This window comes from Patagioenas fasciata, chromosome 1 (genome assembly GCF_037038585.1).
Source record: "Patagioenas fasciata isolate bPatFas1 chromosome 1, bPatFas1.hap1, whole genome shotgun sequence".
In the NCBI taxonomy this organism is placed as follows: domain Eukaryota; kingdom Metazoa; phylum Chordata; class Aves; order Columbiformes; family Columbidae; genus Patagioenas; species Patagioenas fasciata.
The window spans coordinates 140,234,698-140,290,391 of record NC_092520.1 but is presented as its reverse complement, the minus strand read 5'-3'; the positions used below and the strand labels follow the sequence as shown (position 1 = coordinate 140,290,391).

The window sequence follows — 55,694 nt, the reverse complement described above, 5'->3', positions numbered from 1 at the left end:
GCAAGAACCAGTTTAGAAGCAGTTTCATGTGACTGCAGTTGGTACAACTTGGGCAATTTTTGTGATCTCTACTTTCTGACTGGGAGTAGCGACACTGGGGTTTTCACTGTCCATGGAATTCAAGATGAGAATATACAAAATGGTGTCTCAATTCCCTAGATGTCTCTCATTTTGGAAGAAAAACAAAGCCAGAACACCGGTGTGAAAAAATAAATACCACAACTTTACAAAAAGAATGCTACTTTTATTTCAAATGCTGTAAAAAGCCTCATATAAATTTTTATAATGCTTCTATGTAACTTTCCCAACCACAACTAATGAAACAGTCTAGGAAAAATAGAGCAGTTGCCATTTCGACTCCAAGAACGAGCTGCTGTAATATATCAACATTAAAAGGACAAGGTACAGTATGTTACAATGCTTGTAATTGCTCGCATTATTGAAAAAGTGAGAGCACTTCCTAAGCATTAGAGTATAACCGGGCTGAACTGCAGTATTCCCTACTTGCTGTCGCAGAGGAGGAAAGTCACCTCTTTAGAAGGAGCCGGCACAACACCCTTTGTACTGCTCATGCCCATTTATCCTGGTAGTGTGGAGAGCTTCCAGCAAGCCCCTTTGCACTTCGGTGGATTCACCCACGTCAGATGCTGTTATTCCATACTGTATCCAACGGCTCAGGTGTTTAACAATTGACCTATAAAAATAACACTTATATAACTCTCCAGCAAGGCAAATTTTAACAGTGCAAATGCAGTATCAACAATATTTGATTTGTGAATGCTGGCAATTTTTTTTTTTTTTAACTCCTTTTGCACATGAAACAACCTCTGCTGGTGTCCTGTGCCTAAGGCCACTCACGCTGACTGGAGATGGAACAAAGTGCAAAAGCTCAGCTGTGTTTCCCAATCCGAGCTTCCTCCCCAGTTTCAGGGTCTTCAGATCCAGATTTTGGATTCAGGCTCACCACTTCCATCAATGCACTCGAGTTCTCCCCGCTGGAATAGGTTAACTTTCCAGCAAACCTCTGGTAACAATTTGCATACACAATTCCACATTTTAACAAAAGTTAACAAAACATACTTCCAGAAAATAAACTTTCACATGGTTGCAATCATCAAGCCATTTCAGGATCTTTGGTACTTCAAGAATAAGAAAAATAAATGGCACAATGACAAACATCGCCAAAGGAAAAAAACACAACCATCCAAAGGAATATGACAAAAATAACGAATGATATGTTGCACTTCCATCTTTTGAGAGCCAGTGTAGATAAACCTTGTGTTCTCTTTAATCTGTTGCAGTGTCACAGTTTCACCTTAAAATAAAATACTCTATCATCCTAAAAGCAGTAGTTAATATTTTGTTTAACTTGAGTTACTGATTAAAATAATGCTATGTTTAAAAAAAAAAAAAATCAGCTACCACAATAGAGGAGGTTATGCTAAGTAGGCTGCAAGCTGTTTCCCTATGGATATAACTCCTATGTGAGCACTGATATGATTAATCATCCGCATTTTTAAATGAGTATTATCTTTAGTGTTACAAATATAAGGGTTGAGCTTTTTCCCAAGTTTGTAAACCAGTGAGTATGTACAGACATAGATGTTTAATAGATAGCTTTAAATTAGGTGTGTATTTACCTCCCCTCCCACAAGGCCCACTGGAAAAAAAAAGAATCACCAGTATTACTGAGCATTTGCAGTTTCCATGAAACTTATCTTGTCTTAGCAAGTTCAAGCAAAGACTTATTTTTATATTATGCAAATAGGGTAACTGTAGTCTCTTGAAACGCGTTGTTCGCAGGAATTCCACTTCTGGTGCACATTGTGCCCCACAGATGAGACTGGAAATTAAAACTAATGAAAATTCTCTTTTGAATAGCAGTGTCCTGTGGGGCCAAGTTTGCATCTCAGATACTTTCTGCCCAAGCTCCCCTGTCTTGATAGAACAGATTGAAGGTCTTAGAAAAGGCATCTCCTTCTCATGAAGCCTCAGAAGCTATTAGGGCACGAGCAGAATGAAGTTTGAAAGTATAAAGGTGGATTTAAGTGAGTAACTGTTTTTGGACGGTCTTTGGTTAGATAGAAGTTGAGCTTCACTACATTGACAAGGCTGAAAACAACACTGGGGAATTTCAGAGGATCTTGCCCTAGTGCCAGTAAAGGGGTGTTAATTAGTGTAAGGTCTGGGAAGAAAAACTCAAGAGCTCAATGAACTGTTCCCACCTAAGACCAGCATTTAGCCAAAAGCCTAGCTTAGCTGTGTTCTGAAATAACACTATATAAATTGGATGGGCCCTGAGGTACTGGCTATTCCTCTTTGATGAGCTAAAGAGTACAATTTTTTGTAGAAATGCAGTATAAATAACACAGATGCCTGAAGGGGGACAAAATACTGGAAGACAGACATCACTGAAGCCCTTGAGGAACCCAGTAACTGTTGGATCAGGGAAGCCTACATGCACATCAGTAAGCCACTGATGCACAGTAATCTTGGTGGTAAATGGTCTTTGATGCAGCAGATGAAAACCCTAGTGTGTTTTTTAAAGCGTATAAATAATTCAGAATAGCTGATACCATGGTACCTAACAGCAATAAATATTTTGGTAATGGCTTTATAAATAGTCACTTCCATTTTGCTAGGGAAAAAAACAAAACAAAACAGTGTAATGGAGTCTTCTGTAACTGTATGCCAAAACATCCTGTGCTTCACACCAGTGGGTATTGTGAAGGCTTCAGAGTGCCTTTCACTTGCATGCAGAGGAGTAAGACAGCAACAGTGACTCTGCTTGTTCAGTTGCCAGGGACTTGTTGATCGCTGTAAACCTCTTTCGTAACCAGAAAATGGTATCAAAGATCTCTACTGTGATAGATTCAACATACTGCAGATAATATGCTAGTACAGGCAGAGAGAAATTTGCCAGCAGCGCTGAACTGCTGCTGGGCTGAGAAGCAAAACCACATCCAGCAGAAGGAGGGATTTTTGCTTCAGTTTCCTCAGCCTGGGAAAAGGCAACCCATTTCTGCTGTCAGTTTGTCACCATCATGCAGACTGGGGAGAACAGCATCTAGGTACTCTGCCTGATTCAGTCATGAGGGGTTGTGGTTCCTGGAAACTGGGCTCCAGACTCAGCTGATCCTTTGTAATCCCATGGTCCGCATGAGATGGCGATACCAGAAGCAGATGGAGCCCGCAGGAGAGTGAGCCTAGTGGGGTGCTCCATTTCTTCTGGCTTGGCAGAACCTGCTACAAGGTATTCTGAAATAAAAGGCTAAAGCAGCATCCCTTCTGCCTGGAACTTCTTAGAGACAAAAAAGAAAAAGCAGCAATTTGATCATTTTTCTAGGATACATTTTGCACAGGCAGGAAAGGCTGTTTGAATTGTGAGTAGCAAGATGATGATCTGCCTTACAGCAGGGGTAGGAATACAGTCCTGGAAACTCAGCCACCTCTTCAGAATTTGGTATCAGAAAGTTCCCCTTCTGTTAAAAATCTTCGTAGTTATTATTTACACTCATTTTTATCTTCTGAAGTTGCCAACAGGCATCATCCTCTTAAGCAGTAATACCCATCAAGTATCATTTAAAGTGGAAATACCACTAAACAGATAATGGGGACTGTCTCACCACCACACACAGTGCAAAAAGGAAGAAAGAGGAGAAGAGATGATCAGCTGATAAAGATGTCCATCGAGGAGACGCAAGGGTAGGCAGGGTACAAGTAGGCCCACGGGACACTGCTATTTAAAATAATTGAGCGTTGCCGCACCCATGGGGTATCTGCAGACCACAACTGGAACGACCTTGAGCAACTGTTCAGAGAAATTTGCAAATGTGGGCAATGTTTTTTTTTTATACTGCATATCTAAAACCCACCAGGTAAGCAGTATAATAACAATGCTGCATAAAATGATATGTTTTACTCCCAGGTGGATTAGATGGTTTACAGTACAAACAAAGCCACAGTACAGAGAGGCATAATTAACCGTTATACACACATAGGCAGTGCAGTTACAAAGGGATGTACGTTCCTTTTATTCCAGTACCTTTGTATAATAAAGTTAACAAAAATATTCAAATATTAAAAAAAAAAAGCCAGCTGGCACTGCCAACTAATTCCTGTAATAGTCTTAGAAATCCTAATCCCGTAGAATTTCCATGTGAAATTGATGCGCACCAGAGTCAATGTATTGATAACTAATGCCAAGCGGGTCTGGTGATGCAGCTACCTGAGGTTTGTGTTTTTATTTCTTTTGTGGGTTTGCGTTTTGTTTCATAACTTCCCGGCTTTCATGTAGGAAGGGATCGAGCCACGCTGCGTGAGCCCTTCAAACCTCTTGTAGGTATAATTGAGGAAAACCCAGTCTTTGGACTTGTAGTCAGGTTCCGTTGTGTTTGGCACTACAATTCAGAAACAGAAGTAAAAACAAAACAATTAAGACCAGTGTTGCTCCTGAAAGGACTCTTCACAGAGCACTGACAAACAGTCCTGAACTATTATTTCCCCAGTCAGCAGAAATTCCTTGAAGTAATCCTGTTTCTAATCAGGTCACTTGCCATTCATCAATGGCCTAAGAAGAGTTACAATTTCAGCACTTATCCTTGAAGCACAAAAGGTTTTTTGTTTCTTTGGGTTTTTATGTCTACACACAGTAACAGACTCCCATACCTTGACAGGAACCTCTAAAACACCCACAGGATATATAACTACAAAAAACATTTAGGATGCTCCATGCACAACAAACACGTATACATACCCGTCTTATCTTCTCCACAAAAAGAGGAAAAAGTTATATCTGACTTCTCCCAAGAGAACTACACCTATCACACACAAACTACTTCTAGGACTTCCTCCCTGCTCAGAGCTTCTGCGAGGCTTGTACAGCCTCCATTTATTTTATGAACAACCCAGGTGGTTGGCGTGCTGCACTCAAACATGCACTGCAGTGGGCTCCGACATTTAGGTCTCTGCCGCTTTTAGTGTTCTATAACAATATTTTCAATCCAAGATGCCCAAAATGTCGATATCAAAGTTCATATTGAGGTATCTGGACATACAATAACATTCTCGGTGATACAGTGGGTCTGAAATGCCAAAACTAATAGAAATGTACTTGGTGTTAACCAAGTAAGGACTTAAATAGCTTAACTTAGCCACTGGAGATTGATTGCTTTTGCATTAAAAAGGACAAATTTCTTTGCCATGAAATAAAAGCCACTTTAAAAAACCCAAAACAAAACAGCTTTTTGATAATTCTTACAATTGTTAGCACATCTACACTTATCTGCCATCAATTAATAGTTTTTATGTATCTGCCTATCTTTAAGCCATTAATAATTCATTGAAAACAGTGGGAGCTGGGAGAATTCGGCATTTCAGAGAATCAAGCCTTTTATATATAAGAATTTCCTACTACTTGCCAAAAGAAAATTAACAAAAAAACCCCATAAATTACTTATAGATGCACTCAGGTTCAGAAATCACGATGTTAAATAAACATCTGTCTGAAAGTTTTTGTGTACAAACACATGAAAGTTTATGTTTGGCACGAAGCTCAAAAGTCACTAAAGATCAAAAGCAAATCAGTGTGCAATGTTTTAACAGAATTTGGTTAGAAAGACTGTATGGTAGAAAACTGTACTGTGTTTTCTGCGCTCACTATATGCAAACCATATTTAATAATAGATTTAACTGTTAAAATCTGTGGGCTTGGTTCCCCCCCCTCCAAAGTTCTAAGGAAGTAGATCATAAGCTTACACTTATATTTGACAGACAGTCTCTATATCAGGCCTGTATATTACCTTGATTAGGGTATCAGAAAAATTGGCATAAACAACAACAACAGCTGCATCTGTGGAGTACTCTGGTATGTCATAGACAGACATTTGGAAATTACAATGGCAGTCTCACCTGGCTGTAGAATATCAGATTCAGGGAATTCATCAAAGTTGGAAGTATCATCAATACTTTTGATTTCTATAGGGATTGCAGCTGGTCTTTCCCTGCAAATAGAAATGAATGCCAAAACAGTGAATACTAAGATACATTAAGTTCCAGTTTTGTTTAACCTGTCTTTTTAGAGTTACAACATCCCTTCAGTTTCAAGCACAAAGGTTCCACTGAGTCCATCAGAGATGTATCTGACTTGCCTGTTTGCTGACATCATGGGGAGATTTATTGGTTTCCTATCTAGCATTATTATCTTCTTGGCAAACTTGGGGAAAACATCATTTTCCCATTAACTGAATGAGCATTCCACATTTATCTACCCTATAGCTATCGCTACAATCTTGGTTGTCACCAAGAATCACTGTGGTTACCTCTGTTTCATAAACCCGGCCTACCCAGCCGAGCAGGATTTTATTTGCATTTGGAGCCATCAGATACGTTGCTTTACAATTCTAGTGCTCATCAGCCTGGACCTCATCCAAATACCTTTCAGCTGTAGCTCCTATTTCTGACATTGAGTTGCCAGTATCTCTCATCCAAAATGAGTTGGCTCTGACATGTTACTGTTTCATTAGCTCAACAATTAGGCAGCTCTTTAAGAAGTTTCAAGGTGTCTTTCAAAGCTCCTTAAGTGGTCTGTCCCATGAAAGCATTCAAACGGAAACATGGCACTGGGGTAAGTCATTAATTTACTCCTGTAAACTTACTACAGTTGTAATTATTACAATTAAATCCACGTCTGGGCGGAACGAGAAAACCATTTTGCCTGGCTGCCAACTGTGGCATGAACAGATATGTCACTACTCTTGCTGCTTATTGATGTCTCCACCACTGCAAAGATAATCTACATCAGGCTTTCTGCACCAGAAAAAATGAAAGGATAAGATCTGGGCAATCACAAGTCCACAGTATGGATTTTCAGGTAGAAAACTGCAGTATTACTGGAAGAGCAAACCACCTCAAACCTTAAAGAGAGATGAACAGTTGCCATCATTTCAATTGGAAGTATCTGTGGGGCCACCAGAGTCTGCTCTAAAGATGTTACCTCTTCAGGTACATGCAGATGTAGCTCAGAATCTGCAGATGCAAGCTCAGGCTGGAACTGGTTTGGCTGCCTCAACTGGACCCTCTACCCAGGCTTGGCCCAGCAGAATTTGGACACTGAGACTGCGACTCTGAAATGAGTTGGCGCCACTGCCCAGCGCCCTGTAGGCATATCAGTTCACTGAGGTGTAGTATCTGCAGCATGCAGTAAAGACATGCCCTGTGTTTTCGTCCTACTTGCTCTTCATCATTCGTCTATTTCCCCTGCATTTTTGGAATAGTTTGCTTTTCTCATGTTCCTATTACAAAAAAAGTCAATTATAGTAATAGCTGCAGAGCTCATTACTATTGGAAGAGGAGCTCTTTGATGGTATCAGAGCATACATCAGGAATAACACAGCCACCCTACCACAATTTCTTTCCATCCTGGGCACTCTGGGGCAATCCAAGGCATCTCAAGACAGTTAAAATCTGATCTATGAATATCAGCAAGGCCTGAAAACCTTCACTGCCACTCACCTGCTGCCAGTAGCTGCCTTTCAAAATACAAGATAAACTGGAAATTATCATCCTTGACATCATAGTGCATGAAATTCTTGCTTTCATGGCTTTTGTTCTCTATAAGATGTGTATGTGTGTATATATACATACCTGATATGTCCCCAGTCTACTCCTTCAAAAAACGGATGACTTTTTATTTCTTCTACTCCGTTACTACCAATTCTATTTTCTGAGTCAGTACAAAATCTGAAAAAGTAAAAAGAAAAAATAAAGGGAATGTTACAAGAAATGCAGATGGAAGCAACAGCAAATAAAACTGCCATGATATCCTGTAATAGGAATTTGGGGAAGTTCTTTCAAATCATTCCATCACTTGGGGTAATGTAAAAATAGCCCACTGCCCCTAAGAGAGAAGGGAAATAGTAGAAACATAATATTGTTAGAGTCCCAAAACAAAAAGTCACGATGACCTTTTCTAAACTGTTACCTTCCATCTTCATGGTTTCTAGAAAGCTGCTGCAAGTTCTAGCCCTGGAAGATTAGTTTGGCATGGAGACTTAAGTTCCTACCCCTGAAGGCTCCCCTCCATGTTCTCCACTATTTAAAAATCTGTGTTTCAAAATCAAACAGGGACAGACACACTAAGTGAAATAGGACTTACTCTCTGATGTCACATTTTGGAACTGAGCCAGACACTTTCAAAATATGCTATGTCCACAGCATACCCTATTCTGCTTGTCACCTCCTCCTTAGAGGTCCAGATGCTGATGGTACAAAGACCTAAGGCCTATCTCTGATGTGGCCCAGCTGCACAACCTCAGCCCAGACTCCAGAAGAAATTGTCAATTTGTAAGAAGCAGCTTTGAGAAAGTGCAGAGACAGGGAAAAACAAACAAACAAAAAAATAAGTGAAATTTGAGACAGAGCTAAGACTGTTGAGATGGGGACTGTTACCTGCTCAAGTAGGCAGGAAGAAAAACACCAACAAGGAAAAGTAAAAAAGCCTAAAGAAAAAACAGGGAGGTGAAAGCGCTCTGACAACAACTCAGCAACATCAGGGATTTGTTCTAGGGAACAGCAGAGGCTGACCCTTCTCTGGACTGATGTTTGCCTGGACAAGACTCTGAAGAATCTCATCAAGGAGATGGTGAGCATACCAATGCTTGCCCTAGAAGTTCATTAAATGCTAGCTATCTCTTCTGCGTGTCAGCAAAGATATAACTGCTTTATATTTTTACACTGTCCTTGCAGTCTCTTTGAGGATGGCAAACGATGTCAACAGTGACACAGACAAGGAGGTTTACAATAACAGGAAAAAAAAGCCCGTGTCAAACAAAAAGCTTGGTCTCGCTGAGCAGAGTCACCCAATGACCTCCTGAAACTGGGAAGTGTTCGGTAGCATGGGGATGCTGGCCTCCTGCTGCTCTAAGTCAGCTGGCCTTTGTCAGACAAAATCCTGTTTGCTCAGATGAGCAAAGCCTCTGGCTGTTGATTCAGTTATCCTGAACTCTTAATTCCTCCACAGGAACACATCACCCAGATTCACAAGGCACTTTTCACATCAATACATTGCAATACCAAAAAAAACCACCAACCCCAAAACAACCACTTTCTCACTAGTTATTTAACATTTCAGCAGGCAATTTAGTAATGCGGCAAGTTAGTCTGTAAACAATCTCCAATTATGGACTGTATTGTTCTCCTACTTTGAGTGTCACTTGGAAAAAAAAAAACAACCTGCTTATAGTTCTACTGCAGTCCAGCCAGCTAGTGGATGCCAAGTACTAATAATAGACCTCAAACCTTGTAACAACAGTTAGCCAGACCAAGTCTCAAGATCTGTCAGGCTTTATCTAAATTTGAACTTATTTTAGTTGGGTTTTATCTATATCCATAAAAATAACAAAACTTTAGCTTTGTCTGCAAGTTCTTGTAGCAACATGCAGGAAAGGTTAAAAAGAGCACAAAAGAAAAGTGACAGTGAAAATGTAGTAAAACTGTCATATGCAAATCTATTAAGGAGGATTAGCAATAATTAAGTTACTTAAACTGTGTTAGCATCACTGTAACTGAATTAAGAATAACTGTTCATTGTATTTGTTATATTTGCTGTATGCTTTGGAGCATCGCTTGGACTACTAATAAATTCTAGCTCTTGGCTCTGCCTATGAAGTATATTCCCTTTTTTGCCTGTAACAAAATTGTGTCAGCTTGTAATATTATCTTTAAAAAAAAAAAAAAAAAGCTGAAAACCATCTCCCGTCCCAGGACAAGAGAGCATTTCTGCCAGACCTTGACCCAAAACTCCTCAGAAAAGCTTCAATGCAAGCTGAACTAATCAAAACCTGTCCTTTTGAAAAAAAATGAGTAAATAAAAAACATCCAAAGATTTCTTTTCAGGACGTAAAATGCAGGTACGTGAATATTTTCTAGTTCCCCATGAGAAAAATTGTGTGTTAATCACTTTTTTTTCTTCCTTCATTCTGCTCTGTTTCTCCCGATACCACAATACAAATGAAGATCATTACAGCTTATTACTTCAGGTTAAACAAATGGCAAAGGACAAAAGGCTGAAAAAGTCCATCCAAGATAGCAACACAGAAGAAACCAACTTTCCCTCCAATCTAAAGTCTCCTTCATGCAGAACAGAAAGTTAACCCAATGGAAGATGACGGTATCTGGTGCATGGGCAGAAGTGGGCTTTTGGTTACTGACCTTAGAATTAAATCCTTTGCTTTCTCTGAAATGGGCACCTCTGGAGGAAATACCAATGTTTCTTTCCAGTTCATAACTTTCCTATACGTTTCTTGTGGAGTTTCTGAGCAGAAAGGTGGATACCCTGCACAAACAGATAGAAATATTAATAAGCTTTTCCCAGAAGAAGAAAGTGACCTTGGTTTCTGCTTTTGCCACCATGGCTCCCAAATCTACCAAGTAATGCAATGATAAATGTTATTTTTTTACTTCCCGATAATGAGACTGACCCTCAAAAACATTTAACAGTAAAACATTAATTGCAACAGCTGAGGCATCATCTCTTGTTGTTGTCTTGGAAAGGTGGGAAGACTTCAAGTTTTTTCTGGAAGCTGAGTTTGGGGCTTACCTCAGGTAGAACGGAATGAAATTCTGGTACCTTCACTACGCAGAGGATCAGACTCTGTGAACTAATGGACTCTGTTACCTTTGAATGATTCTTAAGTTGGGTCTTTAACATACCTATTAGCATTTCATACATAATCACTCCCAGAGACCACCAGTCACACAGCTTGTTGTACCCAGTCTGCATAAATACTTCTGGTGCAATATAGTCTGGGGTTCCAACAGTAGAATATGCCTGGTTAAAAAAAAAAACAAACAAAACTCTTTAAAACATACACACCATGTTTTTACACTTTGCAAAACCTTTTCCTGGGGATTCACATATAGGATCTTGGGGTTTGGATGGACAAGAATGCTTCATTTGAGAATTCATAGTATCTAAAATCCCAATAACATTATTCTTTTACATGAGTAAGCACAGAGAACCTTGAAAGTAAATGAAAATCATCCTAATGTGATGAAATCATGGAGTGTTCCCACTGTGATATCAGAAGGTGTATTGGGTAGCTGCATTACTAAAATACAGACGAAGTTCTGTTGTTCTTGTAGTAGTTGTGTTTTGCTTGTTTGTTTTTCAATAAAAGGGATAACCAGTGGTAGATTCCTATGTACAACACTCATGATACACCAGCTATTACACATATTACCTTTATTGCAAAATTAATTTGAGCTCTTACTGGACCCAGGGTCCATCCTTGTAATCTTTTAAATGTGCAGTCTAGATGATTCTAGATGAGGCCATGCAAACCTCATAAGGTTCAACAACAGCAAGTGCAAGGTCCTGCACCTGGGTCAGGGCAACCCCTAATATCAATACAGGGGTAGAACATCTCCACTGTAAGGACAGGCGAGAGAACTGGGGCTGTTCAGCCTGGAGAAGAGAAGGCTCCAGGGAGAGTTTATTGAGGCCTTTCAGTACTTAAAAAGGGCCTGTAAGAAAGATGGGGACAGACTTTTTCGCAGGGTCTGTTACAATATGTCAAAGGGTAATGGTTTGAAACTGAAGGAGGGGAGATTCAGGCTAAACATGAGGAAGACGTTTTTTACACTGAGGGTGGTAAAACACTGGCAGAAGTTGCCCAGAGAGGTGGCAGATGCCCCATCCCTGGAGACATTCCAGGCCAGGCTGGACAGGGCTCTGAGCAACCTGATCTAGTTGAAGATGTTCCTGCTCACTGCAGGGGGTTGGACTAGGTAACCTTTGCAGGTCCTTTCCAACACAAACTATTCTATGATTCTGGTTCACGACTACATCTCGAGCAATTCGCAAATTTTTCTTTACTGATGGAAAATTGGGGGGGGAGAAAAACAAACAAAACACAAGCCAAAAAAAAAATCCATAAAACCAAAACCATCCACCACAACCAGTTCTGCCAGAAAAATATTTTACTTCCATTTGTCTGGCCAGAAACTTCATTTTATCAGATAGACCTGAGACATTAAGTTTTGAACCAACTGAAAACCAGGAATACGGCTCCTTTTCAAATAGTGTTTATACAGGTTATAAATTTGGCCTTTTTTTTTCCTCCCTGTTGTACTGTCTCATGTCTTTACTGACCTGGAGATGTAGTATTTTCAGGGATCTAACTCCAAGTGTGAGTAAGGGCATGAAATACAGGCCCTATGAGGCAGCACGATTGCAATGTCATCTCATTATGTCTCATGATGGAAGAAAAAACAACTCAAAAGCTTTGTGAGAACACTGCTGCATATCACTTTCTAAAGAGAGTATGCAAAATAAAAATTGGAGAACTGAGGTTTTTGCAACTGCTGTTCGGTGAAAACCCAAGCAGGGCTGAAATTCTGAAATCCCACGGCTGACAGATATTCTCCTTTGATTCAGTTAATGCCAGAGGGCCCTTGACCACTCAGTACAAACCCAGGCTGCACCACTCCAATGCCAATAACCTCCACTTCCTTCCCATCGTATTCCAATTCAACAGAAGGACAAACAAGTCTCCCCACAATTCTCCGAAAAAGGATCACGCAGCTACACATTTTCTTGCAACACTGAACTGCAGGAGTTAAACCCAGGAGTTCACGCACAGCATCAGTGCCAGGTCGGTTTAGAGACAAGCTCAAGAAACAGCATTGCTGAGTGGTTGCTGACACCTGAGGTCAGTTAGTCCAGATGCTCATATGGGAAACAAAGGCACAGAGAAGAGCCAGGCCTTGCTGGTCACAGCTCTGAAAACAAAGTGACCCAGCTGACGGTTATCCTCCCACTCTTCCCCCATCCCTGAGCTATTCGACACTTGGAATCACTAGACCACCTTCTTTTGAGTTAGTTGTAATTTTGGGAGCTTGAAGAGAACAACATCTGTGAGGGCTTTTCAGTTTTTAAAAACCAGGAGCATTAATGCCCAGTTTTTATTTCACATTTTCTGTAAGTAGTTTTAAAGAAAAAATGTATACATAATTTTATTAACTCACCAGCTGTCGCCTGTTCTTCTTCCACGTTTCTGCTTTTCTCTTTGAGTTCATATTCTGAAATGCTAATTGACAAAATAGTTATTAGATAGTAAATGCATGTGAGAACTAAAAAGAAAATATTGGTATCATTCTGCTTTCAGACAATGACTATCTTTAGAATGCTCTAGTCTAGAAACAAATATTACTAGAGATGGGAAAATGATAATGAATAACTACTGTCCAATTTTCAGCTGAAACTCACGTAAGCAGAACACACAAATAGCATTTCTAAATTAGAACTTGCTAAAAGTTTTACAGATTGATCTGAGATCAGCGGTACTTATTGTTGCAGCTGGCAACATATATTCACATACAGGCTTTTTTTTTTTAAGCAAGAGGTGAAGAATCCAAAAAGAACTGCAGAGGAATTTTAAATTTGTAGAATAAAAAACTAATGAGGATGTGTCACCAAAGTATGCCGATGAACAACTTAACTCTCATGAAAAGCATCGTGAGATTGTTACTGACTTCAGGTAAGTCACCACACAAAACTTATGTCCCTTCTGAAAGAGTGTTTCTGTAACTTCACTAACATCATTATGAAAAATACATTAAAATAGTGACTTTACATTATGTGTGTTTGTATCTATGTACAAATGTGCAAAAATACATAAACACTGCAGAAATCATATTTTCTTTCCTGTGAAATGCTTCCATGTCCCAGGGAACATGCATTTCCAGTTTTCCAACTAAATGTAATCAGCCTGAACAATCTTGCTTAACCCAGCAGAAATAAATTCTGACATGGCATAGCTGCAGCACAAAACTATTTACATGTCTAACTACGACACCTTATACTTACAAAAGTCACTTGGTGGGTTGTGTGTAAGGTTCCTGTAGAACTCAGTTCTGTGAGCTTTCTTTAAACCTGTGCATAGCCCAAAATCAGACAGTTTTACATGACCCTAAAAAAAATTTCAAAGTTAAAAACATAATTTAGAAAGACAGGGCTCAAAAAAAGAAAGTTTTAATAACTGCATTTGCCTTCTCAGGCCATGATGGACTTCCATAGGACTACCTAATGCAGGACAAGCTAAAGCTCTGTGTACTGTGAGGTTGTGTTTTCTCTCAAACCAGTTCTTGCCCCCCTGGGAATGGTTACATCTACAGTTCTGCAACAGCTGAGGGCAGATAGTTAGCCTGGTTTTTGTTTTGGACAGGATACCACTGAGACTGAGAAAGCCTCCAGTGCAATATCCCTTTATTTTGTTTTGATGGTAACCTGTCTTTCATCAGGTTTCCAGACATCAATGCTAGATGGTCTACAGGTTAATGTACAATGTTAGTGGGTCCATTTCATGGCTCGCTATGGTCAGAGTTTCCACTAGTGTGGGGGTAATGAAACAAGTGAGATAACCACAGGAATTGAACTGATTATTTAGCATTGTCTGAATATTTCATAGTTTCATCTGCCTTGAAGTAAATAAGTGTATCAGTTTTTAATGTGTACGAATATGAGTACCTGGACACCTTGCCTTAGAAACCTTAAAAGGGTTAAAATGCTTTCCAACAAAAAACAGGAGCAGTTTTGCCTTCGGTAAACTAGTGTTCTACAAGGAAAAGGTAAGGACCACTTTTTCTGCCTTTACTCCAGCTAGCTTAAAATCACTGGTGTGGCACTCCCAGTGTGCACCAATTAGCACCACAATGAATGGTATTATCTGCAGACTGAGATGTTTAAAGCACAGGCAGTTCACATGCACATTCCATACCTTAGCATCCAGCAGAAGGTTATCTGGCTTAATATCTCTGTGGATGAACCCCAGCTGGTGAATAGCATCTATGGCCAGCACAGTTTCAGAAATGTAAAACTGTGTCTCCTCTTCTGATAAGGTGTCTTTCTTCATTAGTAAGGTCATCATGTCACCTAATCAAAAAGCGAAAAAATACAACTTAGAAATCAGAACATTTTAATCACAAAACTAATTCTATGTGAAATCCCAGTAGGATCCAAATTTACCCTTGTAACTGGCCTTATAGCTACTAATTAAAAAACTATTACTGCAAGGACCTACAAACCCAACATACTTTAAGTAAACTGGATGTAAAACTGTCAAAAATCCTAAATAGGAATTTTCATTTGATAGCGCAGAGGATACAGTGAATTTTAATGCATAACACGTGTATTGCATGGATTTATTAGCTTTAACAGTAAAAAGCAAAACATTGGATCGGAAAAATTACTTAACCCAAGTTTATTTTAACACACGTCCATAACCTTTCACCTCACCCTAAAAATCAGGAGTTGTTACATGACTGGGACTTCATTTAAAACAAATTATGCAACATGCTTGTTTCTAACATTTTATGAAGCTGACAGCAACAAGTAAGGAAGTAGTACTTCTATCACCTCACACCATAACATCCAGCTTACCTCCAGGTAAGAACTCCATGATCAGGTAAAGATTTCTTTTATCCTGAAAGCTGTAAAACATTTTCACTACCCAGGCTCCATCTGCTTCAACCAAAATATCTCTTTCTGCTCGGATATGGGCCACCTAAAATTAAAAAAACAAAACAAACTATAATTAAAGGATAATTTAATTATTTCACCAAGGAACTCCATATTATATGCCTAGTCCTACAATATACTTTCATAATACTTAATGAAGAAACTATTTTTCATACTCTTTTCATACATTTTTCATAGTTTTTTACTAAATCCTACAAAGTCCTCACAAAATGCCCAGCAGAAACCCACAAAAGTCAACTCAATGTTGAAAATAACTGTTCACACAACTCTGCAGAAGCAGCCTCTAAAAGCACAAAGCAGAGCTTGTTAAGCTGTTTCTGTTTGTTGGAAAGAGCTGAAAAAAAGCTGGTGGAAAAGTGCAATTCCCTTTTTTACTATATCCTAAACAGAAATAGATGCATTCAAAGCAACTACAGAGCTGACCATCACAGAGCTGTATACAGTACTGCAAGCTCGGGCAAAAATTTAAAGTGCAACTTGAGGTGCAAATACTGAGAAAATTATTGGAAAAAGCCAGAGCTGGTCTTAAGGAATGCAAGAAACAAGAGGTGGAGTGGTGGATGCATTATGATTACTGTCAGAAGTTAGCAGATTTCTCCTGTGGGTATACAAAGAAACAAAAGAGCTAATGGCTACTTCTGCACAGTTTAAACTTGGCAAGATAAGCCCTGGGACTCTTCTCTAGCAAGAGTGACAGAGTGCCTAAACTAATCACTCCCTGCAAAACCCGATTCTTTCATCACTGTGAAAAGAGAGAAATGCCCAACTCGCAGTGAGGTACTGTCTACTTGCCAAACCCACGTAGTTCACACTAGGACAGTGCATAGAGCCCTCCCACACGGCACACGGAGACTGCTCCTACGTATGTACACCTGATTTGAACTGCATAGAAAATGCCTTGGCCACATGGGAACAGGGCTGGGATGAGTTTCAGTCCTTACAGATGGTGGCAGGTAGCAATGAGCTCAGTGGCCAGAATTAAAGCAGCGCAAAAATGGTTCAGGGTCTTGGGCTACTCAAGGGGGAGGAAGGGAAGAGAAGAAGGAGCCATTCCTCCATGTGATGTGCATGAAGCTGGCCCAGAACTGACAGGGCCACTGCTGTTGCTGATGTTGGTCCTGGGCAAGTGAGTTTGGGAACATCTGACCTTGCTCCGAATATTCCAGTCCCAGATGAGGCTTTGTTAAAACAAACAAACAACAACAAAAAGAAACCAAACACAACAAAAATCCAAAACCACACCCCAACAAAAGAGAGCTGCTACTCCATGAATTCACTGGAAACTACAAGTAATGGAGATTGGAGGAGGGGCGTATGTTTCACTGGTATATACCATCATCCTGAAGACAAATGAAATACATAGGTATGGAAAAATATTTCTTGACAGCTGTAAGATTTTGATTATTCATATCAGAAAGCAACTTATGGAAAGAAAATATGTGCCACTATTTCAGCTTTGAGGGCTACTTCCAATAAGCAGCAAAAAGAGTCTTCTGCATGTCTTCCCCAATTCTACTGATCAGGAGCTTCTTTACGTGTATGTGTTCTTTTCACAGGGTTTCGCAGGGAAATGGGTTGCCCCTCTGTAGTAGGCACTCCAACTTTGATTTATCTAGCTCTATCTATTCTTATTAGAAAATATTTCTTTCCACCCCTCACTCCTCACTGTAGCTATAAAATATATTAAATCCTGCTTAAAAAACAGTGAGGATATCTCCCAGTGCTATCAGGCTGGGGAGGGTGGAATTTTAATTTTCTTTTGTATTTGTGTTGCTTTGCATTGAACAAACCAGGCAATGAAAATTACAGAAGAAATTTGCTGTCCAGGGAAGATTACAGTCTCAAACTAAATGGAGAGCACAGGCTCAGCCTCCTAGCCACATCAGGTTATGAAACGGCGGGAAGAGGCCACACACATCCTGGCTGCTGTGTAGAACATGCTGCTCCTCTGGTTGCCTATATTCAAGGGATGGGCTTGAGAAGACAAAAAGTCTGCACCAGGAAAAAAAAGCAAAGCAGAAGAACCACTGCAGGGAAATGTAACACAAGAGCAAATGATGTGTAAGGTTTGGACAGGTAAGGAAAAGTCCCCTTTTATCTACACTTTTGCTTGAGACATCCACACTTGATTTCACTGCTTTGTAGTGCTAAAGTACTTGCTGTGTCCTACCCAGGAAAATGCAGTGAATCGTTAACTAAAAAGTAAAAGCAGAAACCATATTAACAAAACAAAGGAAAAGAAAACAAGACAAGACCTGACTAAAAAGCAAAACCAAGGAAAACAAACCCAATGAACAATGTGACATCTCTTAGTATCTAACCACCAAAAGAAAATATCAAGTACTCTCAGGTTTTACTTTGGCACAGTGTAACTTCTCAAGAAGCATCTGCCTTCAAATGCAGTTTTACAGACGAAGTATATAAGGTCTGCATTGATACAGGAAGGAAGAAAACAAAAATCATTGTCACTATTCCAAATTGGTTGTCAATAAAACATTTTGTTAAAATGCTGTTACTTGACCTTATTTCCTAACTTCTACTTATTCTCTTGTACTGTGGTAGCAACTCCACACATGCTTTGGACTGCTATACCATTACTGGGGCTATCAAAGAGGAAAACATGACCAAAAAGTATCTGCCATTTTTTTTTGCAATTTTCTAGACAGCATAAGTTTGAAATGTAGGGGGCTTATGCAACACAAACCTGCTCCTTCTCCAGCATATCTGCTTTTCTTAGTATCTTCATTGCATAAATATGACCCGTATCCTTCTTCTGAACAAGGCGTACCTATAATGAGAAATATAACCCAATCAACCTTCTCTACCTCAGAAACTAGACCCCAGTGTGGAATCTATTGGAAAGGCTCAAAACTGCTGAGCATGGAAAAGTTCTTTGGTTAAACATTTAAAAACACATGGAAACAAATATTTCTATACCATGTACAACACTAATACCAGTGATGAACAGATAGCTTGAAGTAGTTACTGCTTTAGGAAAAGTTAGCAGGTATAGTAAATTCCAGGTAGCTGTGAGATTGCGTATGCTAAAATTCAGGAGCAGATACAGCTGTGATGTGACAAGGGGCAGGAGAAGGTTTACAGAGAGGAGCTGTGCAACTGCAAATCCATAATTTCAGGGGCCACAGGGGCAATGTCAGTTTGGGCTAATAAGCATCTGTGAGAAACTAAGGACCTTTCCAGAGGTCTTGAGAAATCGATGCATGTAATTCATTATGGGGCTTATCACACTTGCACAATTACTCATATAGCTATTCCTCTGCAGTAAAACTCCAATTGGAACTTTTTATTCTGTAATTCATTTTTTTTTAATGTTCAATGCAATTTTAATAGCCTATTCAAGCACGAAAGGAACAAACCTCCCCGAATGCTCCTCTTCCTATAACTTTCAAAGATTCAAAATCATCCAAGCCAAGTCTAGTCCTCTTCAGTCGCAGAAACTCTGTTTCTTTGCGAGCATGTTGTGACCTGCGCAGTTTTTTCTAAGGAGACACACACAGAAATTTATAAGTTATTTGACAGTGGAAAGTCAAGCTATACAACCTCCCTTCTGTCAAGTATTCCCTCTCCCATTAGGATTACAGAGAAAATGTAAAAGCAAGTCTTTCCGAAGTTCTCCAAGTACGATCCACAAGCAAGGTCTTTTAAATAGGGGCCTCAGGCCTAGTCTCACTTTTTTTTTTGTGGGGGGTGTTTTGGTTTTTTTAATTACTTGTATATAAAGAGACAGTAATAAAAAACACAATGAAAAAAACATACTGGTTCAAAGAAAGTACATCGGTCCAAAGACACTAGCTGAGGTAAGTATTCTTGGGTTTGGGCAGTGTGAATGATCAATAAAAGCTGAAACTTGCAACCCACTGAAAAGACTGATGACAGACACCAAGGAACCTAACAGGCAGCAGAGGTCCATCTTATACTACCTTTTGCAAAATCCATTTGGTTTAGGGCAGACAAACACCTGCATTTGAAGGAAAAATCTGTCCAAATCCTGTCTTATATTTTGTTCTATAAAAATGTGAATGGGATTCACTCCAAGAGAAGACAAGCACTGACCTACGCTCCCAAGGATGCCGAGATGATCTCATAGATGCTAACAAGACCCATCCATCAGGCACCTGCCAGATTTTGTACTAGGATGACAGTGTCATTTACAACCACAAGATGGCATTACGCACCCACACTCGCTTTTCTCTCTTCCCAGAAGTTACAGCAACCATAGAAACTCAAATGACTGAGGCACTGTTCCTGCTGACTTCCCTGTCCATGCTGAGGGAAATATAGGCAGGCATGGTGTGATGAACCTCCAAAAAGCAACTTACTGACTAAAGTTCTGAGACACGCCAACTAGACAGACATCCCTTCTCCTCCATATCCAAATGGAGCAAGGGTGTGCGTAGTTTATTGTTCAAATCAAGAAAAAAAAATGCTACAGCATTTTGCTTTCTACCCACTTCTACTGAGCACGTCTTGCCTTTTTTTTTCTTGTCCAATATAATGAAAAACAATTTTAATCTTTGACAAGCATGCTATGTACTTGCTGTGGTCATATGTCTCATAAGGACTAAGGGTGGCATAAAAAGCCTCAGCTATTGCATTCAAGCATCTTCACAGCTTCCCTAATAAACAAGTTACTTACAGGGGCAACATTCATTTACAAAATACTGTCATGTAAGCTCCTCAAATGCCAATTTGAAGTAATGCGACAAAAGCAAAGCAGCCTCTTTAAAGGTTACTGAGGTAGCATTACCTCCTCATCTGCAAGGCCTTCCTCTTCCATAGCCACTTCCAGCTTCTTCTGCCTGGAAAGTGAAGAAACAGGAGATTGCTTTTTTTATTATTTATTAAAAACAAACATAACACTACAGCAAGACAATGCCTTTACTTCATGTATTCCAGATGCTGAAGAGTTCGCCTCAAATGGAAGTTTGAAGACTTAGTGCTCACTCCATCCATTTACTTGTTTGTGACCAAAGCAGGTGAAAACGTATAAGCAAATTTAAACACATACTTATGTATTCGCAGAAATAGGCATTAAAGGTCCAAATATACAATCACACTAATTACACATATTTCTTCATATAATTTTGTTGAAGTAAGGTCATTTTTATCAATTAGGATTATGAATCAGAACAAACATGTTGTTTTCACCATTTCTATCTCGGCTCCTACCTCCAACACCTCAGCCAGCTCCAGCTTTCACCCCTAGTCTCAGCCTTGCTGACCTTTCCCTGGTCACACACCTGGTCCTGCTCCCCTTACCCTCACACCAACTAGCTCTACCCTTCAGATTCTTCATCTCCTCCTCCCAGTGTCCTGCCTGGCCCAGGGCTCCTCCGTCTGGTGCCAGGCCAGGCTGGGAGGGTCTGAGTGGGGAGCGATGCCTGGGAATACACCACGGATGACAGGGAGTCAAGTACATGGCAATGTGTCTGCTGCAGCCCCCTCCTTCCACCCGTGGTGTCTTTATGACCACCAGGGTACAGCTTCCAGAGAGCTGCTTACCCACTAAGAGCAGCCCAGAGCTCAAAGGCTGCATGCCAGGCTGCTGGTGTCTTTCTGCACTTTGGGAAGTACAACAGGATCCCCTAAATTAAAGGTCCTCAGTAGACAGTCTATTCTCCTAACTCGAAGCAACTCAATTACATGGGATAATGACTAAACATGATGAAGAGAGAAACCCTGCTGCTTGGATGAAAACCCCTCAATTACAAACATATTACCAAGGGAATGATAATTTCACATGCTGATGACAATTTGAAACACAACATTCATTATAATCAAATGCTTGGTGCTTTGACACTTAACTCAAGTAGCACTTCACCACATCAGAGGCAGAATTGGGCACTATAGAGAGAAGTTAAAGAGAAGATGACCAATGCATATTCCCATGCAAAGAGCACCAGTCAACACCACCCAAGAGTAATTTAGATGTGGGTATTACATCATCCCCAGAGTTTTTCCTGCCCACCCAAGAGCAAGCCTCTCAAATGTTCCACCGCTCACCCTATGCTCTTTACTGCCCCTTATTTCCACCCCAGGACACCCCCAGTTCTCTGCCTCCTTTCCCTACCCCATCACCCTGTCAAACACATCTCCTATCAGTTCTGTTTCCTACCTCCTGTGCACTCCCTTTTGCATGGTTTATGAGTCTTGGCATGAGCTCTGTGCTGCAGAGCATAAATAGACACCAGGAGCAACTGCCTTACACAAAACCAAGTTACCACCCATCAGCAGCTCTGCAGCATCTAGCCCTGTAGATTTTATTTTCTGCAGCAGGCATGGAAGAATACAAGTTCACCAACCCTGCATACAGAAGCAGAAACCTCACACATGCTGCAAAATTAGACTGCAACGACTGGTGTCTGCAAACTAGTAATAATCTGATGAGGAGATAAATTAGAATCATAGAATTTCCTGAGCTGGAAGGGGTCCACAAGGATCAGAGTCCAACTCCTGTCCCTGCACAGGACAACCCCAAAATTCACACCATGTGTCTGAGAGCATTGTCCATTCTCTTCTCAAATATTGCCAGGCTTTCCAATCAGTTCTTAAACATTGTTAGGTTTAAACTGTATGAGAACATCAAAAGTGGAGGTCCTTGGTCACTCGGTGACTGCTTGGTGTGGTAGCAGGGGACACTTGCAGGTCTACCAGCACAGCTGCTGAAAGGCAGCCTGTGCCATTCAAGGATTAGCTCCTTTCCGCCAAGTACAGAAAAACTTCCAAGAACTGCTGTGTGCACAGGGATCAGAGTGCCCGTAAACAAACATGGCCAAAAGCCAACCAAGAAAAGCTGAAGAGGAGTGAGAGGAAGCAGAGCCAGTACCTGGTTTCTCTCTCTTCATGCTGTATAATTAGGTTGCTGTAGAAGTTCTCCAGCGTAAGTTTGGCCACCGTCACTCTCTCCCGGGTGTGGTTACTCATGGGAAAGGATGTTGTAGTCCCTGCAGTCATCGCCATGGTAACATGTACTGAAACAGAGCATGTCAAATCATTACTCACTTGAAAAAAAAAATAAATTAAAAAGTATATATATTTTCCTCTTTCCCACTCCCTGTCTCCAAACTCTTAGATGCTACAGAATTCACAGGGAAGACACTGTTTTTTAGACATAAGAAACTCCATTAAAAAGCTGTATTATAAAATTATCCTGAGATAGCAGATGGACTTACTACCCACTCTCTAAAAAAAAAAAAATAATAACAACATGTTGGCAAAACATAGGGTGAATCATAGCAAAGAATTATACAGGCTATGGGCAGCTCTTGTCCACAATGAGGAAAACGTACCTCCGTCTGACTTGAGCCCAGACTGGGGGAGGGAAGAGGTAACAGAGCATGGGAAGGAAAAGGGGGAAGCGAGAGGAGGAGCAGGCAGCTCCCACAGCTGGACATGTCATAACTCTATGACAATTTCAGACTCCAGAAATGCTAGGTGCTACCAAAAGGACAAGATAAAGTCAAGAAGTAAATGGACAAAACCCCTAATCCAGAAGAGAAGCTGTTTCAAGGACAGAAGATAGCCATTAAATTTCTTTGAATTTTCAAGTTGCTCAAGAAAATTGCATGTGGACAGTTAGGGGGATTTCTAGAAATCATCATGTGAAAATGAAATAATGGATTTGCTGTATTTAAAATGGAAAACTTCTGTTGCTGGGGGGTTTTTTGTCTGTTTTTTTTTTTTTTTTTAAGGTAACCAGTCTTTCCGTTTGTTTCCTTTCTGACCGCCTCTGTGGCATGCCGCTCAGGAGCGGCTGTTCATTCCAGAGCTCCCAGCGTTAGGATTCTCAAATTCAAGGGGGAATCATCTTATGCAGTTGTAAGTGTGTTACCCATGTAGATACAAAGTACTTATAGGCCAGGGTCACTGAGCACTTAAAAACTGAGAAGAGGGAAGAAGAAAGGGTGCTCTCTTCCATAGCTGTCATCTTGAACCCAAAGAACTTGGACGTGCTAGAACAACGCTTTAAAGACTGGGAAAAACAACATCTTAGAGCAGTCCTGAGTCTCCTGCAGCTGGCCTGGGGAAGCCAGAGGAGGTGAAAAAATAAAGCACAGTTTGTCCTGGGACTCATGCCCTACCTGGAAGTGGGCTGAGGCACTTTAGGAGAGTGAGGGGAGCCAGAAATAGCAGCATCTCTGCCCCACGCTCATTTGTTCAGGTTGTTTTGGGGTTGGTTTTGGAAAATTACGCAGAAGTACATACACTTCCTTTTGATTATTTACGTAACCCTTCTATTTCACAAGGGGATTTTGAGGAAGACAAATCCCAAATTAGGTTTACGATCTTGAAGCAGATCCTAATACCTTTTAAGGTGAACCAATTAAAAGTTTCATACAGAAGAAAACTCACAAGTCCACATCAGACAGGAAGATTGCTTAATTCTGCTCGGGTTTTTTTTTTTTGTTTTGCATTTGCCTGCTCTCCTCTGTGAAGACAACATTTCATCTTGTGGATTTTTAATTGGATTTGGTGCTACAATAAGATATTTGTTGCCAGAAACGCAGCTGCTGTGTCACAAATAGAAGCATTTTATAGCATTATGTAGATATTATTTTAGCTGTGTATTTTGGAGTGTGCAAGACGCCAGAATTCTGAGAATAAAAATACATCTCTATACATATACAGTGAGCTTTTAATGGCACTACCGCTGCTTTACAATGTTGTCAATATTCCTATTTTTTTAAACACTGTTTTTATCCTCTTCTATTTTCTACTAAAGAAAAGTGAGAGCTGTCAACTGTTAGTAATCTTTACTAAAAATTAAGGGGTTTATTCTTCACACAAGCAGGTACCCTACACTAGATACTTCTTGAAAAGCTGGAGAACTTGGCTGTCCTCTCCATATCGAGTCTGTTATAGAATATTACATTTTCTTTCTCCCTTGATAGGTTGAAAAAAAGTATAAAACGTATCTGAGAGCAAAACCCACAGCACATTGACACACTCAAATCAAACAGAGCAACTGCAGATCACATGCTGGCATCTGTGATTAAATTATTTCAATAAATGACCTAATAGAGTAAAAACTCACCTTCTGATCATTTTGGAGTGCCAGGATAGTGCAGCATTAACCCAGGCTTGAAATGGATTAACCTTAACTTAAGATATAATCAGTGCACTCTAGCATCGGCGAGCAACAGGATATTTATCCTTTGCACATCTTGTATTCCTGGTCGGATAAAATAACACTGTAGTTTTGTTTCCTGTTAATTTGTTTTTCCCATACTGTTATACTCACAAACACAGACGTTACCTAACAGCAAATCTAAGTCACTTCATTTTATTAAGCCTGTAAAAAGGAGATAACAATTCTGGCACTAGCACACCACACTATAAATAGCGGGGGCTGACCCTCACTGTGGTTCTACAGTAGGAAAATATAGACGAGAACCCAACCCATAAGCTAGCGAGCTCAGAGAAAGTTATTTAACAGAGAAGAAATTTGTATCAACTTCACCATCATACCATGGCGTGAGCCCACCAAAGCAGGAGGGATACATGACAGAAGCATCTACTTCCAGCATCCCATGTACCCCGTGCACAGCTCACCAGCCCTGCCTCTGGATGACACTGTCCTACAGCACAGCATTTCCTTGAGACAGGTTACATCCGCTCTGTTTGCCAACCCCAGCTAGTTCTGTCACTGTGGTGAAAGAAAACCAAAAAGCAACTTTGTAAAGCCAAGAAGTGTCCTGAACTCTCCAGCTTCCCCAAAGTAAATAGAAAAGAGCACAGACCTGACAGGAGACACAAGGCACCCCACAAAATCTTATGCCAACTCACAGCTGAGAAAGCCTCTTCATTGTTTTTTTCCCCCTGCCTCTCTGCTTCTACTACTAAACCCCCAAACAAAGCACAAAACCACATCCCAGACAAAATATTAATTTGGGAGTAACCAAATAAAATCCCTAAATATGACCTTTATAAACAAATTATGCCAGACGGGGTAGGGGTGAGAAGGAAGAAGCTTCAAAATGGGGCCTTTTATTGACAGCACACTACTTCTACTGATCTCAGCACTTTAACGGGAATGTTTTGAAAAGGTGCCACCCATAATTCCTGGAAAGTCCCTCAAAAAACTACTAATTCACCCAAACTCATGCCATTTGCATAATGGAACCATTCTATTCCTGCTGCATCAACAGCCTTGCTTTAGGCTCTTTGATCCACGACAACAGTCATATAACCAGACAGAAGCATTTGGCCAAAACTCCTTTGGCTGATGAGGACTGAAGACCTTTCTTTCTGAAGGGCCTGTTACTTTGAAAAAAATGATTCACCACCGGCTGTGAATGAGAGAGACATCAAACCAACAGGAGACATGGAGCAGCATGCAGCCCACAGGACAACCTCTCAGAGCTGCCAGGAGCAGAGACGCCATATGTGCTGCTTGGCCCAGAAATCGAGCCTGTGCCTCCTGGTTGGATGGTTGAATGCACAGCACGAGCATTTCTCCTGATGCCAGCTCCATGCAGCAGCAAGCACCTACGGTGTGGGCAGAGGAGACAGAAGGGTGTGGAGTGACCAAGGGACATCTTGCCCCAAGAGGCAGGTGGGACAGTAGCACAGCAGGGAGGAGATGAAAGGTGTTCCTGAAGAACCAAGGGAGAGCAGGGTACAGCAGGCTCCGTGCTTACAAGCTGGAGTTTTCAGGAATAAGTCTGTCCTGACCAGCCATCTCCCTTCTGATAGGAAAATGCTGCCTGGTCGAAGCATATGTTTTATCTTTTTATTCCCAGATCTTTCCTGATTGGGAAGCAGACAAAGGCCAAGTAGTGTTTACTACAACTTCACTCTGTGCTCCCATCTATCAGAACAGCTCTAAACCAAACCCTTGGTCAATTTTCCTAAAAGCATTTCCACTGTTGAAAACCTCACACCCAGCTTCTGCTACACAACTGGTAACTCAAAACTCCCGCCTGTCCTCTCCAGATGCTTCTTGGCAGCTCCCACAGTCCATTATTAATGTTTTCATATTAGACTATTGTATTCAGGCTGTGATAATCAGAACAAAATCAGTGAGGCATCCAATCCCACCTGCTACAACTCAGAAGAGGAGAGGTTGAAGAAATCAAGGCACCTAGAGAACTTTAAGCCTCTGAAAAAAATGTTTGGCACCTTGCAGGATCATTTTCTAATCAGGAAAGGATGAGAACACAAAATCCAAGCCTCTTGCACATCTCCATCCTCCACAGTTCCATTTCAGGACATCCAGAGTGTGCGAAGATGAGAGCAAGCACAGAGCTGTCGTTTCACAGGAAGGAAGGATGGAGGTTTGACACCTTCAGTAATTTAGAGCCTATTTCTACATATCCAAGTAGCTCTAGACTTTAAAGAAAAAAGGATAATGAGGGATGAAACAGCATCACAACACAGACATGCTACAAGATCTCTAGAAATTTGCTTTATTACCCAGTGGCATACTTCCCAGACTGTAAAACTGAGCAACGGGACAGGGATATGGAGTAGAGCATAATCATAACCCTTCACATCACCAAAGATTTGAACTGTAGTGATGGTGAAGATTCAAATACTACTATAGGAAAAACAAAACACACCAAAACCCAACACCCCTCCCAAAGCAGTTAAGTTCATAATTTCAGGTCCTTCTAACATCTTCTTCCAACCTTCCACATTTACTTTTTAAATGATTTCTCACTTCAGTGAGCATAATAAATACGTCAGAGTATGCTACAAGAAGTGAAAACTGAAACAAACCTTTCCTGCTATTTTCCTTATTAGAGGGTTTCACTTTTCTTGGGATGCTACAGTAACCCATGTGGTCAATTCTTGTGTTCTCTTACACAGATTGCCAGAAAAAGAGCAAGTCTGTACCAGTTAGACAGTGGTGGGGATCACAACTGGGATTCACTTCCATAGGAACAGATCTGAAGGTGTCAGTCTCTTTACAGGCAAGTTTCCTGCACAACTGTGTTATATCATATGGTTTGTTCTTCTTGTCAGATAAGGTTGGATCTATACTATCAAATTAATCTGAACCTAAGCCACACAATGGAAATATTCTTATTTTTGAAATCATGCATATAGTATAATTATACAGCAGCCCTAGAATAAGTTTACTCTGGACTCATTACTTAGTGCGTATTTAAGATAGGGAATAAACACCACATACAATTCTCTTGGAGAGAAATGCACACTTGTTTGGTTTTTTTTCCATGTGACAGAACAATGCTACTTATGTCATGCTGCTGGTTCTCTGATTTGGATTTAAAATGTAAAGCTACATACATGTTCAGCAGGACAGGGAACACCAATCCTTCCTCCTAAAACAGCTATATCACAGACTAATAATAGACTAATAATAATTTTCACATATACACCAAATCATGCCCCTAAAGTCCAGCGAGTAGGAAGTCAGTTGACTATTGCAGTAAAAAGGGTAAAACTGCGAAGGTTATAAAGCTTACATTTACATTCCAAGAGAACTTGGCTCTTGAGTAAAAGCCTCCAGGTAAACCAGATAGTGAAACATATTTCTGCCTTTCAAAGTTGCCCTTTTCTCAGCATGACACTTTTTGTCATTCAACTCACTCCTGAAGTGAAGCATATAAATGGCTCTTTTTTCAAGAATTAGATAGTAAAAGGAGAGAAAAAACTTTCAGTGCCAGACCTGTTCCAAAGAACACGCGAACGGCTCAATAAAGCAAGTACCTTCAGAAACATCAGCTGTCACCACTGTGAGCAGTGCTGGAGCTCTTCTGGGTGAGAAGGCAGAATGGACTTAGTAATGCTGCTTGGCTCCTTAGAGAAAACAAAAAGCAACTAGCAAAACTGGGCACTAAAACCCACTAGTTACAAGGATTATATTCAAAAAATGGAGTGCTATCTAGAAAGGCAGCATGGATACAGCAAGGCTTCAAGTACAAGCACCAGCCCTGCTGTCTCCAAATCAATTGGATTCTCTTAAAGAGAAGCACGAGATACATATATCTAAATATATATATATAAGCCCATACACAAATAACAGCGTGATTCACACCAAAAGGCAGTGGGCAGGGACAGATAAATAAAATAAGCAACCAAACGCTCGGCAGGATGAGGTGGTGTGACATACCAGTCAGAGCAAGGGGAGGAGCAGCAGCTGGAGCAGCAGCCGCCCAGGCACCCTGGGCAACTTCTGAAACATGCATCTGTGTGTGGTATGAGCTGACACACAAACAGAAAGTAAATATAAAAATGTTGTACAACAGCTGATAACTCCAATGATGAAGCAGAAGGAGAAAGTGGTCATACTGTGGTATCAGCCTGGAAGGAAAATGAGTTTCTGCACTACAGTTTCTGTGCTACCACAAATTTGGCAACTACACCGTGCATATTTTCACCATCCAATTGTTTATACCCAACCTCCTCCTGGATAGGTTACCTGCATTCTTCTTCTAGAACTCCACAGCAAATCCACTTCCAAAACTTTTGAGAAACCTTCAGAAACAAATAAAACACTACAGGATCCTGAAGTCTCCAAGCAAACAAGAAAACCCTACTACTCCAATCTACATCAATCATGGACCAATATTTTTCAGCTCTCAGTGTGTGATGCTAATAGTTGTGTTATTACTAAATGCATACTTCCACGTTCAGAAAGGAGCCTTGCCCAAAGTTCATTTACGTCAATAAGAAAAACCCTTCAGCTCAACAGGTTTTGACCTAATATTCTTGTTCTTGGCATCTGGATGATGCTAGCTGTGCTGCTGCTGTTACTGAAGTTCACAGTTATCAGATCAGTATGCTTGCCAAGCACTGCTCTGGGGCATGTTTCTGAAAGAAAAATAAATATTATGTTCCTACATAATTCATGTTTTCAGTAGTATCACCACTCACAAGCCACTATTTTATTTAACATGCTACCTGAAGGAAGCAACATTCCCTGCCAAATACAACAAATCAGACACTTCACACGCAGATTCTTCTTCTTTGACATTATTGCCAAGAGCAGATCTTGCTGACACCCTCCAGTTTTTACAATAGTCCCCATCTGAGAAGAGAAAATGAAATAACAAGAGTGCAACATGCCACTGACATCACTGACACTGATTTCATTTATCTCATTTGTATACTTCATTTCCTCTGGTTTGTTATTCATTCCCCAATGTGTCTTAGATTCTAGTAAGCTTTGCTGCTTTAAAGTTACAGAATGAATTACATTTGTTCTATTTAAAGTAGCACCAAGAAACCCAGTAAAATTAGCTCTGTCAGAACAGTCTTTGCTATTTAAAAGAAAAAGACGTTCAAATGTTTTAGCCATTTTAAGCCATTCTTGCTGTCCCCATGGAACATCTGGGTGGGTCGCCCGTTATAGTCACAGCTAAAAGCAGAGAGCGCTCCATGGCTCGCCCGGCCCCAGCTCATAAACCAAAAAGAGCAGATACTCCCAGTGCCCAACCCCCACAAGTGTGACAAAACCTCGAGGAGACGTTCACAGACACGCAGGACTTGGGGATGGAAACGCCACACGGGTCCTGCAGCCTCTGGGACTGATGACACCAGGGAAACCTGGGGGACAGGGAGGCCCTGAGAGCAACTTGCGGTGTCAGTGGCTGGGTCCAACATGTTCCCTCAACCCCAGAAGAGCTTTTCACCCAACACAGACAAGTAAGAGATGCTGCCAAAACAAAGGAACTTACCTGTTTTGGGGTAGACTCCTAAATCTAAAAATACCTCAAATTGCCAAGGAGAAGCTACGAATAGACTGGGCAGAAAAAAAAAACACATCAGAAAAACAACAACTCCTCTCCAGCAAAGGCCACAGTTGTGTGCACACTGTAGGCTGGCATTAGCCAGCACTGTTTCTGAAAGAAGCCGTCCCACTTTTCATCAAACCATCTGTTTGTTTCTCTCCCGCTGCCACTCAGTGCTTGGTGCCAGCAGCAGAAGCTGCATAACCCAGATTGAGGAACCGCACCAGGCTGACATGATTTATTTTAAAGTAGTTTTGGTGAGGTTGGCTTCACCTGTGTTGAGTGAAAAAGGCCACTCTTCCCCAGGCTGAGCCTGTTCATTCCTTCCCAAGGAGTTTGTCCAAAAGACAAAAGTGAGTGACAGGGCCTCATCTTTTAATTTGGCTCACAGAAATTAATCTCACAAATCATTCCAACACACCCACAGTAATGATAAGGAAATATTTCCTAATATGGAATAAAAACTGAATATTGGAGTTATGCTGCACTCCAGGATTTCCTGCTATTCAACAAAGTCGAGCAGCAGAAGTCTCCCATGACCAGTTGCCGTAATTCAGTTCTCTGCTACTTTCAATGAGCAGCAAACACAGCTGACAAACAAATTCATTTCCCTGATGAGAAAAGATATGTAGAGGCTGGGTGAAACTATGCATGTACATTTTACATATATATATGTATATGTAGATATATGTATAAACAATGTATATCTACACCTATGTAAGACACATGCACTTTGTTTCCTGTCTTTTAGAGTTAATCTTTTGTCCACTTCAAGTAGCAAAGAAATCTCTGATCCAAAAATTATAACCTTTGATTTCACTAACAATGGGAGGCTGGTCACCTAAAGTTTAGAAACGCAAATCCACTGATAAGGTAGCTTCATCTCGGCTCCACTTGCCTCAACCTTTGGTGATACAATTACATTCTTTATGCTCTACTAACAATAGCTCTGTCTCAAAATCAAGAGTACATTTTGAGACATCATGTACTTAGAACACTCACTCAATGTTGAATGACTTGCAATGACGTACCAAAATCTTCCCGTGCTGTCCTTTCCAATAACTCATTTTAATTTTCTTCACAGAAGGGCTTTTAAAGACAATCCAATCATTTGCGTTTTAGCAGTACCCACTCAAATTGCTTTACTGTACACGTGTGTGTGACTACAAGATAGGACTCTCCTACCCACCCCATTAATCTCATGTAGAGAGAAGAAGATAGAAAGGTTGTTCCATCAGCAAGGACATAGAGCTAGAGCTAGGAATGGGAAAGGAATAGAGGTGCTGGTGTATCCACACACCACTCTGTCTTCCAAGGAGTGCTCCACATGGAAGGCAGCCTCAGGACAGTAGCCTGGGCAACTAAATGAGGCGCAATACACAATGAGGGAACTAACCTTGCAGTCCCATGCAGCCATCCCTCTCTTCCAGGGTCTACTGTGGCATCTGAATTGATGCATTTTAATTTATTGGTGACAAGAGAAATCAGTAGTTTGCTGAAAAGCTAACAATGCTGTGCAGTGAAATGGCACTTCATAGCTTGATTTAGCTTACTTGTAGCTTTTTTTTCTCCTGCCTCTCCCCAACTTTCACAGTGCTGCAAATCTTTGTTCTCTTAGAAGTGTTTAAAACCAGGAAGCTCTTCTCTCTACTTAAGTAATTGTATTCCTGTGCACTTAAGCATTTTTCTCAGCTTTTAGCAGGTACTTGTATCCAGACATATTCAAGAAAATATTGTTTTAAGATCTGCTAAATTATCCGGCATAAAAAAGCCTGAGATAAGTAATTTGCCACAATGTTTTGGATCATGAACTAATTACAAACAGAACAAGGTCATTGACCCAAAGCCTGCTTCCTCCTCAGTTATTGGTTTTCTTGGTAAAATTATCCTCTGGTCTAATGAAAGATATGTCCCACTCCAAAACATGTACAACTGCCTAAATGTGACATTCAGTCACAGTGGATTTTTCTTTCATGGTCAATAGATACAACTTAGGAGAGAAGTAAATAATAAGAGAAGATGCATTTAATGTGGCACCTGCATGAAGTTTCATTTAAATTGTAATGCATTTTCAGCTTTGATCCATGAAACCCTACTCTCAAATTTTAGGGATGCTGTAAAGGCTTTCTATTTTCTAAGGAATCTAGGAAAGTAGGAGCACAGGGGGTGCTTCACCTTTGAGAACAAGAAGCGACTTTTCCATTGGAGAATGCTGGAGGAGAAAAGGGCACTAAGTTTGTTTTTCTTTTTACTGATGCATGTCCAAATCCCTGGCTCTTTCTAGGCTCTTTTTAGATCACATACATCAAATTAAGTAATTACACATGGTCAGTCTGTGCCAGCAAAGGAGTTCACTGATAAACAAGATGCAGAATATCAATGACTGGCTATGGGCTGCGCAGTGCCTCTAATCAGGGTTAATAAGCACAACAGATCCCTCTGGCCTTAAAAAGCTGCAAATGCAGGCAGTGCATCTTGTTAGTATATGCAATACTGGAGAACAGATGTTTCCCCATTCAAATCATACTACAATAACAGTTCACTTATTTAACTATGGTTTTTGGAGAAGGAGACAACTGTTGGCACATAAAACAGGCAACCTTGATAAGGCCCAGGATACACAGCAATGAGAAGATGCGTGTGGTCACCTGGCGCAAGAGAGGAATAAATGGTATCACCTTCCTAGTTTCTGAAGCTGGGAAGCAGATTTGGAATGGTAGGGATGGAGCTGTGACATATTCTTACCATCAAACCACCAGGAGCTCTGGCCATCTAGTACCAAAGGTGGAGAAAAAAATATTTTTTAACAAAGGAACCATAATTTGATCCCTGCAATGGTAACAAGGACAACTGAAAAGAGAAAGCATTACCATCCTGCCTTATTATCAGACTATTTTAGGAGAACAGTCAATACCACTGTGTTTTTGCATTTCAACATTTATATCAATTTGAGAACATATATATCACTACTCATCTCCTCCAAGGTTGAAGAGTGACCAGAGTAGTGCTTTGTTATGGTTATGTGTATGTACATGTGATCCCTCCAACACAACCACACATCCACCCTTCCAGGAAGATAAGACAAAGGCAAAAAAGGATAAGGAAACAGAAGATTTGCACCTAGGTGAAAGGTGATGAGATTTGTGACGGGCATTGGAGTTCCCCGTGGAAGGTTACTCTCCAGTCTGGGTCTGGGAAAGCTCACTCAGAATGGGTGGTGTTTTCCTTTAAATTAATCTCAGACATTCTATTATCTAGTTTCCTCATTAAAGGACAAGAGAGCCAAAAGCAGGGTGTGGGCAAAAAGCTCTGGCTATATCCAGTTGCAAGAGAAAGTGAGAGAGAAAAGGAACAGAGGATATCTGCTTAGTTTCTATAAGATACTAAGGCTGTGTGTAGCTGCTGTGCTACAGTTAAACATGCAAGAATGGGCAAGTTTCCAGATTAGAGAAAAAAAAAAAATCTTCAAAAAGAGATTAATACACTGGGCTCTTAATGAAGACCCCAGTTTCATACACTTTCAAGATATGATCAATTATGGCAAGAGAACAAGACAACTTGTCTAGGAGCAAACCTTTCCCACCAAGAAAGCCTTCAGAATAGAAGAGTTAGCAACATGTCCTGAGGGTTAAGCACGCTCTTGACTGAGAAAAGGAGCACTACTCAGCAGTACAGAGGACTCTTCATGGAACACAGGTCACCGTATACAAAGCTGTGGGCTTGACAGGAAAGTGGAAGGAAAAGCAACACTTGTGTTCCTGCAGAATGGGTCTCACTGTTCCTTTTCAAGGTGTTTCTATTGCCCTGCAAGGTGACTATATGTCATTGTGCCTCCATTTCTTTATATCTGAAGTGGAGATGAGGATAAGTGGAGTTACCTTCAGGAAATTCAAATGGAGATACCAGTTTAGTGCAAACAATGTGTAAAGATGGAGACTGGTGGAGTAGCAAATAAAGCAGCCTTTCAGGCAGCAATCTGAATTGCTTGAAAAGTTGGATACAACCAGCTATTTCCAATAAATAGTAACCCAAGAAAAACCCAAATAAGCCGTAGGAAGAATGAGATAATTTCCACTTCTGAAATATTATTTAACATTAACGTTTCCTTACGTGGATGGGCCCCATGCACAAGGCCCTTACACAGAAAAGACAGACCTTGCTGTCAAGTTCTGTTTCAAGGAGTGTCAATGTAGGTCTACAAATTGCTACTTAGAGAGAGATCGATCCCTTCTTCTCGGTCCTGGCCTCACACTCCCACCATTTTCCCAATAATGCAGCCACAGGTGAGTTAGGTGAACTCAGCAGTCGAACAAACCTAAACTACCAACCACCTCCATGCTCCTGTAATAAAAGGAGCTGGGAGGACAGGACTGTCCCTTTTCACAGGGGCCAGTAATTCAGATTGGGTACAATATAAAACTCAGAGCCTAACCATGACAACTGTCAAAGAAATGCTCTCACCAATGAGTCACATTCTTCTTGCACCAACTTCTGCTGTCTCCCTTTGCAAAGCTGTCAAAGGACAGGCTATGTCTACTTTCTCACATCCCCTTTACTTCAAGCTCCCACACTAGGGAGTACAATTCATTTGATATTGATGAAAATGGTTACAGTGAGGCTGATCATGATGAACAGCTGAATACCTATCCCCTAGATTGTGTATTATATGCTGCACTCTCTGTAAATATAGCTAGGTTCATTCATAAAGACCAGGAAGGGTTTTTTTACTATGTGCTGCTTCTGCTTACTCTAGAAGCCATACCAAGTGCTCCTCCTGGAGCGCTGCTTGGTTCCTCTATGTTGAACAAAGCCCAACACAGACAAGCAAGCTCAAACAGCAATGGTGACGTGGCACAGAAGTTCACACTATGCAGCACACACAGACATAATTTGTGCTTGAAATAGTTTTATGTTCACCCAAAGAACGCCGAGATCAAAGACTTAGAGCAAAGCCTGGTACCTGATCTACAGCAACACACCAGGAACATCCACCTTAAAGTCCACCCTAATTTCTCACTCATTCCTTAATGTGCCTCCTCTCATTCTACTCCACAATTCTACCAGAAGAGTTATGAGTGAAAGCATCCCTAATACAACCTTGAGGCAGACAAATCTTCCAGGAATATAAAACCACATTAAATTCCTGGTATTTGCCAATGACGCAAGTGTTGAAGACATTAATATTGTGAGTTTTCTTCTTCTAATTGCAGATGATGTACATACAGACTAAGCACACTCTTGTGGTTACAACACAGGAAACTGCATTAAGTGACAGATGATATGGATTCTATTCTATTTCCCATGTGCAAGAACAAACTCTACAGATAAAAAGGAAGAAAGAAAAAAAGTACTTAGGGTGTGCCTCAGTTATACTACATGAAAACAAACATATAATTCCTTTACCTACCAGGTCATGTTAGAAGGCTTAATGAGTTCATATGCACAAAGAACCTGGGCTCTTAAGAGGAAAGATGTCAAAAAAAGTATTTAAAAATTTATTAATGCATTCTGAAAATTCATTATTTAAGATGGCCCCAAAACCTGTAAGACATGTGGCCCCTTGTTATAGCACTCTGCTGAGCTGCCCATTTGATCAGACCAGACAACCAGTTAACTACTACAGTCAACAGCAGAAAAAGCATTAATCAGTATATTGTAGATTTGGATGGGTGTGTGGCAAGATAAGTAGCTGAGATGTTTTTCACTGTTCCAAGGACAGGGTTGAAGTATCATTCTGACATCAGAAGCTGAAGAAAATATATGGGAAAAGCCAATAGAAAGGACAATTAAATATTAATATACTGCAAGTGGCCAAGATTGGCAATAACATTTCCAAGTTGAGTTATACTCAGCATTAGCAAAATGTTGCTGCTGTGAATCCAGCACAAAGCATTCATTTGAATGACTCCCCAGTCAATGTTTACACAGTCTGTTGCTCATATGCAAATAACATTAATCAGCTGTCTTTTAAAGTACTGATAAATGGACAACATTTGGAAAGTTTTACCAGTTCCCCAGTAAAGCCCTACATGATATCAGGAATGTAGTTTGTCACATTGATATATAACACAGGGTAAGAGAGAATACTACTCAATTTCACAAATCACTAGGAAGCAGCTGCTCTGCTATATTCTCTTCACTTCTGAAAATATAAAGAGCACTAAAAATAAAGATAAGGGAGTCTAATAATGTAGTAATAGTACAGAATAAAACCCATTTACATTTGTGATTCCTCAGATGATTAATTATTGCTTCAATTGAGCCTTAAAGCACATTTCAACTTGTACTCATTTACAAAAAGAAAACCAAGTGAAATCTCTTATTTTAGAAGCACCCCTGGCAGTCTGAAGAGGTCTGTGCAAAAAACAGTACCTTTTACTCCACAGATCAGGTCCCAGTTGATACTAAGCCTTACCTACCTCCTTAGCCTAGTTGAATAATAAAAAATTCATTAATCTCCTTGGGTCTAAGATGATAACACAGGAATGGAAGAAAGATCTGGCGGCTAGTCTATATTTTTTTTCACCCCCTTGAGTAAAATTTTGCAAAATAAATCAGTAATAAATTATGGAAATTTCAACAAATCCTGAAAGCACAGGGAAGCTGCTGTGCTGGCAGCCTCCACGAGGGAAGGTATACCCTCCCCCTGCCCAGTATGCCCAAAGATTCAAAGGTCTCTTGGGGTTCTTACCAAGCCTCAAGCTGCTTTCCTCTCCTTTTGGTTATTCCTCATGTTAATAATGCCAGAAAGCATCTTCATCTTTCAATGAACTGGAGCTCCAAGCTTTATTCTGCTTCTCTATGCAGTGTACCTGCCTCCTAGCTTCCAAGCAAATTATGTTTTGCCTTTCTGAAGTATTTTCCATTCAGATCTCAAGTTACTTTGCAAAACTGAAACATAAAGCACATCATCTTAGCAAAGCAAGTCAGCAATTCTATCACAGCTGGCTATGAAGGAAAGTATTAATAAACAAACCCAGGCCCAATCCTGGGAAGACTTAGAAGATATATGAGCAAGGAAAGAACTTGACTAGAGAACCCTGCCTTGTAACAAGTGTCTACAGCAGCCTGTGGAACAGACTTCTTCCATCTCCACCCATTTATTAGTAGAAACATATCCAAGATAACGTAGAGGTTTACATAGCACTCTCCACATACAGTTCTCAAAATATGATGACAATTTCAATCTCATTTTAGAAACGGGAAAGTGAGGCACAACAAAATTAATCATAGCTGTGAAAATAAAAAGTAATTTAAAAAAAAAAAGTCAACTGTGCAGCACCATACCAGCATCTGAAGCACAAAGCATAATTTCTAGAAGCTGTCAAAAACCTGAAGGAAGAGCTGAGATATGGAACTGCTGCATCAGTCCTGACTTTTACCTTGAGTTTAGTATTACAGTCAGTTCAGCTCAGCACTGGGGAAAGGCAAGCTGTTCCTCTGGCAAGCCTTCATACAGATATACATTTGAAAAAATAAAATGTGTGTACTTATGGAACATAAAAATGCTTTATGGATTCCTATTTTTAACACTAAATAGCACAATGAACTATGGGGAAAAAACTAGAATTACAGCAGGAAAGAGAGAAAAGCTCAGTTGACCTGGGCCCAGGTTTTTTTCAGAGGTGTAACTGCAGCAGAGCTCTGCCCACTTACACTGCTATTTACACTGGGCCCCGGGGCTTTGCAGCTGCTACTGAGGAAGCACATTCTTCACGCTCTTCTGGAGAAAAACAAACGGATTCTGACTATGCTGTTGGCAAAACAAAAGGAGTCTGTGAAATCACAAGTTTTTGCATGCACCTGCAGGGATATTTTACTAAGGTGAAGCCAGCAGATTTTATTACTCCTGAAATTTCAGCTGCCATAGGAAACTACTCAGAAGTCACACAGTAGTATCAGAGCATATACACACGCATTCGAGGTTGCACAACTAGAAGCCCACCAGGGCCTTGCTTGTACCTTTTTCTGCTGACAAAAGATGTTAACCTCTGTTCTACATGTTGTGGTGGCAGAGTCCTAAACAGTGACTCTCACAGAAGGTAGAAGCAAACACCTCCTAGTGCTTTTTCATTGCCACTAACTACAGAGGATGGTAAAGATGACTGACTGGCTTAGATGCACAACTTTTAAGCACACAAGGGTAGGTAGATGAATCTCGCCTGGCAGCTGATACAATGCCAGTTCTCATTGTGATGTGGCTACCCCAAATTAAGCTTTGGATTTAGCAGTTTGCTTCTCCTTATCAGCTCAAAAGCCTGTAACTGTTTGCCATGTCTATAACACGTTTCTCAAGAGCTTTTAGAAACCCAGCCTCATCAAGTAGTAGCCCTACAGCAAATGGATGTGACTTACAGGTAAAATACATCCCAAGGGCCAAATGAAGCAAACAAAATAGGTGGCATCTCTCTCCCACCTCCATCTCCCGCAGAGAGCACTGGAACCTCCAGCAGAGGAGGACCAGGTAACTGTCTGTAATGTGGATAGACCCAGCCCCCACCAGACTTAAGACTATTTGAATCCAACTGTGATTTGAGCATCTTGTCATTTTTACATCCGTTAACTCTGGGCACCTCACAGACAGTAAAAATATTCTCCACATAAAGATCTGGAGCTCTTTATATAGCGTTTGCTAAAAATAACCTCTTTGGAAACATCTTTTGCCAAATGAGTGCCAAAACTTCAAAGGCTGAATTATAACATTGAAATATTTGTAACACAAGTTTGTTACATTTCTTGCAAAGCTCGGCTGGCAGTTGGAAATGGCATCTTTCAGCTCACAGACCTGGTCCAGGCAATAACTGGAAATTGCTCTTTGGTGGCTTACGTGAAATGAGTCAACAGATCTCACTCCAGCTCTCAATAAATTAGGCACCACATCACAAAAGCATCTGTAAGAGTCACTTCCTTTGTTGATACCATTCTAAAGGCCAAGGGCTGAATAAGGTGGGGAAAATGAATTATCCTCCCTCAAAATAGCATGTTCCTCCAAAACATGAATTGCTTTTACCTACCATCTCGGGTGAAAGTATCCCAGTCTAATCTAAGTATTTATTTAAGTTGTCTATGTAATCCCACACTTTCTCAGTAGCGAAAACAAAGACCTGCTAACTTTCAACACGTCAGAGCCATGCAAAAGGAGAAAAGATGGCAGGAACATTTCCACCTAACACGCTAACTGCATTTCTGTTTTCTGGAGCAAATAAAAGTTTAAGCATTTTTCTTTAAGAAAACTTAGCATACAAATATAGACTCACCTTGAATAAGCCACTCAATTTCAAGTACTTGCATCATTAGGAATGTTTGCCTTGTCTTTGCCAGTAAGGTGGCATAAAACAAGTAATAGAAACTTAGAAAACTAAGAAAAAGTAATGACATTTTAAACTATGCTTTAAGAAAACAGAGTCATTTTAAGCGGATTCAGATAATATGGGATCAAAATCTTCGATCGCAAACATCAGTCTTCATTTCTCATAATAAATTGCCACATCTCCCTAAAGCACTATATAAATCCCAGTGAACTAACTCTGCTAGAAAACAAAGCACTATGTGTCATAAATACAATTCAGAGCAACAGTTCTGAAAAATAATTTGATTATATTAATTAATTTGAACTTTGTCACATTTGGATGGCACAAAGTAATTCAAGGTAAACATACTTAATATTAGGGGATTGGTGCTGCTCAGTGAATTTAGAGATACCGAGTTCAGAGAAAAGAATGCATTTCGTTCAAAGAGGATAAAGTCCTTCTGAGTTTCCGTTTTTCATAAACAGCTGCTAAACTAATTGAATGATGCCTGTGAAGCACACAGGGTCAAACGAGGTCAGTACCTCAAAGAGCCCCAGATCTTCCAATATTGAAAAAACTTACAAAAAGATCTTAATACATTCATATATCCTCACTCTGGCTGCCACTTAAAAAAAAAAGTCATAGGTATCTATAACAGAGGCTGGATTATCCTTTGTCAGTCTCTTCTCCATCAAAGTTGATGAGAATTACACCACCAAATTCAGTATGGGAAGTAGATTTAGCATCCTATCAATAAAGAGGCTTCTTGCTTAGAAGTAGTATTGACTGAGATACCAAAGAAAGCCAAGAATTACAAAGAAGTGTTTATTTTATCCATTCATTAGTCACTGACAAATACTAATTTAGATGCCATTAATCTGGAAAGCCATTAGAATGCATTCAGTGCAGCTTTCCCATAAGAACTAGGGTGAGCCAAGTTTTATTCCTGTTAAAAGTCCTACACTTTTGGTCAAGCACAAACTACATTCCTGATCCACCCAAGGAAAAGGGGAAAAACCATAAGCAGGTGCAGTGCTTGGTTATATCACAAGCAAAAAAGCCCCTATTTTCCTCCCTAGATGTACTAACACACATATGATGGAAACATACTTCTGTAAGTGACTTCATCTTGTAAATCAGATGCTTTGTTGACAAGATGATCATCACCCTTGAATAGAAGGAAGCTGCACCCAAAGCACAGATTCAGACATTCCAGACAGAAGTCTGGCCCTTCCATCTAAGACAAATATGGAGATTAATCTGCACTGCTCTTACAGTGGTTTATTAGTTTGCAATATCTGGAGAGGATTTACTTTACAGTTCAAAGAGAAGGGACGGCAGCAGGTAGACCTTACTTAACCAACATCTTTATGGTAAAAATCCAGCCCTGCCTTGCCAGTCAGAGAAGGGAAGGAAAGCACATAGATTCCACAATGACAGAAGCAAATCTCACCATGCAACTGCATTCTTCAACTGCAGACAGACAGAAGCAGATTCACTATCGCTCTCTAATGTCCTAAGAATACAGAAGCTTTTATCCTCTTAGTCTGTATGTCAGTGCTCTTTAAAGATGACATGACTGCTTCAGAGCACTTAGGCTAAAGAACCAAGTAAATACATTTATGCTTTGTTTCTCAGACTGAGAAAATTACAGTCAAATAGAAGTAAGAAAGATACTGTCAAGATTAGTCTCAAAAATTAGCTTCTACATGAGAAAAATACAAAGAACACTAATGGTTTTCCAGTGTTGTTTTTGTTTGGTTTTGGTTTGGTTTTTTGGTTAGGTTTGCTTGTTTGTTTTTAAAAGAGAAATAGTATAACCAAAATTGTCATCATAATTCTTCTCTTGCAACCTTTACTCCCTAAACAACACAGGCTCATGCCATGCCCAGGGGTCAAAATCTGAATCTCAGATTGGACTTCAAACAAAATTGAAATTGGCTTTATAAATATTACTGCTTGTTTAATAAAAAGGGCAGAGGGAAAATTAGTTAAAATCACTTATCTTTATTAGAGTACAGCCATTTCCCCCCAATTATGTCATAATTACTTCCTTTTTCATTTTTGAATTTCCACTATTATTTCAATCCTTTCAAGTACAGTGATCTAAAGTATGTACCGATTAATTTTTTCCTAAATGTTACTCTTGATTGTAAAGATTATTTGAATAAGCAAAATAACTTTCTGCTTTGTAAAACAGATAACAGCCAAGCATATTTCTTCATTGTACCCTCATCATAGCCAGAGTTTTGAGTCTTCCTGATGAGCCAAGAAGGTGAAGGCAGCAGCATTTTGGGCAGACTCCAATGAACCCCTTTGGTAGTTCCAGCAAAAGTGTTCAGCAAAGTCATTCTGTCAGCAGCCAGGCTGCAGCACAAGCTGTGAGCAGCAGCTGAAATCAGTGCTGTAGGTCAGGGTATATTCAGACATGAGATTCTCTTATCTCTTGTTTGGGTGATATTACATTCATCTATTTTTCCTGGACACTGAAAAGGATTTGTTCTTCTTCTATCATTTGGCACTACACAATTGGCTTACATGTCTGTGAGCAGAAGCAAAGAGTTAACATGAATCAGGTGCCCTCTGGGATTAAATGGGGCTTAAAGGTATCCAAGTGTGAGCCTAACACTTTGGAGTTATGAATGAACCAGAGCTGTCAGAGACAGCTTAGAGCAAGCGGCACTGTGATAGCAAGGAACACGCAGGTTGTGCTCTGACACCTCCTGAAAAAACAAGTCACCCTACACTAATACCAGCCCCACTGATGCTGACCAAAGGAATTGAGATTAGAGCTGCAATTCAACCAGTCAACTTGAATATCCACATATTGGTTATCTCACTAACACATCCATGATCTGAGATTCACAGCACTATCAGGGGGATTGATCGTACCAGCACAGCATTAGTTTCACACTCTTCACTGTGACAAAGCCCAGAGCAGTACATCTTGGATGACAAGAGGACACATCACCATTCCTGTGACAAGAAATTTTGATACAAGTTCACTTGCATCCAAATTACATCCCAGGTGTAACTAACCCTCTGGAAATGCCAAGATTTGCATGCTTAGACTGATTAGTTGGTAAACACATTATAACCCTCACCTGGGCAGCTCCATCCTTCCATATATTACTACCATGCCAGTACAGCTGAAATCCAAGTTTTTATCCCACACACTTGTTTTTTCTGTAACACTATCTTAGCTACATGGCGTCAAATCTTTGAAGACAACTTTGCATTTCCTTGTGCACCTGGGGCTCACAGTGACTTCAGTGGATTCCTTCCTGTTGAAGGAATGGATGAATGTTGCCTGTAAACACTGGAGAACTGGAGCTGGCCAAGAAGTGGTGCATGCTGTGATATTAAGGAAAAAGGTAAAAAATTTTCCAAATTCTTTAAAGGTTTGCCAGCAAAGCTTGAATATCTAAAGTATTCCACTTTATTCTTTTCCTTTTATCACTGCCTCATGAAGAAGAGACAGGGAGGGAAAAGAAAGAAGTGGAAAAAGATTTAACAGGAGAAGGAAGTAATTCCCTTCTCTACTCCCTTCATCTTCCAAATCAAAATAAATGATTTTGTTTTCCAGATCTTTATCCCACTTCAATCTAAAAGCTGTTCTTCTCAATATCTTATAATAAATTACCCACAATTCATTTTCTTACCTGAAACTAGTTTTGAAGATGATTGTTCCTAATATTACAGTTCATCACAGCTCAATGATTTCCACCCTGTGGCTCACAGATGCTGTCAGCAGTGTGCAGCTCGTCAATGGGACAGGAGTGATTTTTAACCAAAGGTGTATGATCCTCTGGGAGCATGTTGTGGGTTGACAGTTGTCTGTGGTTTGCTGAGCTTGAGAACCACAGCCTCAATTTCTGTTGCTGTCTAACCACTCCACGGCTTGTATAACTCAACCTCAGGGACAGCCGTAACACTCAGATTCAGCTGAAGAATATCGGGGGACCTCCAGTTGCACAGCTATCTCTTCCAAGCAGATATCAGTGGTGAATTATATTCATCTTTTATACCACATACACGTTTTTATTTTCCCCTAAGAGGATTCCCCTACCTTCCCATCATTAAATGTTTAATATAATGTCTGTATTCTGCACTTTGTGCTTTTCAAATACTTCAAAAGAGTCTCTGCTCTATAGATTCTTATACATCTTACTGTCATTTTGGCTGACTTCAAGTTCACTCAATTTCTAGTTGGAATGATTCAAACTATAAACAATTTACAGTATATTACTCCAGGTTTTTAACACATTTTTTTAATAAAGAAAAACCAAAACAAAACACAAAACACTCTTAAAGTAATACTTATGCAACTTAGCCAGGCTAAGATGCCCACATGACACATACATCACATGAACGCTCCTTTTCTGTTAAATGAAACTCCCAGAGAAGATAAACAGGATGGAGTAGGGAAAGAGTCTCCATACAGTAACTAATCATATAAAAGAACCCATCTAATACACTTAATATGGTCATTCTATATACTTTGCTCACAAGACATTTGAGAGGCAAATTCACAGAGAACAGTTTCAATACACCTTACTTCTCTGCTCTTAGTCATTACCTCCCAAGACACTACCTATTCCTGTTAAGATTGTAGAAAGACTAAACAATAAGAGTTTAGAAATTGTATTTAGGATATAACCAGCATCATTTTGTTCCCACCCCCATAAATTTGAGTGTGACCATTTTCTTTCCTACAGCATTTGCAGAAATCAAGATTCGTGCTGTAATTAATTTCATGAAATGAAGGAAATAATTTTTTTTAACTGTAAGTAGGTAGTTTATTTTAGTAAGAGAAATTTTATTCAGGCACAATGAAAGTTTTGATTTACAGAAATGAAATATGGTATTCTTCAGTCATGAAGAATATCAACTCACCTGCTCAACCAGAGTTCTTTACCACTTTAGTGGGCTAAGCAAGCACAAACAAAACCAACAAAACCCACCAAAGATGTATGTTAATGACATTAGAAGTTACAGAATTCCTTTCTTTCACCTTAATAGTCAGAATTCATTATGATGCACTTAACTGCTTTCCAAGACATGCCACTGTTAAGATCTGCACCATAAGACAACCTTAGTTAGTAAGTCTCACCAAGTGTATTTGCTACACAAATATCTGTTAACCAAAGGCCATTACTCCACTAATTAGGAATGTGTTTTAACAGTTGGCTGTTAAACATTTGTAACAGCCATGTCTTTCATTACTGTATGAGCACAGAGCTCATATGCAGAACACAGAAGTCCCTTAGAATTCCAGATGTTAGTGCTTGTTAAATTATACTTCTATTTGTTAAACAGACTTCATATTCAGTTTGCAAAAAACAGCTACTCCTATTAAATCCTTACCTTGTCATTGAATTTTGTTTCCTTTCCTGCTCTGCCAATCGCTAAATACCACAAAAGAAAAGAATCCAGTTATCTTTAACTTCAAGAAACAACAACTGCCTTTAAACAATGCAGTACAATGCTTTTGTACTAATATAAGCTTTCCTCTTCATACAGGACTCAGCACGCTAAAAATTAGTGACATTTTAAGTGGAACAATTCTTTCATCATCAGGCTGATTTTTGGCTGGCACTCTGGTTACCTCCCTTATAAGGCACCAGTGAGAGGGAAGGGTTAGAAACATATTATGCAACTGTAAAACACATTATGCACTGTAAAAAAAAAAAAAAAACAAAAAAAAAACCACCAAACCACACAAAAAACAAATTTTAAGAAATGTCTGTGATAAACCACTTTTTTTTTCCAACATTCAAAGCAAGAATAAAGGAACCTGATGACATTGGACTAAAGTCTGTTATTTCTACCTGGTTAATTTGGCAAAAGAGAATTTTTCCTGAAAGGTTTTTCTCAGTTATTATGGGGAGAAGCGGAACACTTAAGCCTATGAGCTGCTCCTGCCTTCTCCTCATGTTAGTTCAGATTTAGCTAATCAGTCAAAGAGGTAGCTCTGCACTGGGAAATAAAGGAGACATACCAGACCACATCTGCATCCTGTCACCCTCTCCTCCGTGCGCCATTTTGACACACAGACTTGAAGTGGCTAATCATAAGTCCAGCTTCAAACACCAGTGAAGGGCTTCTGTGGCCAGGTAATCTGCATGTTTGCGAGCTTGCACAAAACAGCCCTCCTGCAGACCATGAAATATCTTTTGGAATTTGACTATCAATTCAGCTATAAGCAGGTGGTGTTGTGGGGGCTTTGTTTGTTTTGTTGTCTTTTTTTTTTTTTTTCTCCCCTTCACTCATGTACTCATAATAACACTGAGACTTTCTACCAAGAGAAGCTATAGCTGTTCTGGTCTTCCAGGGCAGTCAAGTCAGATCTCTCTCAATATTAAATCCAGTTCTACTCATTCTGGAAAAAACAAAGTAGAAGACAGCGATCTGTGGGAAAGGTCTGCCTTATCAAGTGATTCCCCCACAGGTGATCAGGCTCAGATTGTCAGCAGTGCTGGCAAATTCAAGGTTTGCACACATGACAGAAGCAAATCTACCCTGGAAACAAATGCTGCCCCTGGAAAACCCACAGAGCAGACTCAGTCTCCAAACTGGCAGTGGTCTGGCAGGATGAGGACCTATCTGTCCTCTCTGGGGACTCTCAGCAATGCTGACAGAAGGTTGTGGTAAAGCACAAGTGTGCTAGATGAGCTGTCTTACTCTCTGTTGCATCAGGGAGATGGAGTGTAACATTGTACAACCAGGAGAGTCCCCTAAGCACACACAGCTCCCCACTTTTGACAAGCTACTTCTGTCAGGCAACTTTCCTTTGTTGTTTTTGTCCTTTTTAACACTAGCTTCAGGGTAGTCATCTGTCTCACTGAAATGATGACCTTCATTCCACATCCCACATACTCCAGTTTAAACTCTTGTGTGAGGAAGCTGACTGTATTTTAACTCTTACAGCTCAGCATGACCTAATATCTTCATTTTAATTGCATCCCACTGAAGCACAACCGTATTTCTTATAAGCATTATTCTAATACAGTGGTTCATAAAAAGGGTCATAGATCAAGTACTTCTTTCTGGTAAGATACCCCCTTGAGTAAAGTTTTCTAAATGTTTGTCTGGGGAGCGGTTTGGTTTTGTTTTACTGTAAGGAGATATAATATCTAAAATTTCTTGGCACATTTTATAAATGCAGTAGTAGTGCCTTAATGTGACACTATACACAGTACTCTCAGAGAATTGTCAAATGCTGTCTTTATTACATATAGTGGAAAAAGATCTTTCAAACAGGTGAAAGGTTGTGAGACAACAAAAAGTTTTTTTGTCTCCAAGAAAGGAAATTTAACGAATTCCAACATGCCAAGATCTTTGCTACATTTGCAGCTCCTCTACAGCATGTCAACAATCACAGGGTCAAACTCTGGAACACAAGAGACATGGCTAAGGTAAGTTACAATACAATAAACATTCTAAACGCAGTTCCTCTCGCTGTACAGATCCAAGTTATCCCCTTACTTCCTCCCTCCCATTCATTCTGCCACCCATGATAAACTCAATCTGTTTGCACAGCCTGTTCACTTAATATTGTCTGTTCCTTGTTACTAAAAGATGAACAGTTCTCTCTTTTCACTGCTTCATGAGATTCTTGCTCTTGTGAAGTTACATAAACCCAGACTATCATTTAATCAGCCATTGTTCCCTTTTACTACTTAAAATATATAATAATTCAACTGTTCCTTTGACAATCAAAATCTCATAAGTAGTCTTCTAATGCAAGTTTATTACATTAGAATTCTAGGTATCTGCTTTCTTCATATTCTATTCAGTTGCAACTCATAAAACCATATGTCAGCTAGCAAATCGCAAGTTTGTAGGTATAAATATTACAGACATACATCACAAACTAAGTCCCAAATTTACAGTTCAAACCTAAATGCAAAATCCAAAGTCAAAACTACTGAGAAACCAGAAAAACAGATACTATTATTTTCTGATCTGCTGTTTTCCTTTGTTTTTCTAATCTCTACAGAGTATTGGTACACTAATTCAAGCTTCACTAAATTACCTGATTTCACAAGTGAAAGACAGTATTGATAACTGCTCATTTTAATGCTTCCCATGCTGATCAAGTTATTTATGACAAAGAAAAGTTATTTCCAATAAATCCATTCCCCCACCCCAGTCCCTGTTTTGTTTTTATTTTTGTCAAAGAAAAATGTTCTATTGTTTCCTCATGCAGATGGAGGAGCAGTGGGACTGCCAGAAGTTATTCTGGAGTTTTAGACTACAAAGCTGCAGGACTTTTAAAACCTATCAAATTATCAAGTCTAGTCTTCTGGTTTTGGCAGGAGCTAACTTGTCATCCTTAAAAAAAAAAAAAAAAAAACAAGGATTCCCCACATTACACACAGTTCAGCATATAAATTCACATCATGCACTAAATAACTCTTCCCTGAGTGCATACCCCATAACATTAGATTGATTTACTCTCACTGTTACATCTTCTTGCACAACAAGAGACGTTATTTAGTGATCAGACTTTGAAAACCCTGCATCAACCAATCCCAGAGAATTAGACTTCAGCCAGTTATTTATCAAACCCCCATTTTCATGCTACAGTGCTACAGTAATGCAACTATTACTGATGACAGGTCTGCTCTAAGTGCAGCTATATGTTGAAGTAAGCTGCAAAAAAAGAGAAGATTAAATGATTTTGTGGACAATAGTATGTTTGATTTATGTAAACTGTCATCACCCTAAGACACATAAAGCCTCTTTCTTGGGGACTAAAAGCAAACGATTTACCATATAATATCAGCTTAGTAGTCTTTGTGCTGATGAATACTGTGTTCAGAGAAGTAACTCTTTCCATTGTAATTCACATGTCTACCCTGCATCTCCTAGAATACAAATACTGAAGTTTATCAATTTGCTTTACATTTTAACCAATCCTCAGCTTAAATTCAGTGGGAAGAACATTTTTATTTGAATAAACGTGAACCAAGTGAAAACTGAATTTATGGGGAAAAGAAAAGCTTCAAAACTAAGGCAAACCCGTTGCCTAGGCAGATACAGTGGACAAAAACAGGTCTTCTCAAACTCTGATTAAGCTCCTTGTGGTCAGTAAAGGACTCAAGAGAGATACCAAACTACAGCAGATAACTTAAATTATTAAATATTTCTACCCACTAATCAAGCTTTAGGGTCATACAGATACATGAGCCAAAAGGAGTCTACACAGAAGTCTTGGAAAACAATATTACAAGCTCAATATGAGTGAACCAGTGTGCTGCTGCAGCAAAGGCAAACAGGATGCTGGGCTACATCAACAAGGGCATCACCAGCAGAGATAAAGAAGAAGTTATCCCACTCTACTCAGCACTTGTCAGGCCACACCTGGAATACTTCATTCAGTTTTGGTCCCTGCTATTCAAAAAAGATGTGGAAAAGCTGGAGAGGGTCCAGAAAAGGGCCACAAAGATGATCAAAGGACTGGAAAGCCGCCATACAAGGAAAGGCTGAGAGAACAGAACTTGTTCAGCCTTAAGAAGGTTTAGGGGAGACCTCATCACCATGTTCCAGTATTTAAAGGGTGGCTACAGAGATGGAGACTCCCTTTTTACAAGGAGTAACATGGGAAAAACAAGGGGCAATGAGTACAAGTTACTCCTGTGAGAGTCCAATTGGACACAAGAGTGAAATTTTTCACTCTAAAACAATCAGTCATCGGAATTATCTCCCCAGGGAAGCGGTGGATTCCCCAGCATTGGACGCTTTTAAGATTCAGCTGGATAGGGTGCTAGGCCAGCTTGTCTAGACTGTGCTTTTGCCAAGAAAGGCTGGACCAGATGATCCTTGTGGCCCCTTCCAACCTGGTATTTTATGACTCTGTGAACAGTTACACAAATCCACGCATGCGAGAACTTGATCCACTGTGCCAACCCATGAGATGCTCACCAGGGACTCCACTAAGGAGGACCCTCAGAGGTCAGCACCAGAAGGCTTCAACAAGCAGGTTCCACAATGCATCATTTGACAGAAATGCAAAAATTCTGTTCTTGCAGGAAAATTCTCACATTGTGCACTGACAGCATAGGGGCCTCATCCAACTCCACTGCAAGTTAACGGTAGGGCATGGGTGTGTTTTTAAATATTTATTTCTGCTGTTTTTTGCAGAAAGTTAGTAAAACATGATGCCTGTCCACTGTAAATACTTGCTTCTGAATTCTGTTTAGCTAGTGGTTTGGGGGTTTTTCTTCCCCTGAAAAGTCTGAGACAGAAAATGTTTAAACTTAGAAATTTTTTTAAGCCCTGTTAAGCAATAATATTTCAATTGAATGTATATTATGCCATACACAGGGCAATAAACAGCCGAGTTAGTTTCACACAACTATGCAACTTTGACTCTGCCTAATTCCAGACACCTTTTAACAAAACAAGAAAACATGTCTACATATAGTACAGAAGATAAAACTGCATCAGTTAGATACAGTAACAGATTTTTCATATGCAATGACTGTGGCCACTGCTCATCATCTCGCCAGTTAGTAGCCTATGGTCTTGTTTCTTAGTATTTCAGTTAACTGCTTAGAGTAAAATTAAGACTGATAGTGTTTCATCCCTAGAGTTCCTAAAACCTGCTTTCATTCCACATCTTTTAAGATTTCTATGTATATTCAGGCATCTTTTAGGGAACATATGCAACGATCCAGTTAGATTTTTTAGTATTATATACTCCAACAAACATGATCCCTCTACTTCAAGTGATTCCAAAAAACCGTAATCAAAACACTGAGTCAGCATATGTGACAAAACGCAACTGTCTGTGGTCTTCAAAATAAATTTCACATCTCTTCCGCAAAGAGCAAGTAAAAGCAAACAAACATCAATATAACCCAAAAAAACTCTTCCTAAGTCAAACTTCAGCATTGAGTTTTATTCAGAGGCTACAGAAAGGCTCATGTATTCCTGTTCTGGATTTTGCAACAGGAAAGCAAGTACGCAACATCAGTGGAGGCAGCTTTTAAGCATGCATGTGAACTCTGTTATTCTAACCCAAGACGCTTCAAACCAACTAAAACCAAAAAAAACAGGAGACACCCCATGGTTCTTAGCATTTCACTTCTACCTTAGTCACTGTAAATTGCCTGAAGACACAGACCACGAGCAGGACTGTCCAATTACGGGCCCAATCCAGAACTCCTTTGAGTCAGGGAAACAAAACGTTACAAAAGCAGGTTTTGGATTTGCTCATCTGAGAGTGGAAACTTGTGACGTTTTGCCTTTTTTTTTTTTTTTTAAGCGCATTACAAATATATTTTTGTCCCTTTATTTACTTATTTTTAAACAGGGCAGGACACCCTCAAGCCAAGTTATCTACTGCGGGTACACCCCGCACCACCTCGCCATCTCCCGCCGCACCTGAGCCTGACGCTCACCGCGCACAGCACCGTACCCACACACGCTCGGCTTCGCCTCCCGCCCCGCCAAACGCCGAAACCTGCCCACCGAGCTCCTCTCTTTCCTGGCCGTCGCCACCGCGGCACCCCCGGCCCCCCGCAATCCCGCCCGCCACACCGGACCCTCAGCCCGTGCCGCCCAACGGCCAACCGCCGGGGGCGCGCGGGGCAGGGAGCGCGGCGCGAGCCCAACCGTCCATCCCTCGCGCGGGGGAGATGGAGCGGGCGGCGGCGGCCGTGGCGGGGGTACCACAGAGCCCCGCCGGCTGGCGGGCAGGCGTCCGCCCCGGGGAGACGGGCGAACTCTGGCAACTTGTGCTGTCTGGTTATAGGCGGCAGCCCCTGCCCGCCCGCCGGCTTGGCCGCTGGGGTCAGAGGGAGAAGTCACCTGAGGGGCAGCGCGCCGGAGGCAGGCGGGCAAACTGCCCTGGCGGCTCCCGAGCCGGGAGCCGCCCCCCCGCCTCCTCCCGGGGCTGAGCAGCCGCCGGGGCTAAGGCTGTCCTCCCTCGGACTCCAAGCTATGGCTGCTCCTGCTGCCTCACGGTGGGGGGGGAAGGAAGGAGGCGAGGGAGATTTCCAGTCTCGGATGACAGGGTCCCTTCTCCCGCCGCACCACGCCAGTGGAAGGCTGCTCCCCCGCTGCCGGGGAGAGGGCTGGGCCGAGGGCTGCCCCCGGGACGGAGGGCTGCGCCGGCTCCCCGCGGCACTCACCTCTCCGCGCCGCCCTCCCTCGCGCCAGCTCCTCGCTCCCTGCCTGCAGCCGGCGCCTCTGCGAGCACAGCCCCCTCCTCCGCGCTAATGGCAGGAGGAGGAGGGCGGTGGGAGGGCCCCGGCGGAGGGATGTTTACCCGGCGGCTCTCGCGAGAGCCCGGCACCGCCGAACCGGGCCGCGATTGGCCGCTCCCGCCGCCCGCCAGCGGCGCGGCCCGCCCCGGCCCGCCGGCAGGTGCCACGGGAGCCTGGGAGCCCTGCGTCTCCCGGGTCTGGCGTCTTGACTGCGCCTCCTTCTCCTTCACAAGAGCCGAAAGTACCCCGGGGACGAGCGGTCTCGCCTCCGGCTCTTCGCAGCCGCTGCCCCGGCTCCCCGCGGGCCGAAGGAGCTGCCTTTCCCTTCAGCCTGAGCAGTCAGCTTAGACCTTGGCTCTCAAGAAGCTCTGGCGGCGAAGGTTCACCGAAGGGCTTGTAGTTGTGGAGGGATCTCACGGTCAGGAGGGCACTGTTAAACTTGCTTTCAGCATACCGAAGCGCCCAGATGCGCAAGCAGAAGACAACAGGATTAACTGGAAATAGCATATTTGCAGGTCTTTTGCTTTTATATCTTTCTGTCCCACCACCGAAGTAGAAGGGTAAGGATGTTAACACAGGCAGAAGATAGTGAAACCCTACTTTGATTTTAGTACTACCTGACTATAAAACGAAGCAGCAGCACTTAATGGAGAAAAGTGTTATCTAAGGATGCAATGATACTGATTTCTTACAAAGCCAGCCATGCAGAAGGCAGATCTCTGCGCTCAGATTGGAAGAATGACAAAGTACAACTGTCTTCTGCTTCTGTAACAATATGCAATGTGTGGAAGCTAGTGAAAGTTTGTCCTAGTGTCATCACTTGACTTGAGGATAGTTGCTGATGAGACTTATTTGGCAGCCACAATCAATTTGTTTTACCACATTAGTCTTTATATAGAGATAAGAGTCTTCCACATTTGGAGCCTGCAGTAATGAAGTTGTGCACTCCTGTTTACCATATTGTAGTGGTGAAAGTGCAGACACATAACCCAGAAAAAGAATTAGCAAGAGGGGAAAAGGGGAAAAGGCACTCTAAACTATGGTAAGTAAATTGAAAATAAATCACAGACCTAGAAAAGCAGTATTTCACTAAAGCATTCTTCCCGGAGCACAAGTCTTTAAAAATCTTTCTCAAAACAATGGTAAAAGGGCATGAGAGACGACATGCCCCCTTCAACAGGGATGGGTACAGATTTTGACTGGGGCTTTCTGGTGCTTGAGAGTTTTGATTGTGGTATCTTGCTTCTGTCTGCTCCCCCACTCTAAAGCTGTCAAAGGGAAGGTGACAGAGGCAAGGTCAGTCTTGGACACAATGAGGACCAGCTGTGACAATGAAAATCGAATGAATATTCACAACATGACGTAACAGTTCCTGACTTGCTGCTGCTACTCCTCTTGTGGGTCCTGCCAGCACAGCAGGTGGCAGACACTGAAAGACTGTTGTGCCAGTGGAAAATTACTGAGTTTTTTTGGCCCTGTGTATGTGCCCGCGTGAGGGGGGAAGTGGAGCAAACTTCTATTTATTTCATTATTTTCAACAGTGAAAAGGAAAACAAATGGTCCCTAAGAGTACAAAAATTACTGGCATCTAAAGAACTGGTGTCTTATTTTAGACAAATGATACATGTCAGTTTACATTAAAAGTTTTCCTTGTAATTCCATATAACTTTCCTCATAAGTCAGAATTCTGAGTTTTCCTAAATAGAAGTGCAATTAAAAAGAGAAATAACATAGTAATAATAGCACTGGCTGTTACTTAAGAGACCTATGGAAAAACTAAGTATTTCATGTTTCTATTTTTATGTGGCTGTAAAAGTATTTATGTTAGTGTACTTTCCATTGCAAAACAGACTTCGTTTATTTTAATTTTCTAATTTTACATAGCTATACACATAGAAGGTTATCTTACTTGATCTTGCAATGGAATCACTGCTGTTGCTGTTGGAATGAATGGTATACCTAATGTGAATACAGTTAAGCATGTCTGTAGTCTTTGAAGGTCTGCATGCTTAAAGAAAGCTACAAACAAATGCTCATCCTGAAATAAACCATTGAAGAATCAAGCCTGCAAATAATATCTGTGCAGGCAAATGAATTGTGTAGAGATGACAGAAATACATAAGTTTTTAACCAAAACTGTGATGCAACTTAAGAGTCATAAACATCAGTGTTTGCCCGATAACTTCTGTTCGTATATATTTGCAGGGTTAACCCTCAATTTAGAGGTATAAGAACCTATTCACTGTGCAGAAGGGCAACATCTCTTTAAGTTGCCAGGCATAGGACTTAGAAAAACATTTTGAAACAAAATCTTTGCTCTAAATGTGCATACTTCTGCACACTGTATAATATTCCAGTCCTGCAAGTTGCAACAGGCAGCAAAAGGTTCTGCGCCCTCTGTTCAGATGGTTCCAGCTGCAGCATCAGGAGACACCACCCTGGTGTGCAGCAATGAAAAGCAAACACAAAAGCCTAAATACCACTTGTCAAATTCCACTGAATCTTTGAAGCCTTCAAAAAACTTAGGGGAAGGTCTGTAGCAAACCTCGTTATTGTAGTTTGAAAGAGGGATACCTTGTTTGTGAAAGGCCAGTTATATGAGGTTTTGACATACGTTTCTTTCTTCTGCAGTCAATTAGAGTAACAAATTAAAAATGCTATATCAGAGTCATACTGGAGATGTCTCCTAGAGACATCCTTGTCTTTCTTAGGCATGAAAGGTCCTTCTCAGCATCAGAAATAACCTATAAATATTTAGTTTACAGGAGGCATTCCAAGTAGTTTGCAACTAACTGCTTAGTCAATGTAATATTTAGGAATCAATTCTGAGATTCCTTTCTTGCTTTCTTACTATTTTCTATGCATAATAAACCAGTTGTATTTCTTCAAAATAAGCCAAAAAAATACTGAAACTTTTAAGACTGGTCAAGAATAATGCAGAGCTAAGTAAGGATGGTGCAAGTCATACAGAAACATTCACATAGATTTTCCAGTGTCTTATTATGACTTTTTTTAGCTGCTGTTGGTGCTATTTTTAATCCAAATTTTACTTGTAACTCCCTGATCTGCCTAAATAACAAAGATGTATGTTTTTATTGTTTAATACATAGAAGGCCAGGAAAAAATAAGCAAATCCTTTAATCTGTTTTATCATACTTAGCATGCTATTATACAATTCTGACAAGGAATTTTCCACCTGCTGAATGTGCTGTAGATCTTTAGTTGCTTGCTTCCTGTGGTGCACATTAGTGAATCAAATGCTTCGAAAATGCTGTGGCATAGAAGAAAATGTAATTTCTTAATAAGCAGAATGCAAACTTAGAAGCTGGCATGTATGGTTGTACTTCATATGCAATGTTTCATGGTTAAATTAAACAATTGAGAAGACCTTGGGCCTGCAAACTCTTGGAGACTTAGGTAACACTGAAATTGATTTGGTTTGCTTCTATGAGATTATTTACAGAAGTAACATTACTCACCTGGTTGTTTCCTAGGTCAGGCTCCATATTTAGGAAACTCTCATCAATATTTGAAAAGACATGACATAACAATATAGGAACGTCTGCAGTGATTCAGACCCAGGCTCTGTCTACATCATGGTTCTGTCTTCCCAGTGACCATGGGCAGACACCTAGGAAAAAGGAAGAGTAGAATAAATTCACAATGGGTTCCTTTAAACCCTTCCACCCTCCACATATCGTGATGTGGTCTGTCTAAATAGTAACTCCAAGAGTTTGCTCTTCCAAGTGCTGCTGTAGTCTCCTCTTAAAATCTTGTAATCATCTTGCATTGCCAGCACGTGGATGTTCCACAGTCTGTTGTGTGAAAATCACCTCCTTTTGCTTGTCCTGAATCTGGTTCCTGAGAGCATCTCAGTGTGGATCCAGGTTTTGGTGTCAGCATAGACAGTGAACTATCAGTCCGTGTT

The 55,694-nt window shown here is 40.7% G+C and overlaps 1 protein-coding gene and 1 long non-coding RNA gene across 6 annotated transcripts; both read right to left on the bottom strand.

The window, feature by feature from the left end:
- Nucleotides 1–223: 223 nt before the first annotated feature.
- STK38L (serine/threonine kinase 38 like) lies at nt 224–51,803 on the bottom strand. Of its 5 annotated transcripts, none has more exons than XM_065847018.2 (15): nt 51,692–51,803; nt 22,386–22,530; nt 20,307–20,358; nt 18,916–19,038; nt 18,243–18,326; nt 15,440–15,563; nt 14,778–14,932; nt 13,868–13,970; nt 13,027–13,088; nt 10,711–10,828; nt 10,210–10,333; nt 7,645–7,740; nt 5,911–6,002; nt 4,229–4,400; nt 224–694 (listed from the first exon to the last, which is right to left on the bottom strand). In XM_065847018.2, the coding sequence occupies exons 2-14, from the start codon at nt 22,517–22,519 to the stop codon at nt 4,273–4,275; spliced, it is 1,395 nt and encodes a 464-aa protein (XP_065703090.1). In that variant the 5' UTR covers nt 22,520–22,530; nt 51,692–51,803; the 3' UTR covers nt 224–694; nt 4,229–4,272. The 5 variants fall into 5 exon arrangements, with proteins under 5 accessions (XP_065703090.1, XP_071672270.1, XP_065703060.1 ...); XM_071816169.1 differs by adding an exon at nt 44,916–44,956 and having other exon boundaries at nt 224–4,400; nt 51,692–51,761; XM_065846988.2 differs by having other exon boundaries at nt 224–4,400.
- LOC139827044 (uncharacterized) lies at nt 46,581–51,057 on the bottom strand. Its single transcript, XR_011737228.1, has 3 exons — nt 50,650–51,057; nt 48,327–48,421; nt 46,581–46,941 (listed from the first exon to the last, which is right to left on the bottom strand). It is a non-coding gene; the product is annotated as an uncharacterized lncRNA (long non-coding RNA).
- Nucleotides 51,804–55,694: the final 3,891 nt, after the last annotated feature.

Coding starts and splice junctions, on each gene's coding strand:
- STK38L (XM_065846988.2), bottom strand. CDS start 22,519: ATGGCGATGACTGCAGGGACTACAACATCCTTTCCCATGAGTAACCAC. Junction 20,359..22,385: donor CATGAAGAGAGAGAAACCAG/GTACTGGCTCTG, acceptor TTCACTTTCCAG/GCAGAAGAAGCTGGAAGTGG. Junction 4,401..5,910: donor ATCTGATATTCTACAGCCAG/GTGAGACTGCCA, acceptor TCTGAATTGTAG/TGCCAAACACAACGGAACCT.